Source organism: Brassica napus, chromosome A1, assembly GCF_020379485.1.
Source record: "Brassica napus cultivar Da-Ae chromosome A1, Da-Ae, whole genome shotgun sequence".
Classification (NCBI taxonomy): domain Eukaryota; kingdom Viridiplantae; phylum Streptophyta; class Magnoliopsida; order Brassicales; family Brassicaceae; genus Brassica; species Brassica napus.
Genome location: NC_063434.1, coordinates 14639051 through 14711139, shown reverse-complemented (window position 1 = coordinate 14711139; position 72089 = coordinate 14639051). Strand labels below are relative to the sequence as shown.

At 36.4% G+C, this 72089-nt stretch overlaps 6 protein-coding genes across 6 annotated transcripts in view; 2 read left to right on the top strand and 4 right to left on the bottom strand.

The window, feature by feature from the left end:
- Positions 1 to 17743: 17743 nt before the first annotated feature.
- Positions 17744 to 24367, bottom strand: LOC106415005 (putative nuclease HARBI1). The gene is made up of 2 exons (XM_022691460.2): positions 23975 to 24367; positions 17744 to 23360 (listed from the first exon to the last, which is right to left on the bottom strand). Exon 2 carries the CDS (start codon positions 23357 to 23359, stop codon positions 22082 to 22084), a length of 1278 nt encoding a protein of 425 aa, XP_022547181.1. The 5' UTR covers position 23360; positions 23975 to 24367; the 3' UTR covers positions 17744 to 22081.
- Positions 23955 to 26100, bottom strand: LOC106413115. Its single transcript, XM_013853946.2, has 2 exons — positions 25494 to 26100; positions 23955 to 24267 (listed from the first exon to the last, which is right to left on the bottom strand). Exon 1 carries the CDS (start codon positions 26098 to 26100, stop codon positions 25498 to 25500), a length of 603 nt encoding a protein of 200 aa, XP_013709400.1. The 3' UTR covers positions 23955 to 24267; positions 25494 to 25497.
- On the bottom strand, positions 24136 to 25194 carry LOC106413116 (glutathione S-transferase T3-like). Its single transcript, XM_048777783.1, has 3 exons — positions 24438 to 25194; positions 24332 to 24339; positions 24136 to 24267 (listed from the first exon to the last, which is right to left on the bottom strand). Exons 1-3 carry the CDS (start codon positions 25192 to 25194, stop codon positions 24136 to 24138), a joined length of 897 nt encoding a protein of 298 aa, XP_048633740.1.
- A 1567-nt stretch (positions 26101 to 27667) lies between the features above and the next one.
- On the top strand, positions 27668 to 32052 carry LOC106414132 (probable pectinesterase/pectinesterase inhibitor 33). Its single transcript, XM_013854839.3, has 3 exons — positions 27668 to 28478; positions 30809 to 31144; positions 31228 to 32052. Exons 1-3 carry the CDS (start codon positions 27731 to 27733, stop codon positions 31923 to 31925), a joined length of 1782 nt encoding a protein of 593 aa, XP_013710293.1. The 5' UTR covers positions 27668 to 27730; the 3' UTR covers positions 31926 to 32052.
- Positions 32053 to 54984: 22932 nt separating this feature from the next.
- LOC125608026 (uncharacterized mitochondrial protein AtMg00310-like) lies at positions 54985 to 55749 on the top strand. Its single transcript, XM_048777747.1, has one exon. It carries the CDS (start codon positions 54985 to 54987, stop codon positions 55747 to 55749), a length of 765 nt encoding a protein of 254 aa, XP_048633704.1.
- A 14654-nt stretch (positions 55750 to 70403) lies between these two features.
- LOC106414455 (high-affinity nitrate transporter 3.1) overlaps positions 70404 to 72089 on the bottom strand; it is a 2606-nt gene continuing 920 nt past the window's right edge. The window contains exons 1-2 of the mRNA XM_048735175.1: positions 71454 to 72089; positions 70404 to 71191 (exon numbers count right to left, since the gene is read on the bottom strand). The exon at positions 71454 to 72089 is cut by the window's right edge and continues 920 nt beyond it. Of these exons, the coding sequence (XP_048591132.1) occupies positions 70713 to 71191; positions 71454 to 71595 (621 nt within the window). The 5' untranslated portion in view covers positions 71596 to 72089 and the 3' untranslated portion in view covers positions 70404 to 70712. The remainder of the gene's footprint in view (positions 71192 to 71453) is intronic.

Here is a 72089-nt window from a genome sequence, read left to right as displayed (position 1 = left end):
ATGTTCCTCAACATAATTGATGTGTTCTTCTTGCAATGGTTGTTCTTCTCCACCGATTATTCGTCTACGAGGTGTAATTTTGATAACGACAAACTAATTAATTCATGAGTCTCTCATCCGAGGGTATGGAAGGAAGCTAACTTGGTCTGCTTGCAAAGCTAATATGAAAGGTTCGAATTTGTTGTACCATCGTCCACCATTGACATCAACTACACCGAATTTGTTAAATCGAACACCTCTGTTGACGACAGGGTCGAACCCCACATTTGAAGAAGACACATTCCAGCTTCAATAATCCTGGAAATTCCACTACAATAATCTCATTCAAGATCCCGTAGAAATCTGTTTCGCCTTTCACACATATTCCATAATTACTTGTCACCCGCTGTCTACCATACTCATATGTATGAAAAGTAAAGCCTCGTGTTAAATACATCAGTGATGTGGTGAGCTTTGCAACTGGGCCTTGAACTACTTCGTGAAACCATGAGGGGTAATCTGGATCGTCATAATCAACCTAGAAAAATAAAGAGAACGGTGAAATTAATAAATCATACTAACGGCAATTGCAGATCATGTATGCCAAACTTACAAAATTGGGTTAATACATGACCCTTCAACCACTTAATAAAGTGTTGATCTTTCCTTATGTCTACCTCCCTTTTGGATATACATATGATTGTTTCTTTGACTTGAGAAACAAATAGGCTGTAAAATCATATTTTCTATTAACTAATCATTTGAAAATTATATAATTTGTACATATATGTGTTTAGAAGTTTCAATATATGTTACCTTTCAAAATAACGCATCAATGGATCCTCGCAATTGAGTAGAATATAAGTGTGTGCACTATGGGCGTCTTCATCACTCGACCACCAAAACTCTTTCAATTTCCCATAGAATCGCCCAATCTGGCAAAAGATGTGTGGAACACCAACAACTGCATATGTTGGTGCGACACCACCATCATCATATCTTCTTGGAGCTCTTTTTCGGGTCCGTACTTTTGGTGCAAAGTAGTAAGATGTGAAGTAAGATGTTTCTTTCGTCAAACTTTCAGCAATTATAAAACCTTCAACTTTGGCGAGTTTTTTTTTTTCCTTCAAATATTTCATAGCCCACTCATACTGATACATCCATCCGTAATATACAGGTCCACGAAGCAATGCCTCATACGGGAGGTGGACAACTAGATGCTCCATGATGTCAAAAAAGGTCTGAGGAAAGATCTTCTCCAAGTTGCAAAGTAAGATGAGAATGTTCTCATGAAGTTGTTCTACGGATCCTCTTTAATATTGTGTGTGCTCAGATCCCTGAAAAATGCTCCAATGCCTTGTATATTCTAATTAAACGTACATGATTATTAGTCATATTAGTCATATTAACGTAAGAAATTATTGTGTATATTACCTGCAAGTACTTCATGTACATTTGTTGGAAGTAGCTCCACAAATGCAAAGGAAAGTAGTCGTTGCATAAAGACATGACAATCTTGACTCTTCAGCCCGAAAAACTTTTGACCCTTTTCAACACATCTAGAGAGATTTGAAACATACCCATCGGAGAACTTCACTTATGATGCCACCCAGTTGAACAACACCAACTTTTGTTCGGAAGACAATCTGAATATCGGAACGGGAACTTGTCCATTGCTTTTTATATGTAACTCGCTTCTTGAGAAAATATCAGGCAAGTCCAAACTCGATTTTTGTTGTATTTTGTCTTCTCTAGGACATTCAATATTGTATTCATGATGTTCTCAAAAAATTCTTCTCTATATGCATCACATCGAGGTTGTGGCGCAAAAGATCCTTCCAATATGGCAACTCCCAAAATATACTCTTCTTGTGCTAGTTGTGCTGAACTCCTTAAAAATCAGGCATATTACCGGGAACATGCCAATTACCACCACAACAAACTATTTCTTGAGCTCCGTTGTAATCGATTTGCGCTTCAATTTCTTGTCTAGTAAATATGGAGGAGGAGTGTCTCTCAATTTTGTCCCTAAACAATTTCTTGTTTCTTCGGTACTAATGGCTAATGGAAAGAAATCGACGGTGACAATCGAACCAATTTGTCTTCCTACCATTCTTCAGTTGAGACGCATCTGTTATTCCATTATAATATGGACAAGATAATCTCCCATGTGTAGTCCATCCAGACAACATCCCATAGGCAGGAAAGTCACTTATGGTCCACAAAAGCATCGCTCGCATCGTCAAATTCGTCTTCGTAAAATTCGTCTTCGTAAAATTTATCTTCGTTGAGCAATCATACGTCCTCACCCTTGTTGACCACAACTATTTTATCAGTGGTTCTAGAAAAACATCCATATGGCTAATGGAAAGAAATCGACGGTGACAATCGAACCAACTTGTCTTCCTACCATTCTTCAGTTGAAACGCATCTGTTATTCCATTATAATATGGACAAGATAATCTCCCATGTGTAGTCCATCCAGACAACATCCCATAGGCAGGAAAGTCACTTATGGTCCACAAAAGCATCGCTCGCATCGTCAAATTCGTCTTCGTAAAATTCGTCTTCGTAAAATTTGTCTTCGTTGAGCAATCATACGTCCTCACCCTTGTTGACCACAACTATTTTATCAGTGGTTCTAGAAAAACATCCATAGACCTTTTTAGATGTTTCGGACCAGATATTAATATGGTCAAGAATAGAAACTCCCGTTGCATGCACATCTCCGGTGGTAAGTTGTATGGCGTCAGAAAGACTGGCCACAATGAATATTGTCTCCCTGACATTCCAAATGAACTAAATCTATCTGTGCATAATCTAAGATACAAATTTTGGCTATTGCTAGCGAATTTTGGATGTACTTTGTTAAAATGTTTCCAGGCTCTTGCATCTGATGGATGAGTCATCTCACCATCCGTCTGAGTAGGCTCGGCATGCCATCTCATTCGTCCAACAGTTTGCTCAGATTGGTACAATCTTTTTAATCTACCACATCCTTTGGTATGGTACCCTATTACGTCCTCATCCTTTCGGTTTGAATCATGGCTTTTTGCAGAATCGACATTCTTCTAACTTCTCATCATCTCCCCAGTAGATCATGCAATTGTCCATGCAAACGTCTATCATCTCCGAAGGCAACCCAAGACTATAAACCAGTTTATGATTCTCATAATAAGAATCAGCTCACATATTGTCTTTCGAAAAATACTCTTTAAACAAGTTTGCCCATGCATCTATGCAACTTTCAGGTAGATTGTGATCAGTTTTAATATTCATAATTCTAGCAGCCAACGACAATTTAGAGAGACCTTCTCTATAACTACTGTAAATTGGCTGATTCACAGCATTTAACATTTCATAAAACTTTTTGGCATCTATGTTAGGTTCTTCAACTTCATCATGGACTACAAATGCATCAGCTACCATATCATGAACCCTATCACAATCTACCATTTGCTCCTCCTGATGATAACTATGTTCATTATGTAAATGATCAACCGGTTCATCCTGAAAATTGCTATTACTACTACTAACTTCATTCCCATAATTATAACATTCTCCATGTTGAAACCAGATATAGTAATGTGGCATGAAACCTTTATTTATTAAATGCTTCCATACATTTCTACGAGTTGCCAATTTTGAATTGTTGCATTTCCGACAAGGACAAAACATCTTACCGCTTTCCTGGGTGAGCGGTGTAGAATCTGCTTGATGCATGAATGTCTCCAGCCCTTCGAGATATTCTTTCGTCTCTCTCCCGTTAGCATCTCTGTAAGTACTCCGAAACTCCATAATATTTCCATCACCCGACATTTTTTTTTCATGTTTGTAGTTTTTTTTTCTTCTTTTTGGTGTGTTTGAAGTGAAACACAATCGACATATTTATAAGAATTTTTGAAATTGGTAGGTGAAATTTCACTAGGAACTTACGAGAAAATTTAGTTAGTTAGCCGAAACAAAAAATGTGTTACAACTAAAAGGTTGGTGAACTCGAGATGTCAGCGGTAAATTGTCGTTAAATATTTCCTCGTAAAGTTTTTATTACATTTACGTTTACTTTACGACGAAATAGTATTTCCTCGTAAAAACCGCGTCAATTTGCCATGTTTTTACGTCGAATATTTATCGTCGTTAGTTTACGGGGAAATTACGTTGATTTATTTTTTCATCGTAAAATATTCGTAAAAGGGATGTATGACATTTTTTCCTTGTTAAACCTCCTCGTTATATACGCGTTTTCTTGTAGTGACCTTGACAGGTTAAGCAGGTTTGGTATTTACTCTTAATTATTAACTTTAAAACGTCTATATTTTATAAATACTATGATCTTTAATTTACGTACCAGCGGTCTGGTTGTCGAGGCTTGCAACTCAGATAAGGCGTACACTCGGGGGCAAAGGTAGGTTAGAGACAATGGGTACACATGCACCCACTATATTTTAGATGTTTGGTGTTTCAAATTGAACGTATAAGTTGATAGTGTCTAAGTTGGGCATGATGCACCCATATTTTTCTGCCAACCTGAGTTCAATACCCCTTTTTCTCTACTTTTCCACTAATTTTATTAATTTAATATATTTTATTTGTTTTGCACCCAGTCAAAATAAAGTCTGGCTTCGCCCCGGTACACTCGCACGATTTCCAGATTTATATCCCAGTGGTATTCATCACGATCTCGAATTCAGACGCATTTTTAGGTCAATCCATGAGGTGCATAAACTTCCACACGTGAAAGCATTCGTCTAGATTACCATCAAAGCACTCAATAATATTAAATAAATCTAAATGAGGGTTACTAAAGAGGTACGCTATCTCCACCTCCTACAACTGCCTAAGGAGTTAAACGGAAATTCCTCGCCTTCTAGCTTCTAGCAAATTGAGTTTGATTGTTTTAACAGAGAAGACAAGTTGAGAGGCTATCTAGTAGTTTCTGCGAACGAACAACATGGATATACTTCACACCAGTCTAGATGTCCTTCTACCTCTTGTTTCCATCATCTTTTTCTTCCTCTTTTACCCATTTTATGTTTTGATCAAACTTGTGATGTTTCTCTATAAGCAATTTCTCTTCGAAAACGTAGCTGGAAAAGTAGTTCTAATCACCGGAGCTTCCTCGGGCATCGGAGAGGTTAGCTATTTTTCTTCATCTTCTTTTACTGAAGTAATTTCTTTGATAACAAAAGGTTACTTTGATTTAAGCTATTCAAGAGGTTAGCAACTTTTTGATGCAATGCTTTTTTAACCATTTTTTTGTCAACATTTTTGTTTTGTTTTTGTCTTGCGGACGTGGAACTTTTATTTTTCTCTTTTATTATTTTTTAATCTCTGTACTCTGTAGTATTTACCTAGAAACATTTTACGGACAATCCCAAGTAATTAGTGACTACTAAATCTTAAATCTTTAAAGTTTTGTTCAGTATATACCGTCTGAATATATGCTAACTGATGATTCTATTTTTATTTTACCAGTTGCAAGGTATGGTGTAATGTTTTCGGATGTCCTAAAATTTTGAGGATCACTAGATTAATCTGTTATACATTGGTTGGCTTAATCATTTAATTAACATTTTTAGTATATGCATTATTAATATAAAGACCAGTATGATAATGATGTTTTTTATGTTTTTAATAATTTTTTATTTTTGTGATTTTTTTCGTTTCCATTTCATTTGTTTTCTTCACAAAATCTATTTAACAAAGTATTGCCTAAAAAGCAAAGGAAGAACAAGAAATAGATAAAACTGGAAAAATGAAGAGGATAGCAACAAACGTAACAACACAGTATTTAAAGATGTTCTACATCCTACTATATAAAAGGGACTAAATTAGAAGATTTCTAAGCATGCCACATCAGCAAAAATATTCAGAGCCAATCATTGTCATATGTCAACTTAATTTTTATGTCATTTTGTCTTATGCCGAAGCCCAGATGATGGCCCACCAAAACCATTGAGTTGTAATAACGCAGACATGCATTGCTCTTCATCTTCCTCAACACAACTCTCTCAGCTCAGCCGTTTCGGATCTCCGGAGTAACTCAAGTCATCCACCACTCCCACTCACTCTTCTTTATTGTAAAAATCTTATGGCGACCAAACTCTTCAATTACCCTAACTTCACCTATATATATAACTCGCTTCTCATCGAATCCACAAACCCGATCATCCAAACTCACCGCATCCATGGCTAAGAAAACGGTGAGACCAACTACAACGGCCTCATCTGCTTTATTTTTCAATGATTTTTTTTTCCGTAAAGAAGTGCATTTTTATTAATTCTTCCCGAAAAGGCATCATTACAAAGGTTACAGTTCGGTACAACACTGAAATTAGCCGATCTAACTATTCGAACTACACAGCCAAGTTGTGGGCGCAACTCCGGGTTCTTTCGTCATCACTACCTTTCCCAGGTTAATCCGGTTAGGAGCTAAAAGCTTCCCACTCTCCTCCTCACCGTAGCCTTTGTAGTCCATGAAGTTCGAACGAGCAATAGAGGCCGATAAACATACCTTAGAGCTTCTGTGACCAGAGTCCAGGCGCAGCCTCCAATAAAATAACAAGCCGGTAAAGAGACCCTGCTAAGAGAAAAGATCCCACCGCAACAAATACAGAAACAGACGAACCAAGCAAAGCACAAGACTCTGCTGACCCCAAGCAAGAAACGGGCCAATATCATCGATGCTGCGAACCCGCCAGCCTCTAAAACCTGCACGGTAAAGTCCAACACACCACCACGGGAATCAAGTGAAACACCGTGGAGCCGGGATGTGAGCAGGACCAAAGGAGACACCGAGACGATCAATGACAACAGGAGAACCGTCTCACCCTTTGACGCCTTCAAGAACTGAAAGCTAATTTACCAGACTGAGAGAACCCGACGCCGGTGTCAGCGGAGCCAGAGCAATTACAATCGAGACGAAGAGAAAGCCGAGGCCTTCACTTGAATAGACAGGAACGCAGCCGTGAAGAGGAGATTAGTGGTGAGGATGCGCCTCAAGAAGCCACCGAGGGGCCATAGACAACCTCTGTCAAAACATCTTGGACGCCTACACGAGCCAGAGTTGAGCGGAACACCATCACCGCCTGCGTGTTACACCCACGACTCGCCACCGAGTTAGTAGAAACCTCCGGAGCACACCAGACTACGGAATAAAGGGACATGTTCTCAACGACCCGCAGAGAACCGGAGACACCAATAACCGCAGCCGGAGAACCACCAGACGAACGGCAGGAAAGTCGCATAACCGAACTGAGATTCAACCATCACTCCCCCTCACGCTCGACGAGATCTGAGAGAGATCAAAAGGAAAAATAGATCTGCTCCAGAGCCCAAAAAGCCGACCACTGCTTCAACCTGCAACCACCACGACCTCGCTGCGACTCCAGAGATAGCTGAACCACCACCTGCGACTCACCCCTCTCGAGCGGAGCTGTCAACGGAGCGGAACCCTAAGCCAGAGCCACACGCATAACCGGAGGAGAGGAAGAAGGCGATGCAGAGGCAAAGAGAAGACAAGCAAGGGAGGAGAAGGGCCACCGGCGTCGGCACACGCTCGGACGCGCGTCGGACGCCGGTGAAAGATTAAAATTTGTTTTGGATTGAGAGAGAGATACGGGGAGGTGAGAGAGAAAGAAACTTAGTGCATCTAAGATGATGCTACGGGATCCAACCACCGGATCCACTTTGTTCATCGTCATACTGTGATGGTGTGTTGCTATCTAACTTCCATGTTACATCTATGTGTAGCTAAATCTGAAGCCAAAAGTTATGAAAGTTATTCAAGAAAGCATCGTATGGTTCCATTTTAGTTTCTGATGTTAAAACCGCATCGAAGATATTTTTCATTTGGCTTCTTCGATGAATGGACTCTTCTACATATAAAAAGTGCAGGACTGGGACTAACCACAATGATTAATCCAACAATTAAATTAGTGATCTTTAATGTAATATATATATTTTTTTTAAACTAAAATTGTCAAAAAGTTGGTCTTTATTAAAAAAAAGTTTCTTTTTGATATTTATTTTTATCATTAAGTTTATTTTCGATTTTATTTATAGTACCTCATAACTATTGAAGAAAAACTTTCAAAAATATTACTGATAACCTTTTTCGATAAGAAGAATTGATAATTTAAAGAGGTAATCTATAAAAAACGTTACAATAGTTTATGCAATAAATTATTTTAAATTAATATATTTGCTTTATATCAAATATTCACTTAAAACTGGTCACCAAATCTAACCACTTAAAAACATTTTTTTTACAAACATACAATTTTAAACAAAAATAGATTGTCAAAAACTATAAAAATTAAATTTAAATCCATTAGCCGCGCGTAGCGCGGAAACGAACCTAGTTAGTTTATAATTATCTTCAGATAAAGACTCTAACAATTTACAAAACTCTTTAACACAATTTAAAAATATATAAAAATCTTCATAACTCTTTTAAAATTCAGAAATCAATTAATTGTAAAAAACCATCAAAACTCTTTCTAAACCATAAACTAATAACAGTCCCTTAATCTTTAAAGTTTTGTTCACTATATACCGTCTGAATATATGCTAACTGATGATTATATTTTTATTTTACCAGTTGCAAGGTATGGTGTAATGTTTTCGGATGTCCTAAAAATTTGAGGATCACTAGATTAATCTGTTATACATTGGTTGGCTTAATCATTTAATTAACATTTTTAGTATATGCATTATAAATATAAAGACCAGTATGATAATGATTTTTTTTATGTTTTTAATAATTTTTTGATTTTTATGATTTTTTTCCGTTTCCGTTTCATTTGTTTTCGTTTTATTTTTGTTTCATTTGTTTCCGTTTCATTTTTGTTTCTTAACGGCGCAAAAATATATAAAAATACCAGAACATAATCACATATAAAATATGTACTAAACTAAAGTGAAAAGTAAAACTTCATCTTCTTAACATTTATTATCTCTCTAAATTACCTATTTAAACATGAAACATGCATGAATCTACAAAAATATTACAAAAACACAAAAAAAAAACAAAAAAGAAGTCAATAAAAATAAGCAAAATATTAAGATTTTATGATAGCGTATAGAAATTTTTAAAAGTAAAAAATTGACATAATTATAATATTTTTTTAGTTTAAATATATACACATATTTTTATCTTTTTATTTTATATATTTTAGTTTCTATGAAAAATATCAAACAAAACATTATCTAACAAATAAATTATAGTCGTTACATATATCCATTTGTACGATTGTCCCTTATTTCTTTTGACAAATATTTTATAGTTAATTAATTAATTTGTATATGATCAATTATATAATGAAGAAACGAAATTAATAATTAAAAATTAATAACATAACTAGACTAAATCTTATTGTGAGAGTTTATAAGTGAAAAATTACTTCGTAAATAATAGTTTAGATATCTTTGTATTTTTAGTGATTTATAGGCCTATATTTATATTTTGATTTAGTTTATAATTTTTTTTTGACGTTTTGACATATTGTGGATTTTTTTTTCATATGGGTACTTGACAAGATAAATATAAATAAGCTTTTGCGAAAGTATAATTTAGATATTTGATGATAATTAGATTTTACGGGCATTTAAAACCCAAAAATGTCCATGTTCGTGACATAGAGCATCCTTTGTGAATTGTCAGTCGATATTTGTAAAAGTGCATAAATTATCATATATTATCATTCATTTAAAATACGAGTAACAAGAACTAGATATATTGATACAATAAACTAATATGATATTTGGTTGAGATTATTTATGCGATCGTGCTTTATTTGGTTGGTAAAAAAGCATCTAGCATACGAATATGCGAAGAAAGGAGCATATTTGGCTCTCGTTGCTCGAAGAGAAGACCGTCTGGACATAGTAGCAGAAACATCACGTCAATTAGGATCTGGTGATGTCATCATCATACCTGGTGACGTTGCCGAGGTTGAGGACTGCAAGGAGTTCATTGATGAGACGATTCGTCATTTCGGAAAACGTAAGCATTCAAATAATTGAAAAATTACCTACATCATACATAGTAATATTATGATTATGAATGTTGATGCCTGCCGGTAACCCGTAAATTATGGCCTACAAACACAGTTTGGGGTAATTATAAACTGATTTACATCATAATGACAAATTACATGTTATAAAAACATAGATGTTAAAAAAACATTTTCAAATTCTAATGCTATTGAATTTATGGTTTTAAAAATTTGCACTAATATTTATTGTTATTAAACATATTTCATATAATGAAATTGAAGAGTATTCTAGTGATTTTCGTATGTGTTAGTGAAACTTTCTAATTCAAAACAAAAAACTTATACCATTCCAATCAGAAATGCCAAGAGGATAAGAATATTTATCTAACTCTGGATCTTTAATATCGTTTTACCACCATAATAGATAGTTCAAGTTGCTATAAGTAATGGATATTGGTAAATCAATGGGAAAAAAAGTGTAGATGATAATTTCCAAGCTTATAAAGTTGGCGAACATTCGAAAATAGCATGATTTACACGTTCATTAATATTTCCACATCTACATCTAAGAAAATGATGATCATATCACATATGATGAAGTGTCAATTTTTTAGCACTGCTAAATGGCATGTCACAGTCTACCATATAAGATGACATATCTTTTGAAGAGAACTGATTTTCCAAATAAGTGCTTGAAGCATAGTGATGCTAGGTTATGTTAATATGACCTGATTTTACCCAATATCCTGATTTTACTATATACTGATCACTCTTCGTATAACTCCAACAAAATTGATCGTTTTGTGTGGATTGGCTTACGACCTTAATCCTCTCCAACATCTCCACATTCCATTATTTAAGCTTTCCATGAATTAAAGTGTTTCACCTTCCTTCTTGGGTGGACTACCAGAACATTAGGCCATGCTGACAGGAATCTTCGGAATCCAAGGGTCTTCTCAAGTTCTAATCTCAAAACAAGAATACACTTTAATGGTTTAGCTTCTGATAAAATTGTTTATACATAAGAAGGGTATCAATAGAACCTGATATCAAAGGAAAACTAAGTCGGTAATACTTGCCATGCAACACTCTTGGGGAGAAGAGAATCTTGAAATTGTATCAGCCGCCACAACTGTTTGCCCAACAACGATAGATTAAAATCATGAATTATACATAAACCAAGACCAACTTCTTCGTTTGGGATATATAATTATCCCATTCTGCCCGATGCATCCACCTTTTATGTCATCAGCGAAAAGAAGGTGTGACACCAGATGGCTAACACATGAGACACGCATCCCGCTATATTTTCTTGATTTTCCGTATGGTTAAGAAGGTTAACAAGCGTTTTCGTGCATAAAATAGAGAGAAAATAAGACAAAGGATCTCCTTGACGACGTAAACCCCTTTTGGGTAAAATATTGCCTTTGTGCTGACAATTCATCAGAACATGATATTGGAAAGATGTTATGCATCGTATTATCCAGTCTATTCATGTTGTCTTTTGCATGATAAATTTAATAAAATTCAATTTCACTTGATCATACGCTTTGCTCATGTCAGTTTTGATAACCATTCACTTGTTTCTTCCTCTCAGATTTGTTATGAGGGCGTGGAAAATTTCTTGAGCAATCATTATATTGTACGAGTTAAATCTCCTTTCAAAATCTCCGATAACTTCTAAGAGAAAAGCGGTGTCATTCCATCAGACATATGGGCCTTTTCCAGGTGCATCGCAAACAAAGTAAGTTTTATTTCCCTTTTTGTAACATAGGACGTAAGATCCTCGTTAATCGTATATATGATGGTCAATGAAATATTCGCAAATGCTTCATCAATCTCTTAAAGGTTTGATGACTTCAAGATATTTCTGAAATAACTAGTAGCTATGGCTACCAATCCCTCCAGCATTACATGAATCATCAATTAAACATGTAATCTGGTTTTGCATGTCTCTGATTGGTTAGTACATGGAAAATCATCGGCTGGATGTTTTGCAACACCATTTTTATGTCTCTGAAAGGAATAGTGCTCTAGACATTGAACTATGACCCCTTCGACAATTCCAATTGAGTGTCTTTGTAGATATAGATCCAAAGGTTTATGTGAAACCATCAAAAAAATTTATGGCTTGAAAAAGTGATCTTTTTTACTCTTATACTGTGTCATTAGAACAAGACTGTAAAACCCCCAACCACCCAAGGCTAATAGGCTTTCCACGCCCACTCACTGACATGTGAGTCTCATTTCGTACGTTGAGTGGTACGTTAGTTTTTCTGAGGCTTGAAAGTCACTACATGATCTTTTCCCGTGCTTTGGCCTCACTCACACGGTATCGTGAATGACTTGCCAATTGGTCGCCCATTCTTCCTTCTACTACTTCAGATGAAGCACACTTAACTCCAGATAGCTTCACTCCGGAAAATCTTTAGGAGTAGCTTTACCCCTAGATGTTTAGTCAACTGCTGCACCTCGGGGGATGGAAAATATATCAACTCGTACTCTCGAGTTCTCAAAAAATATATGTGCACTTTAGTTACATAGGTAGCCAAATCAATTGTGTTAAACCTTTCATCATACACCATAAATCAGGATGTTACAAAGACTCAAGTGAGTCAACTCTGCTCTGTAAAAACTGATATTGTTTAACCTATAAGATGCAAAGACTGTCTCCGAAACAATAATAAAGAGCAATCCATATCAACAAGTATTCTAGAAATCACCTTGCTAAAATATTTGAACAATAGAGACACAGCAGCAGTGAACATGGACAGCCTTTGGAAGGAGCAAAGCACTTTGATTCAAGTCTGAATTCCAAATGAGAAATCCCGTACAGTCTATAGCTAATGGGATTTCAGATCTTTAAGGTGATGAGTTCACTTCGAGTACGGAGTCGCCACCCTATTGCCAAGATTTCTGGTTCGCCGCTGGGATTAGAGAGATAAGAACGCAGTGATGGATCAGAGGTGAGTCTCCGAGATGTGTATCACAATCTGAAGCCAAAGAGAATTCAGATCCAAACGAATATAAGATCACATTGCTGGAGAAGATACAATGCACTCATAACCAGACTGATCATCAACCACCGAGACGAAACACTTAAATGACAAAAACAGGATGAGAGATTTTGATTATGATCTATAACCAAAGGGCTAAAAGATCCAGGTTCTCATTGAAACACATAGCTCCTTATTTCGTCTCGTCGAAGAGAACAATATGAAACCAGAGAGATGAAACTAGGAGCCAAAGGGCTTCCAGTTTTGATAACCGAAATTATATATATAGTCATAGGAGTATAGATCAGCACCAAGAAGAGATCTCACAAAGAAGAGATCGCCCCAAGAAGAGATCTATGATACCACTCAAATTACCCTAAGGAGTGTTACTCTCATCAAAAGAGGTTCAGATGTAGTACTTAGGGATCGAATCCACAAGGAGCTAGGGAACAATTAAATCTAGTGTTTATTAATTCTAAGAGTTGTAAATGTTTAAATGAAATAGCAATAGTAACAAGCGAAGTAAATAGTAAATGTAACTTGATTGGAAATGATATTAGATGCAGGGCCACTATTCAGGTGTTGGAGATTATAATATCTATAGATGCCTATTTGTTGCATGCATGATATGTTATAGCTCAACCGCTTATCTCAGTGATCAGCTGTCGCATGTTTCACTGGTTAACAAGCTAGATCTCGTGTCTCAACGGTTGATTTCTGTTGTGGCGACTCCTACGTGTTTGGTTGGATCGGTTTGAATGACGTCTGGAGTGCCACATTGCTGTGAGAATAGGTTGTCAGGTCCATTGGCCACTTGAAGGATATCTGCTATGTCCTCTCTGGACACTTGTAAGATCCTTCCATCTATTGCACATGCGTTGCCATCTGGGTCCCTGAAAATACCAAATTCATCAGGTGTTAGAAAACCGTAATCAATGTTTGCATTATCATTCAATTTAGAAATAGAAATATTAGGTTTAAGAGTAGTATCGATCGATGTTGATACAGATGCATCGATCGAGGGCAGAATAATTTCTGCAGAACTTGTGTTCTTGAGATGATTGCTCTTCATGGATTTTCTTGTTGATGTAGATGGAAGAGTGTTCATATTTTCTGCTTGTGTGTATGCTCTGGTGTGTGGAGGTGGTTTCAGGTATCTATAAACCTAGTTGGAGAGGGAATATTCTCCTGCTCCTGAATTTTCGCTGTGGCGCGAATATCGATTGATATTCCTGTATGGGTGTCGATCGATGTGAACGGCTGTTTTGCTGGACGAGGGTGGGTATCGACCGATGTGGAGTGCACTTCGTCGAGCGATGTTGACAACGAAAGAGTGTCGATCAATGGTCCTATTGGGACGTCGACCGATACACCATTGCCTACGTCGACCGATAGTCAGTTGAGGACATCAATCGACGGGTTCTAGCCAGGCCTATGCGCGAGTATGATATGCCCTATTAAGATACTAAATTGGCGGTTAGCCCTCTCTAGCAGTCCTAATATTATAGATAGATGTCAGGATGGGATAACAAGGGTGCTTGAGTATGCACTCCTATGATCAAGTTCTAGTTAGCAAGGCTAAAACAAGCAATGAATACAAATCTATCATGAATATCTCAACAAGGTAGATCTATAGTTTGGGGCTAATCCCACAAACCTATCTGAACCCTGGATCTAATAAATGAACTACTCAGACATAACAAAGCAATTCATAACAATGAAGAAATGGAAATTCATAGTATAGATTAAAAGAAATGAAAACAAGGAGTTCCAATCACAAGTGATCTTCTCTCCAAAACTCTCTCTTCTCTCTCAAAGTGAAACTGTAACAAAAAGCTCTCCTCTCTGCCCTCAAAACACTTAGGAATTATATAATCTACTAGGTTAAAAACTCGTCAGGGCATTTTTGTAATTTGGCTTGGCCTTGGGTTTTAAGTCCGCTGGATCCAAAATGTCGCGTGTCCAATGTCTCGACATCGATCGATGGTACTTGTGTACATCGATCGATATTAATCTTCATCTGTCAAGGCATCTCTTGGTGTCGATCGACAGCACTGGATGCGCATCGATCGACTGTTCTTCCTCTCGTCGACCCCTACATGGTCAGCTCGGGTGAAATGTCCTTTAAGCTCCAAAATGCTCTAAAGTCATAGCTTTACTCCGAAATGCACCTGAACCTGAAAACATACCTAGAAGAGTAGAAAACATAGATATATATATAGTAAAACACCTATATACCATGGATGAAAACGGGTCCAATCCAAGATATATCAATCTACATATGAGCACAAGGAAGAGATAGTAGATCGTGGGTGATTCACCGCAATTTTCACTCCCAAGAGGTCTGTCTGTTATGCTCCAGATATTTATGATATATTTTTCTTTTGCTGCAAATCTTATAGTTTTAAATAGGATTATGTAGTGGTTTAAATTAAATCATATTAACATTCATAACTGACCCAAAATCATTTAGAATTCATATAAAATCAAATTATTCCTACATAACTCAATACACATTGTTGGACCCAAATCTCCATAAGATCCAATAAAAAAGGGGGCCGCTCCATGTTAAAGAAAGAATTGGATCTCGACCTCAGGTTGACCTAAACTAAGATGGATATTCGGAGATCGATCACTAGCTCAAACTAAAAAACGAGATCGAAGACCCGTCTGAAAATGGAGGACCAAGTCGAAGAATAGCCTCCAGAATCATTGAAACATACGAGTCACGAGCAAAATATCCTAGAGATCTCGGGATCAACAACATACAAAGGAGAAAATTACAGATGTATCAGGGAACGGAAACAATTATAAAAAGAAGAAAAGAGAGAAGAGAAAGCACATTCTGAGACCTAGATTACCACCATCCACTTCGACCTCGATCTCCATATCTTTGATTCATAGTTTCTATTTTAGTTGATCTTGTTAATTCTTATAAACTCCATTTGTTTTGAACATCAATATATAATTTTTTTCATCAGCCTGAATCTGATTACATCGATCTGTTATGAGAATATTGTTGTCTACATATTTCTTCTTTCTTAATTTTTTACATAAAATCACTATCAAATACTTTGTGTGGGTTTTAAGATCCACATTTTGGCACCGTCTATGGGGAAGGGAAACATAGGCTTCGATATTGTGTTTACACACACATAGATGTCAATAAAAATATATGATTCTATAAACGAACTATTATAATCGACCATGGCACAGTTTTTAATTGAATTGTTAGAATTCTTGTTTTGTATTGTTTGGTCAAATCAATTTACATAGTTATTGTTCTAATCAAGTTGTCATATCTAAACAGTGGACCACCTGATCAACAATGCTGGAGTAACTCAAACCGTTGTTTTTGAAGATTACTTTCATATTCAAGCCGCTAATCCTATAATGGTGAGTTTTAATTTGCAAAATTCACATTAAACCATATATTAAGTAAACTGATTAGATATCAGTACCAAACATGAATTTTATATAATTTCTTCAATATACACGTTAAAGTGCTATGTTCATAACAAAAAGGAAAAGAAAACAAAAACAGTTTTACATACAATATTCTATATATTTTAAAACGCAAACAAATTTTATCTCCATATCATTATTGTGTACACTATAATAAAAATAATATAATATTTAGGTTATGTTAGAAAAACCAACATAATGTTTTAGCGTTAAATCATTGTAAAAGCTACATGCTTCATCTAACTCGTGTGTATTTTAAGGACATCAACTTTTGGGGCTCGACATACATCACTTATTTTGCAATTCCACATCTTCGAAAAAGCAAGGGAAAAGTCATTGTGATTACATCTGGTGCAGCAAATATAGCTTTGCCAGTGGCAAGCGTCTACTCAGTAAGATCTTTTAAGATATAAACAAAAATTTATTTGACCAGTTTCTATATATACATGAAGAAGAAATAAAAGGTTACTTGGGGCTCAACAATTACATACTATTGATATTACTTGATTTATTGTTGTAGGCAAGCAAAGCAGCCTTGTTAAGATTCTTTGAGACACTAAGAATTGAGCTCAATCCGGACATTAAAATAACAATTGTTTTTCCGGGAGTTGTAGCAACAGATATGACCACTCCTCGCTGCATAGAACATGTAAGTAACAAAATGTGTACATTTTTATACCGTATAAATATTAACACTAATTCTAACTATATGTATTTTCGTGTACTCGATTTAAAAAATAGTATGGTTCAGATTTTATCTTCACGGAGCCAGTGAGTAGATGTGCAAAAGGAATCTTCAACGGCATTTGTAGAGGAGAGACATACATAGAAGAGCCATCGTGGATGAAATGGATATATGTGATGAAAAACGTGTGTCCTGAAATCGTTGAATATGTACTCAACTATATATATATTCGTTCTCTCAAACCTTTTTTCAAGCGTGATTGATCATTTGGATACATGCAATTGCAAACTCTAGTCTTTAATAATGGGTGTGTTGCTATGATGGACGACATGAAACTTGTATTTTGTGTGTTATTAATTATCGCAATTGCATTACATCTATTGTTTTTTATATTTTCTCATATCTTTTATAGAGCCGAATATATCGTATAGCTAGAGGATTCCTTAATTATTCATTTAAGACTTATGTATAGGACATGACTCCGAAGAAGATAAGGCTTGTTCCTTCGGATCCTAGCCGGTGTAAGTGTTCATATATATATACAACCATTCGATTCAAAACGATCTAGGGCGGTTCTTTATTTCCAAGTTGAAAGATAATATTCCAAGAATTCAAGATCATGAGATAATTTATTAAATCAAGACAACATCATACAGAAACCCTGATCGTGAACAAAAGAAATGTCTTTTTTTTTTTTGTGCATAACGCATGCGTAATATAAAGAATCTCGACAACCGTTGCGGCAACAACAGATGACCATCGCCATGCACAAGCAGATAAGGGCACAGACGTCGGTGGCACAGCTGTGATGTATATAAACAAAGAGGTACATATTAACTGTGGACTAAGAACAAAACAAAAATAGATAGACTATGAAAAAGGAAGAAAGAGAGAGAGAAACATGGGATCAACGATATGGGCCTATGCTTTAGGGCCTATTTGCATACTCAGAGAGAGTACATCCGTGGGCTGCACCTTCTCTTGAAAATTAGTCTGGGCCCTTCTATAAGTCCGGGATATCCCCAGATTAAACAAAAAAAAAACAAAAAAAAAAACATGGGATCAACGAACCATCCATCTATTGTATCAAACAGAAAGTATTTGCTCAAAGATTATAACTAAAACTCAAACTCTTTACTGCTTTAGAAAACTATCTCAAAAACTAAAGCTCTCAACTCTCTTAAGTTATTCAACACACTTGCATATCTTTATATAACACTTTAATTATCCTAACCTCATTGGGATTAACACAACTCTATATTTCCTAATCCTTTTAGATAACCATAACTATTTCAAGCTATTTCAAATTTATCCCAACATTCCAACCTAAGCTATTTCAAGCTTATTCCAACATTCTCCCTTCAAAGCTTGAAATCTCTTTTCTCCAAATCTTGTACTCCAATGAAATCTCTCATTTCTCTGAATTCGATTCTTCCTAAAGCTTTAGTTAAGATGTCTGCCTTTTGCTTGTCTCCAAGAACATGTTCTACTTCAATATGCCCCTTCTCCATGCATTCTCTTATAAAGTGATATCGAGAGTCTATATGCTTTCTTCGACCATGAAAAACCAGGTTCTTAATAAGAGCAATAGCCGACCTATTATCAATACATATCACGACCTTCTCGCATGGAAGACCCGTGATCTCACTTAACAGCTCTTGAAGCCAAAGTGCTTGTCTTGCTGCTTCGGTTCCAGCCATGAACTCATCCTCACATGATGATAGCGTTACAGTGTCATGTTTCTGTGAGCACCATGTAATTGGACTTTCTCCAAGATAGAATATATGACCGGTTGTGCTTTTGTCGTCGTCTTGATCGGTGTTGTAGCTACTATCACTAAACCCTATTAATCTCGGCACAACTGATAGTGTATTTAAACCCCAAATCCAAATCCAAGCTCTAGATCATAAACCCAAATCCTAAACCTTAACCCTAAACCTTAACCCTAAACCCAAATCCTATATCCTAAACCTAAATTCTAGACCCTAAACCCAAACCATAAACCCTAAACCAAAAGATTTGAAATTGGATTTAGGGTTTACAGTTTGGTTTAGGGTCTAGGATTTAGGTGTGGATTTAGAGTTTACGGTTTGGGCTTATGGTTTAGGATTTGGGTTTACAGTTTGGGTTTAGGATTTATGATTTGGGTTTATTGTATAGATTTTGGGTTTAGGGTTTACTATTTGGGTTTAAGGTATAGGTTTTGGGCTTATTATTTAGGGGTTAGATTTAGGGTTTAAAATTTAGGATTTAGGGTTGTGTTACGCATCATTCTTTTTTTAAATTTTTAAAATAAAATTAATATTTTTATTAATTATTTAGGTGACACTTTGATTGGTGGTAAGAGAGAAATTGAATTTAAAGGTTCACCAAGTTTTGTCATTCAAAAAAATGAGAAAGGGTTGTGCCTTTTGAAAACCAATGATTCAAAAATGAAAAACACATCGTTTGGAGTAGTAACTAATGATGTCATACATTTAAACAAAACTAAAACTCCAACATTATATTTCATAAGGAAGCGATCTCTACCATTGGATTAAAATTTTTATTTTCCTATAAAAAAATGCTGACATCAGCCAAGACAATAAATAGGTTTGCTATTATATATAGATTTTATAAATTAATAATTTCACTATTTAATAATGCACTATCAGACAAATCTAAAATGATTTTAGTTCAAAAACAGTTATCAGTAATCGATTTAAAAATATTTACATACATCAATAGTAATAAATTCAAGTGCATTATTGAACAAATATTTTTTGTTCTGATGCGTCTACTTATATGAAATTTTGATCCTTGAAATGTTTCAAATCTTATATTAAAGTAAATTTTGCAAAACATATTAAAAGAAAAATAACTAAAACTACGTTCCTAATTTTACTGTGATAGTCATGTTACTCTTTTTCATTTCATATAATAGAAACTTATTTGACATTAATATAATTCTGTGCAACAGTATCTGGGGAAGGAATTTGAAGAACAAGACTTGCATGTTTGGAAGTTTAGGGTCAAAAATGAAGATAGCAAAGAAAAGGGATCATATTTTAAAAGAGGAATTAGGCCGGTGATCGATCCATGGAACCCAGATAGATCAATATTAAGCTCCTCAATCACGGCCCAAAGATTCTCGAGCAGATGGTGTCCATGACAGAGAAGAGAGAAGCGACAGTGACTCCGATGATTTAGAATAGGTACCACGTCCGGAGGTCACGAGTAGATGAGGTCACAGTGATTCCGAACTTGAAAACACACCGCAAGGAAGAAGAATTGCAATGGCTTGGAATGGTGAGCAAGAGTTACAGAGTGCAGATAATCAACGATAGCGAGACCAGGAGCCACCTTGGAGAGCCATAAAAAATCATTAGTGATTTGGAGAAGACAGAGCCAACCGGTAGATATTTGTACATGATCTATTCATCCCGTGACACTGAGTGAATTTAAAGAAGGGGGAATGTTGGAGAGGGATTGCATCCCTCCACAAAGCATGCCGAATACAAAACTTCTGCCCAAGGACTCAGCCAAGCTGCCAAGATCGGCTCTCAAGGACTCTAACACATTACAATCAGCCTAAGAGCTCGGCCCAAAGACTCGTCTCATTAATCTCAGCCCAAAGACTCGGCACATAAACTCATCCCAAAGTCTCAGCCCATAAGCTTGGCCCAAAGACTCGGCCCAGCTTATTAGGTCAAGGCGACTTTAGAGCAAACGGAAAAAGAGTCATGGGTATAAAGAGAGGATGTGAGGCATTAGGAAGAATAGAGAAATACACTTTCAAACAAATTGACTCCGAACTAGAATTTCTTCTTTACTCTCACTGACTGACCTTGTCCTTTTCACTTATGCTCGCCGAATATTTCAACTCATTTTCTCGTTCAACATTTTAATCTCTCTTATTGATCAATAAAAAGCGTGTTCAAAATTACCCACAATAAAGTTTGTTCATCTCCTAAGAGCCGACCAAACTCATATTCAACAGTTGGTGTCCACGTGGGACTATTCAGAGTAACGCTAAGAAGATAAGTATGAGAACCAACGACTTAACCAACAGAGAAGAGACTACGCCGGCCACCGAAGATGCAACCATGATGGAAATGATGAAAAGCATCATGGACCTTCTTTCTCAGCAAGAAGAAACCAATAAGGCAACTAACGGGTGTCTCGCCGTCATAACCGTTGTCATCACGCCACCAGCTGGCAATGTCAGCGTCCCTGTAGCGATAAAGAGTCAGCTTTTCCAAACTGAAAACTCTACGGTTGGAGGAAGAAAGCACATAACAAACCTGTAAATCGCCGACCTCCTGATCTCGATGCAATATATCAATTCAAAGATCCACCAACTGACGAGTTGAGCCTGGAGCGCATCTGAAATCCCCCTTTAAGAAGAGAATCATTGAGGTCAAAATCCATCAAATGGAAAAGCTACGGATCCCATCGTACTTCGGCGAGACAGATCCCACCGTACTCCGTCTAGACAGATCCCAGGGACCATATAACTGTCAGTATTCGTAGAGAGCCATAAGGGGCTCAACGTAGTTTTGCAGAATATCCAAAATTTCCATAGACAGCTTCCACGAAAAATCGGCTAAATTCTTGAAACATTACATAATATTCATTCGTTAAGAAGCGTCAGCGTCCAACCTGTGAAAAATATCTCAAGCTCCAAGTGAGGAGTTCAAATGGAGAAGTTCAAGCAGGTGGTATCGTTGATGTGCTTTCGGCGGTTAGAGCATCCACAATGGTGGATTTGTGGGAGGAGTCCTTAGGATTAGTTTAATAATTTTTTTTTTTTTTTGAATAGTTAAGGATTTTAGTCAAAATAATGTGTGCAATGGTGATTTCCAATTAGGAGTCCTTAGGAATAAAAAAATAATTAATTTTTTTAAATTGAAATTTATTTTTTATTTATTGCATGATGGAAAAAAATACAATAATTAAACTCAAAGATACAATAATTATTAATCTTCATCACCAAATTTGTTCCAAATATGCTCAATTAAATCTTTTTTCAATTGTTCATGTATACGCCTATCCCGAAGATCTTTCTGATTTTGATTGACAAATATGTTGTTGAGATTTGTAGGCCTGTCGGTTTCGGTTTCCACCTGTGAACTTCTGGTGACGTTTCCTTCTTCAAATTCCGAGATGTCGATTTGAGCATATCCATTGCGTTCATTTTCAACTATCATATTGTGTAGTATGATACATGCTCGCATAATTTTCGCTATCTTTTCTTTGTCCCATGTAAGAGCCGGGTTTTTGACAATCGCAAATCGGGCTTGCAATACTCCAAAAGCCCGCTCCACATCTTTACGGGCTGATTCTTGAACTTTAGCAAATAAGTTTGCTTTCGGACCTTGAGGAAGTGTGATAGATTGGATAAATGTTGACCATTTTGGATATATACCGTCCGTGAGGTAGTAAGCAAACTTATATTTGTGTCCGTTGACCACGTACTCTAACCTTGGAGCTCGACCTTCTATAATGTCATCAAAAACAGGAGACCGATCAAGGACATTAATATCGTTTAAGGTACCTGGAGGACCAAAAAAAGCGTGCCATATCCAAAGATCTTGTGAAGCTACAGCCTCTAAGACAATTGTCGGTTTGCTTGATCCATGTGCATACTGTCCTTTCCAAGAGGTTGGGCAATTTTTCCACTCCCAATGCATACAGTCAATGCTTCCAACCATCCCAGGAAACCTGCGTGTCTCTCCAATATCGAGTAGTCGCTGAAGATCCTCTGCTGTGGGTCTTCGTAGATACTCATTTCCAAATAAATGTATTATTCCGTCAGTGAAATTATGTAAACAGGAAAGTGCCGTGCTCTCACCTAGTCGGAGATATTCGTCTACCGCGTCAGCCGCAGAACCATAAGCAAGCATACGAATTGCTGCCGTACATTTTTGTAGTGGAGAAAGACCAAGCCTCCCGGTAGCATCTCTTCTTTGTTGAAAGAATGGAACGTTCTGTGAGAGGCCATATACAATACGCATGAATAATTCCTTGTTCATACGGAAACGGCGTCTGAAAAAATGTGCCTCATATGTCGGATTTTCGGTGAAGTAGTCATTCCATAAACGGTTGTGTCCTGCTTCACGGTTTCGTTCTATATAAGCACGTTTCTTTTGCTTCTTGGTTTGGGCCTCGAGAATGTCGTTGAATGTATCTTCGCAAATATCGTCGAAAACTTCGTCTAATCTTTCTTCCAATCCATCGGATGAAGATGATGACATCCTGCTTGAGTTATTTCCCATATAAGTTAATTTTCATGTATAATCTCAAATTATGTATAAGTTATTTATATGTATAAGTTTTTTCCCATATACATTTTTTTACGTATAATCTCAAATTATGTTTAAGTTATACATTTATATATATAAGGTTTTTTTACTGTCACTTTCTCCAAAGATACATAATCTCAAATTATGTATAAGTTATTTATAGTTATTGTGTGATTTTTATTAGTGGTAGTGCTTTGTTTTCACTTTTCATGTACCTAGATCAGTTTCTAATTCCCATGCAAACCATGCATGTATCAATTTTACATAACACCGTACGTCCCATTATCTTAACATAATCAATAGTCCTACGCTTAAAATTAAGAGTGTATTCGTTTGGTTTCTAGCAAGAGAAGTCTTAATATCCTTTTTACTAAAACAGTATATCAAGTTGTAATATTCTACCAAGTATTTGAGTTCAAAGACTACCAAGAGAACCTCCTTTTTACAATAACATTCTACCAAGTTTTAATATCGATAGAAACAGAATGAAGAGACCATCCTGTTAACAATAACATTCTAGCAAGATTTAATATTGAAACAAAGAGAATCAAGAGAAGAACTTCTTACACGCAAATATTACAAGAGATCAGCAGGTTTTGTGAACTTTAGCAGATCATGGTAGCAACATCTTACAACATCTCCGAGAAACCACAAGAACATAAGTCAAGTTTTGATGAAGAGGAAAGAAAGAGAAGGTGATACATAGCTAAAGACCAAACGAGAACTACTTATACTACATAAACTGAAAGAGATGAACCCGTGAGTTTCAGTACTCCTAAGGCACCCGTGACTTTCCCTACTCCTAATGCACCCGTGACTTTCCCAAGCTTCAATGCACCCGTGACAACTTCAGCCTTAACCTGAAACAAGGAGAATCAAGAGAAGAGTTAGTTTAGTTTTAAAGAAATTAGTACTCAAAACAACAGTAATACCTTAAACCAAACAGATAAACATCAAATCAATTCAGACATTAGTTTGAGTTTTAGAGTTGTTTCCATCTCAGAGAGAGGCTCCTTTTTCGCGAGTAAACGTTCAAGGATCTTTTGCCTAGACAGTTGTCCTTTCAGTTCTAAAACGCCTTGTAACTTTGACAACTCCTGTTCTCTGCCACTCTTCTTCTTCTTAAGATCAGCTTTTGCAGCCTTCACTCCGAGAGGTCTACCCTCAGCCTCTTCTTCTGTATCAACATCCACCACTTTGCGCTTCTCCTTACCACTGTCCTTACCCTTAAACATGGAGCACCATTTCTGGTCATGCCTCAGCTCCCTCCAGCAGTGATCCATTTTGAACTGGGACTCGTAATTGTTGAAGAATAAGTCTAAGGCAGCTTTCATCACATCATCATCATTTTGACCACTTCTTTGCTCCCGAAGAGCCGCATCATAGCATCCAGCAAACTTCGATACTTGCTCGTTAATCCGAGCCCATCTCTGCTTGCAAGGAACCAGCTCTCTCTCTATTTTGCCAACCAGGAGAGGGCTTGCGTTGTAGTACTCTACAATCCGCTTCCAGAATGCTCCAGCTCTCTGCTCATTGCTCACGACCGGGTCTTTACTGGTGTTAAGCCATGCTCCAATAAGGATTTTATCCTCTATCTGAGTCCATTTCCTCCTCTCAGCAGCTTGGGGAGTTGACTTCACAGCAGCGTCTGTATCAGGAACTTGGCTACCAGACATCCCATAAGCCTCATCAGCACCTTGGCTACCGAACCAAAAAGGTTCGGGTGATTCAAGGTCAACTGGATGTTGACTATGTAGTAGGTTAACATAGCTTGACGAGTTAGCCATGGTTGCTCTGTGCCTCTCTACTAGCGACACAGAGGCTTAAGTAAGCCTTCTATGACTTAGAGCTAATTAAGGCAATCAAATCAAAGCAGTTGGGAAGCTGGAACATTAACTATTCGACTAAGTTTAAGTACTAACTAAGAAGCAATAAAAGCCAATCAAATCAGAACAGATAGGAAGGTTGATAGCAAAATATTATCATTTAACACCAATTCATTAAATGATTTTAGCTTGCAAAATTCAACCTAGGCAAATTCAAAATACTAAGTACATACCCTATGAAAAAAATACCAATATCTTACCTTATTACAGAAACGCGCGACATTCCTTTGAACCATTTCCAAATATTCCTGAAAAATGAGATGAAACTATCATATTGCTAACCAACTGAGATGAAAGAATCACAAGGAACAGAAACTCACCACGCAGAATCAGTAACACCAACCCTATTAAAACTAAGCTAAAGACCATTAGCTTAACTCCTGCTTCCTTCTTTGAAAACTCGGATACTGTCTTCTCGAGGATACACAGCTTATGCTCACTCTCATTAACTTGACCCTTAAGCTGCCTAAGCTCCCTCTGAAAGTCCCTCATCTCCTCCATGGCCGCCACGTCCCACCATTTCCAAACGTGGCAGTCTCCATCCTCAGCATTGTCGCACGTAAAGTACCGTCTGTATGGGTTTTTAGGAGTGTAAGAGTATCGGATAACAGGCTCCGCACCACAGTAGCATGTAGTCGGGATTCCATCATCAGCCTCTGGTTGAGCTTGGTACTCAGTCGCCATAGCATTGAAGTAGCTACTCTCAGCTTCATCCGCGTACATCTGACATTCTGCTTCAAGGAGGGAGGTTATGTCTACAGAGTTTGATGATGAAGATGGCTGGCTGTAACTGTAATCATGTCCCATATTCGTTTACCTGAAAGAAATGATGCAAGTTATATACAGCAAACCAACGACCAAGGATGGTAAGATGGGCTCGGATTGTAAGAGTATCAAACCAACATCAAACCAACATCAAACCAACGACCAATAAACAATAATCATCATCAAACCAACGACCAAGGAACCAATATTATCATTTTATAAGAACAAATATGACAAATCCATAAGAACAGATTGAAATCGAACACAAATAATCCTAAGATAACACAATCTCGTCGTAATCGATTGCAAACATTTAAAATGACAAATCAATAAGAACAGGTTTCGATTCAAAAATAAAAGGTTTTGAAACGGTTAATCGATTGAAACAAAAAATGAAATTTCAAACCGTATAAGAAATAAAGAGAAGATTTGCCTCCAATTGAAACCGAAATTGTTTGGAAACCATATCTACAAAAGTAAAGAATCCCGAAATCGATTTTCTCCCAAATAGTTTTCAAACCCTAATTTCTAAACTTTTCCCAAATCGATCGAAACTACACAACCCAGCCCTTTTTAGACAACAAACAAGATAGAAACTGATCTTAATCGAGAAATCTACAACTTTAAGGCCTGGATTTACCTTCGTCAAGCTGAGAGAGAGAGATCGCCGCGATGTCGCCTTTATCTCCAGAGCTCTTTTTTTTTTCCTTCGGTCGAGAATGTTTTTCTTTTTTTTTACCCAAGCCAATCCCTAAACCGAGACCGACCCACTCAAGCGATGACACGTACACAAGGACTTGATCCTTAAAATCCTTCTCCACGGACCAATCCTTAGTTCAATTAGGATAATTAATAATACTTTATTAAAACAAACCCAAGGATTTGCGCTAAGGATTCCTTTAAGGAATCCCGTTGTGGATGGTCTTAGTATACTAATAAATACATAATATAAATATTTTGATTTGTAAACAATAATTTATATCATATTATTATATTATTATTCTATAGTATAATTTTTTTTTTTTGAAAAACTTTAGTATAATTTTATTGTTAAAATGTTATGATTCTTAGACGATTTAGAAGTTAAGCAATTCATAAAAATTGTCGCCGTTTAAACCCTTTTTGGAACATTGAAGTTGATTTAACTTTTACTTTCATATATTGGAAAGTTGTACAATATAAATTATATAATCATATAGTAACATAAAAGTAAACAAAGATTATTGAAAGGGTTTGCGTGTGCTTGAAACTACAAGAGTAGAAACTGAGCTAAAAGCACATGGAAGGTTACTTTAACATTGGAAACACACACATCTTCTTCTTCCTTTGAAGTTACTTTTCCTCCTCTTTATTCTTTTGACAGTTTTTTCTATGGAATCAAATACAGACATCTATATATAGGATTGATATTTTATGTTTTTATAATCATAGGTTGCTAAATAAGAAAATGAGTCACGATATCATAATGTATACAATCCCAAGCAAAGACAACACACATCATCATGTTCACCCCAATAACAATCACTTGCAAAGTACATACACACAAACTCATAATAAACACAAATATTATTCAATTTAATATATAAAATAATAACCCTTTAATTAGTTAAGACATCACACCATGAAATTTTGACAATTCCCCATACAAACTCATATCCAAGAACTTCAAAAAATGGTTAGAGGCATCTTCCACATATGCCTCTTGGCATCGTTTCTTCTTCTGCCACAATTGTTTTCCACCGTAAACTACCGTGGCTTCACCGTTGGAGCAAATGTTCCTTCTCCATGGGACCATAATATTCCCCCACCACCAGAAACCACACCATTCGCAAGCCCCACCACCAGTCCTCCAACCACTTCAGCTCAATCCCCTGGTCCAGCGGCCGCATCGTCTCCGATCAACAACAGCTCTATCTCCGGCGACATGACATGGTGGTGCAATAAGACTCCACACGCTAAGACATGCACCTACTACTTCCAAAAGAGCTCAGACCGCAACATTAGCCGACCACCAAGGTTTCGGTCCGAGTTTCTGCGAATGCTGGTCCATGTAGCACTTGACCAAGCCGTCATTGCACACGCTCAAACAGTTAAATTAGGTCAGAGCTGCACCAATAACCAACAGAAAGGCGCTTGGTCAGACTGTGTAACGCTATTTGAAAATACGGTCACTCAGCTGAACCAGACGTTCAACGGACTTAACCCGGGGGCTTCTAGTGATGTGAAGTGTTCAGACTTCGACGCACAGACGTGGCTCAGCACGGCTCAAACCAACATCGAGACATGCCTGTCTGGCGCGGAGGATCTGAAAGTCTCAAATTTCGTCATGCCGGCCATCTCCAACAAGAACTTGTCGGATTTGATTGGAAACTGCTTGGCCGTCAATGGAGTTCTCATGAAGCAACATAATCATAAGACTGGTACGTTCTATTTTTTAGTATCATAATTAACTTTAGTGGTTAGTTACTCATTTACGAATATGCGAATTTGTCAAGATATTTTTGTTACGGCTTATTTTTCTCCCCTAATAATATTATGTTGCAACGATTGGTAATACAGAAAATAAAGTGTTACGTTTCACACACACACGTAATCAGATCAATCAGGCGCATTAATTTACACTCTATGGGATATATATATACGGTGCGGAAGTGTTTATTTTAAATTTTTATAAAATAAATATTTATTAGTATAAGTAATAATATATTATTTTCATAATTTACTCGTATCAAATAATTGTCTAATATGATGTTTTTAAACACAATAATTTATAGTTTTTATTGAATAATTTCATTTGTCTTGTAAACCGTCAATTGTATTACCCACAATTTTAGAATATGACCCATGTACTAGCACAAATGTATTATTTTTTATGAATCAAAATTTTAAGATAATATAATAAAATTGTTTTATATCTTTATTGTTAAAAGAGAATTACAGAATAAAAATGTCCATTAATTTTATAACTGGTTTATACTATAATGCCGCTGAGTAATTATTAAACCTATATTTAAGTATGTTTTGTCCTTTCTAATTAATAAATTATTTCCTAAATTGATCTAAACTAAAAAAACAATTCAATTACATTTTAATGCCACTAAGATACTACCTAATTTTAACGTTTAGCATTTATTATCTTTTTATCAAATTAAACAACAATAAAAGATACTTAAATTTTAAAAGAATCATTTATATAATATAAATACAATATAGATTAATATATAATCTTAAATATATTTTCATATAAAAAATAGCGCAATGTTAATTAATAAATGTCGAAGAGTATAAAATACATAGCGCAAAATTTTAAATAGTATTTAAAATACTTTTATTATACTTAAATATATGTTCAATACTTACTCAGTGGCATTCCAGTGTAAATAAGTTCTAAAATATATACTATTATTTGCGAAATAAATTTTTGGAATCGAGCTCTCACGTTAAAAGTTAGAGCGATTAATAACATTTATACTTTTAATGAATAAAATGTATAACTAAATTAATAAATAAAAACGAAATTTTAATTTAATAATTGATTAAAATTAATTATAGTCAGAATTATCCAAAATCTGAAAATATATTTAAAAAGAGATAATTTATGTATATTTGTATTGTTATCTGAAAAAGTGTTTTAGTAAAAAGTTAAAAATATGAATTATATAACTAAATATTAATCAAATAAAATTTGTAATTATATAATTAAAAATAGAATATTGAATTATCCAAAATCTAAAAATCACGTTAAAATCTAGAATGATTAATAACGTTTATAGAACAAAATGTATAACTAAATTAAAAAATAAAAACAAATTTTAATTTATTTGATTAGATAATAGAATATTGAATTATCCAAAATCTAAAAATCACGTTAAAAATTAGAATGGTTAATAACGTTTATATCCTTAATGAATAAAATGTATAACTAAATTAAAAAATAAAAACAAAATTTTAATTTATTTGATTCGATAATTGATTAAAATTAATAATTGTAAGAATTATCCAAAATCTAAAAATATAATTTAAAAAAGAGATCATTTATGTATATATTGTATTGTTATCTGAAAAAGCCTTTTAGTAAAAAGTTTTTTAGTAAAAAGTTAAAAAATGAATTATATAACTAAATATTAATAAAATAAAATGTATAACTAAATTAAAAAATAAAAAAGAAATTTTAATTTATTTGATTAGATAATTGATTAAGATTAATAATAGTAAGAATTATCCAAAATCTAAAAATATAATTTGAAAGAGAGTAATTTATGTATATATTGTATTGTTATCTGAAAAAGTCTTTTAGTAAAAAGTTAAAAACATGATTTATATAACTAAATATTAATCAAATAAAATTCTTAATTAAATAATTAAAAATAGAATATTGAATTATCCAAAATCTAAAAGTATAATAAAAAAATTATACATATATATATATATATATATTGTATTGTTATTTGAAAAAGTCTTTTAGTAAAAATTTAAAAACATAAATTACATAGTTAAATATAAATCAAATAAATTTTTTTTATTTATATAATTAAAATTGTAATATTAAGTCATTTTAAAATTTATTTTAGTATAATGAATATAGTGTACAAAGATCTTTTCAAAAATTATGAAAAAGCTTAAGCTCGCATTGCGGGCAAAACACTTAGTTAAAAAGTATTTGTGTTTTATACTTTTTTTTTTTAATAATATAGATGAGTGGATGACTTTATCTAACACCGCCATATTTCAACTTGTTTGGTTTATCAAGCTAACCACAAAGAATATTTCCCAAGCTGGGTCTCAAGACACGAAAGACGATTACTCGTATCCGCATCTTTAGCGAAATCGAGACCCCACCTAGTGGTGGCACAGGACAGGTCCGGCCATTTCCGGTCAATTCAAGCTGCGATAAACTTCGCAGGAAGACGGAGAATCAAGTCAAGATTCGTAATATATGTGAAGAAAGGTGTTTACAGAGAGAACATTGAAGTTGGCAACGATAACCACAACATCATGCTCGTTGGCGAGGGTGAACGAAAAACAATCATCACCAGTGCTAGAAGTGTCAAGGGTGGCTATACCACCTATAACTCAGCAACAGCGGGTAAATTACCTTCTTAATATCTTGGCTAAATTCGATTTAATTAATACGTTTTATGATACAAATAAGTTTATTGTCAACTGAAGGTTTTGGAGGCCAAAGGTTTGTTGCAAAGGACATGACATTCATCAACACGGCAGGGCCATTACGCGGCCAAGCTGTTTCTGTTCGGTCATCCTCTGACCTCTCTGTTTTCTACCGTGTCGGTATCCATGGATTCCAAGACACTCTCTTCATTCACTCGCAACGTCAATTCTTTAGAGAATGTTACATCTCAGGCACCATAGACTTCATCTTCGGAAATGCAGCTGTCGTATTTCAGAACTGCATGATTCTTGTCCGAAGACCTCTGCATGGCCAAGCCAACGTTATTACCGCTCAGGGTCGTGGTGACCCTTTTCAGAACACAGGTATAACCATCCATAGCTCAAGGATAGTCGCTGCTTCTGATTTGAGGCCTGTGATTCGAGCTTACAAAACCTATTTAGGCCGACCGTGGCAAGCGTATTCGCGTGTTACAATCATGAAGACCTATATAGATAACTCAATAAGTCCCTTGGGATGGTCTCCTTGGTTAAGAGGTTCCAACTTTGCTCTCAATACAGTTTTCTATGGAGAGTATAAAAACTTCGGACCAGGTTCTTCTACAAGGTGGCGTGTCCGGTGGAAAGGCTTCCACGCCATAACCAATGCCGCTGTTGCTTCCCGGTTTACTGTGGGAAGCCTCATCGCTGGTGGTTCATGGTTGCCTTCTACTGGCGTTCCGTTCAAGACAGGGTTGTGAGGAGAGTTGCATGTTTTATCCTAAAGACTAGTGTGATTATGTGTGTATGTAAAATCCTTGTTTTACATATTACTGATTTATTTATATCTTTTTACCTTATTTTAAAACCAACAAATTATTCTATATATCAAAAGAGACACGGGTATTAAACACCTTTGCTCTAACACTACATTTTTTTCTCTAACGCTATATCTTTCCCGCTTAAAAATCTGTCACATGTTATGAACCGATTTGTGAATGCCATAACCAAATAGGCATATTTTCTTAGACAGTTTTCTTTTCCTTGTATGCTTAGGATTTCCTTTTCCTCACGCTGTAGCTTAGGAGAATGTACAGGCTGCTTGACCCAGAACGTTACATGATTACAATAGTGCAGACCAATACTACACCAAAAAATCTGCAATTCGTCCCCTACCTTTCAGAGGAACGATTTCGAACTGAAGCCTCAGTACTTTACACTTGTGGGATAAACACCTTTCCATGGTCACCCATATGAGCATTATATGGACCATCTGGAGCGGTTCGAGGATTTGGTTTCTGTCCTTAAATTCAATGGAGTCCCTGACAACTATCTTCTTTGCATGCTCTTCAAGTACTCACTTGCTGGAGATAGTTCGCACTGGTTTACGCAGTTACCACCAGTATCTCTTACATCCTTGACTAACATCAAAAACACATTCATTCGTTATTTCTTTGATGAGGCACGTGTTGAGGACTTGTGAACAAAGATTGCTACATTCACATAGGAGCCTACAGAGTATTTCAAAAGCTTATGAATCAGTCAAGTCATATCAGAGGGAGTTTCCATACCATGGATTCAATGAGGTACAACTGCTTAGTACCTTCTTCATAGGCATTGCTTTGGGATACCAGATGGCTCTAGACACTAACTTCAAAACTAGGAATCCAGAAAAGGTTGTGAGACTTATTGAGAACTTTGCATCTGATAATAGCACCAAGAACACTGACTTCGAGAGGAGGAAACTTGCTACTATCTTTGGAAAAGAACAGATGGATGATTTTAAGGCTAAGCTGGACAGTGTTCACAAGCTTCTTAAGAAGCATGCTAACTTTGCAAAGGATGTAGAAGCTGTAGATGTTGGCGATGATGATGGTGACGAGTAGGATGTTAACTTCATCAGTGGTGTTTTCAGAATCAGAGATATGGAAACCAGGGCGGAAACAAGAACTCGTTTGACAACAATCAGAGGGTTAACTACAAGAAGAGTTCACAGTACCAGAAACGGTACAACCACACTTACAACAACAGCAACGGCAAAGCTTATGAAAGTTCATCTTATCAGAATCCACCACCATAGACCCAAGAAGCAATATGGAAAAGATGGTTGATCAGGTTCTGGAGGGTCAGCAAAAGCTGAGAGTGGATTTCAATGGGAAGATAAATGTTGTTTACACCAACCTGAACACAAAGTTTGAACCTTTAAGCACACATCTGAAGAAGTTGGAGACTCAGATGGTTCAGACATGAGAAGCTGTTAAGAGGCTTTAAGCCTTAATGAAAAAAGAGAGGAAGCACTAAAACACCAGGTGAGTGCCATCATGGATAATGATTTGTGGCAGGTGGTTAAGGAGGAAAAGCTTCAAGAGGGTGATTCTGGAGTTGAAAGCTCTATGAGTTTCAGCAGTTCACACTGATGTCAATCTACACCAAGAGAGGAGCACCGACGAGAATCGACCGACACATCCTGCCAAGCATCGATCGACACCATCTCTGGAGTTAGTTGTATCTTGCGAGATAATGAGGATCATGACCCACGAAGAGTTAACGGTTTGACACCCTCATCTACCCCAACCCTACCGGGTGACCACGGACGATATCGATCGGTAACATCAATCAGTATCCGATTGACATAAGGAGTAAGGAAACGATCGACAAGAGTTCTCCAGAAGTGATCGACACCCACTTTTCACCTACCGAGTGTGGCTACCTAGCATCGATGTGGCCAGACTGAATGCACTCAGACACCCATCTAAACCTTTAGCGGCATCAACAAACATCAACAACCAGCAATCTGAGGATGCAGCAGAGCCAATGATTATTGACCAGGATACTGAGGGACATACTTTGAGGAGAAGAAAAGAAAAGGCTCCCAAGCATCTAAGGAGAGAAGCTAATGAAAAAGAGATGGATAGCTTAGGAAATATATATAGGGTTTAAACACGTACTACGGTCTTCTGTAAATATAGAGAACTTTGGGGTAAAGTTAAAAATCTTAAAACTTCATTAAAATACGTTGGTTTGCTGATTTGGAGGAGTTTCAATTGTCATCATAGTGGTGTCGGTCGACACTTGTTGATTCTCAACCGCTTCCTCTCGCGAGTTGGACGAACCATTATTCAGTAAAATGAGCATAACTTTTAATCTAGGATCCTGATTGACCTCAAACCAGTGGAATTGGAAATACACTACAAGAAAACAGCGGTACTCTGACGGACATTCCGACGGAAAATGAAATCCTCGGAATATCCCGAAGAATTTCCGAGGATATTCTGAGGAAACACAAAATTTGGTTTCCTCGGAATTTCCTCGGAATATACCGACGGAATTCCGAGGAAATATCATTCCGTCGGAATATTCTTATGGAATACCGAGGAAAATTGTATTCCTCGGAAAAAACCGATGAATTCCGAGGAAATATTATAGACGTTAGAGAGCCGTTGGGGGATTTTAAAAATTCCGAAGAAATTCCGACGAACTAGCCGTTGGCATCGGAATTCCGTCAGAATTTCCTCGGTCTGTCGGCAGGATTTCAACTATAAATACAAGCACCCCTCTTCCTCTTCATTCACTCCATATCTTCATCCTCCCTCTCACTCTCTTTACACACGAATTTGATTCATAAAAAACATGTCTTCTTCAAATTATTTTCGTTCTTGGATCGATCGACCTCATTTGGATCCGAACACGAGATTGCTTACGGAAGAATACCAACGAGGTATAACCGAATTCATGGGGTTAGTTCACCGACAACCGGAAGCAAAAACAGGTATGTTAAGATGTCCTTGCTCTAATTGTAAAAATAAAAAGGTTATTAAAGAGTGGGATGTTTGGACTCATCTATATTTGAGTGGGTTTACACGAAGTTACAAAATTTGGTATCATCATGGGAAAACTGATTATGAACATGGTAGTACTAGCGAACCTCAGCCAGCGGTTAGATTTGAAGAACAATTAGAACGGATGTAGATTATGGTGTAGGTACTGAGCAGATGGTAAATGATCATTTTAGAAGGGAAGATTTACCCAATGGAGAAGCTAGGAGATTTTATGATATGTTGGATGCTGGAAAGCAACCATTGTACGAAGGTTGCAGAGATGGTCATTCAGCTTTATCATCTGCTACAAGATTGATGGGCATTAAAACGGATTATAATTTGGTTGAAGAATGTGTGGATGCGATTGCTGATTATGTAAAAGGTATTCTACCCGAAGATAATGTAGCTCCTGGCTCATACTACGAGGTTCAGAAACTCGTAACTGGTTTTGGTTTATCGTATCAGGTAATAGATGTATGCAGAGACAACTGCATGATTTATTGGAGGGCGGATGAACAGCGGGTTTCATGCAAATTTTGTGGGAAGCCTCGTTATAAAGATACGAGTGAAAGAGTTCCAGTGCCATATAAAAGGATGTGGTATTTGCCTTTGACGGAAAGGTTGCAGAGGTTCTATCTGTCTGAACGCACAGCACAACCAATGAGATGGCATGCGGAGCACTCAACAGATGGTGAGATCAGACATCCTTCAGATGCAAAAGCGTGGAAGCATTTCCAATCAAAGTATCCCGACTATGCGTATGAGAGAAGAAATGTCTACCTTGGATTATGTACTGATGGTTTCAGCCCGTTTGGCAAGAGTGGAAGACAGTATTCTCTATGGCCAGTCATTCTTACACCATACAACCTACCCCCAAACTTGTGCTTGCGACGAGAGTTTTTGTTTCTCTCGATTCTCGTTCCCGGACCAGAGCATCCTAAGAGATCACTTGATGTGTTTCTTCAGCCACTAATATATGAGTTGCAACAACTATGGGCTCAAGATGCTGAAACATACGATGTTTCGTATAAAGAAAACTTTCAAATGCGGGCAGTACTAATGTGGACAATAAGTGATTTTCCAGCATATGGTATGTTATCTGGATGGACAACGCATGGAAGGCTATCATGTCCATATTGTCAAGATAACTTTGATGCTTTCCAACTAAAACACGGAAGGAAAATGTGTTGGTTTGACTGTCACAGGAGATTCCTACCACCAGATCATCCATATCGTAGAAGTAGGAATTTGTTTACGAAGAACAAGAGGGTGTTTGACAGTCCACCTCCGGAAATTTGTGGAAAAGATTTGAAGACACAACTTAGAGATTTTGGTGCAGAAAGGACGCCAGACGTCGGTGGACATGAGCGTTTTCCGGTAGATAGTGTTGGAGACCTACATAACTGGCACAAAAAAAGTATTTTCTAGGATCTGCCATACTGGGAGGATCATCTACTAAGGCATAATTTAGATGTCATGCATATTGAGAAGAATTTTTTTGACAATCTCATGAACACGATCCTTAATGTTCAAGGTAAAACAAAGGATAATTTAAAGTCAAAACTGGATTTAGTCGATATATGTGCTCGTTCAGAACTTCATGTTTATGAGAATGGTAGGGCTCCTTTTCCCATATACCGACTTGATGCAGCGCGAAAGGATGCGTTCTTTGATTGGATTTCAAACGATGTGGAATTTCCAGACGGTTACGCATCTAATTTGCGTAACTGTATCGACAGAAAGGAAGGAAAGTTTACTGGCTTGAAAAGCCACGATTGCCATGTAATGATGCAGCGCCTCCTTCCGTTTACCTTCAAGGAACTATTACCACGAAATGTTCATGAAGCAATTGCAGGGATAAGTGGTTTCTTACGCGATTTATGCACGAGATCAGTGACTCTTGAAGGTATTGAAAATTTGAAGACTAACATAGCTGTGATTCAGTGCAACCTTGAGAAGATATTTCCTCCCTCATTTTTTGATGTTATGGAGCATCTTGTTATTCACCTGGTAAGAGAATTGGAACTTGGTGGTCCTGTGCAGTATAGATGGATGTATCTGTATGAGCGATATATGTTCCATTTGAAGAAGATGGTGAAAAATTTAATTAGGGTGGAAGGTTCTATAGTCGCACAGATGATCAATGAAGAAACTTCAAACTTTGCCGAGTACTACTTTCCAGCAGAAGTTCAGACCAAAAACAGAAGACCTGCTCGGCATGATGATAGAGGTGAACGGGCAACATATCATGTTACGGTTCCAGACATTTTCACAGACGTTGGACGACTTAGCGGAAACCAAAAGACCGTCGACTTACTGAGCAGGAGCGCAGTCATTTGCAAACATATTTGCTCACCAACTGCGAAGATGTTCTTCAATATGAGAGGATTTTCATGGCAGAAAAGCGGTTCGAATATAGATACGCCACAGAGGACGAACTAGAAGAAATGAAGCAGAGAGAATTTGCTGGATGGATGTTTACTTATGTGAGTGCTGGTTTGGCCAGAGGTGAAACATTTGACGATTGGATACGCGAGATGGTCGTTGGACCAAACTTTGTTGTGAAGTCATATCCGAGATTTTGTACTCGAGGATATGCATTCACAACTCAGAAGTGGAGACGTTCGAGTACGACTTATGATGCTGGCGAGTACAACTCAGGAGATGATGTATACTTCGGACACATCCATGAGATTTTGGAAATCAAGTATTTGGGCATGGTGGGATTGCGCTGTACTGTTTTCTATTGTGATTGGCACGACAACACTCCAGATCGAGGTGTGAGAACATATGCATTTGGTGTTACATCAGTAAATTCGAGACGGAAGCTGCAATATTATGATCCTTTCATTCTTGCTTCTCAGGCCGATCAGGTTTGTTATATCAAGTATCCCCGGGTAAGGAACAGAGATGATCAATGGGTTACTGTTACAAGACTCAACCCGAGAGGCCGAGTTCAGGGAAGTTCTGAGCTGGAAGACCCACTACAACCAAGAACATCCGGCAACTTAAGTGCAGCAGAAGATTTAGGTGGAGTTGGCCTTGTAGTCGATTTAACCGACTTCGGAGAGGAAGCCGCCGTTCATAGAGGATGAACCAGTGATTGGAGAGTTTCACCAAGATCCAGATTCAGATTCATCTGGTGATGATGACTCGGAAACAGACTAGCGTCGACTTTTTTTTTTTTTTTAAATATAAATACCGAGGAAATTCGGAGGGCATATAGGTTTTCCTCGGAATAGACCTTGTCGATTTAGGGATTTGATTATAGAGTCCTTTTCCTCAGAATTTTCTCGGAATATTCCGAGGAAATTCCGAGGAAGATAGGGGTTTTCTCGGAAATTCCATTATTTTTCTCGGAATTCCCTCGGTATATTCCGAGGAAATTCCGAGGAACTAGGGGTTTTAAACCAAAAACAACGTTTTGCGGATTGAATAACACGTATATAACCTTCATTAAGTGTCTTAACCAGATCATGAAGTCAAACTTTGGTGTTTTACCCAATAACAAACACTTTACGATTGCATGAACGAAAACCACACAACGTAAGAGAAACACTTATACACTTTAATAAACAGTAAAGAGAATACTTACAATTATTTTTGAAATTTTGTTATTTCATGGTTTATGATCATCTATACAAAGAATCCTCAATGGTATGCATTATAATTGTATAAGAAATGAAATACGGCGAAAAAAATCGATGTTTTGAAACCCCAAACCCTGGTTCCTCAGAATTTCCTCGGTAATTACCGAGGGTATTCCGAGGAAACCTGATTCCTCGGACTATTTCATTTAACCGGGTACACCAAGCCGCCAAATATTTCGCGAAAATTGAATTAATGATTTCCGAGGAAATTCCGACGAATATATTAAATAATTCCGAGGAAATTCCGACGGATAATTTCCGTCGGACGCCTCATTTTATTAGGTCGAGCCCGACCTTTTTCCCCATTTCTCTCCGCCGCACTCTCTCTTTCCCCTGCGATTTCGTCGACTCCTCTCTTCTCCCTTGCGATTTCCGGCGCTTTCTCTCTTCTCCCTCGCGATTTCCACCCTAATCCTCATGTATGAACCCTATCCCACTCTCTTAGGTTAGATTTGTATGGTTTTTAAGTAGATTTGATGATTTTGGAATGAGATTTATAGATTTTTGGTAGGGTGAATGGTAGGATTGTGTAAAATCGAGTTTTACTATGTATTTCACTTGATTTGGATTTTTTTTTTTTAGTTTTTATTAATTTTGTGGTTATAAAAATCTAATTTGTATTATATATATATAATATGAAAACGTTTTTTGTATATAATATCTATTTTTTGCATTATAAAATCATTTATATATTTATTAAACATTTTTAAAATCTATAAAACTTTTTTTTGTGATTAAAAATCATATATATAATATTTAAAATCATTTTTTGTGGTTATAAAACGTTTTATGTAATTTTTAAATAAAATATAAATTTCTATATTTATTAAACATTTTTAATATTATTAAAACTATTTTTATGTTTATTAAACATTTTAAATATTATTAAAACTATTTTTTGTAATTATTAAACTGTTTTTGGGATTTATTAAAACTATTTTTTTAATTTTTAAACTATTTTTTATTTATTAAAACTTTTTTTTGTAATTATTAAACTATTTATATTTTTGTGATTAAAAACTATTTTTTTAACTATTTTTTATTTAAACTGTTTTTTTTTTATTAAAATTATTATAACTAATTTTTAAATATGTTTTTTTTAATTTACAGGTCTAATGATGATCAGATCCGGCCTCGACCGCGTCGTAGCTGGGGTGGTATGGGGAGCCAGTCTCGGGGTTCGTCCAGCCATAATCATGATTCCGTTTCACCCCACAGCTCCTACCATACATCTCCCTCTCCATTATCCGCTTCTGCTGCTTCCGCTCCCGCTGCTGCACCTGCTCCTGCTCCTCCGGGTCGTCCGGGAGTGATGAGTGTTGCGGAGTTGGTTCGACAGCCCGGTCGTGACCATCTTCCCTATCTCACTCCGTATCCACATGGACGGGATCAAACATGGTAATTAAACTTTTATTTTTTTTCCTTAAAATTTGATTCATTATTAATAATTTGTTATTTATATTAGGTTCAACCGATCCGGGAACGGGATCAGCGCATGGATCAACCGTATGATGTACTCGGCCCTGGACAAGGGACATCCGACTTTCACTGACTTCCCTACCGAGAAGCAGCATCTGTGGTTTCGTCAGTTTGCGGTAAGTATTCTAATTTATTACTTATAATTTTTATTTATTAAAACTATTTTTTAATTATTAAACTATTTTTTATTTATTAAAACTTTTTTTTTGTAATTATTAAACTATTTATATTTTTGTGATTAAAAACTATTTTTAAACTATTTCAGAAAGAATTCAACTGGAATTCCGATGATACGCTCTCTATCTATCACCACTTCGTCCATAAAGTTATGGACAACTATGGGAAGCAAATGTACGAGTGGAAGAAGAAGTGGGAAATACACAAGGTAGTTTTTAATTAATTAAACAATTTTTAAATTTATTAAACTATTTTTTATTTATTTAACTATTTTCTTTTTTTTTTTTAATTAAAAGGTCCCAAAGTCGATAAACGACACGGCCAGGAAGGAGTTGTGTGCGCATTGGGATAAGGAAGAGACGAAAGAAACTTCTTCCACCAACTCCAACAACCGCAGGAGCGACCGTAAAGGGAAGGGCATCTACTAGCATAACTTGGGTGCTCAATCTATTGCCACTCTGGGGGATCGCATGGTAAGTTCAACCGTTTTTTCTTCAATTATTTAAGTTTCAGAATTTTATTTTTTTGTGCATTTTTCAAATTTCTAATGTTTGTTTAATTTATGTTTTTTTCAAGGCGGAAGAAAATGAAGGCGAGCCGGTTGATGATCTCGCCCTAATGAAAAGGGCGTATACCAACAAGAAGACCGGCTAGATTAATGATGGTCTTGTGAGGGACGTGGTCAGCCTGGTCGAAACTCAGGTGTATGACGAAGTGTCTCGGCTTCAAACTGATGATGACGATTCGACGGCTTCGACCAACTTGTCTCCGGTTCGAATCAACGAAATCGTTGAATCGGTAAGTTCTTTTTTTTAAAGTTCAATTCATTTATTTCTTGATTTTTATTTTATCATCTTTTTATATTATTTAAATTTGGCTATTTAATATTTCAGTCGGTTCCAAAGAAGAAGGGACGTTTGGTCGGTTTGGGTCGTCGCTCCCGGTCGGCTGCTCCTTCTTCTGCACCACCGCCCTGTGTTGATCCAGAAGTACTTACGGCTCAGCTGAAGGACAAAGATGATCGCATATCTGCGTTGGAGACCCAGATGGCAGCTCAATAGGCGGGCTATGAGACACAAAAGAGGCTGAACGAGCAAATGATGGAGATGATGAAGAGGATGTACCCGAACGAGGTGTTCCCGAACATTCAAGACCCGTAGTTTTTTTTTTTTTTCCAAAAACTCGGAATGTTTTATTTTTATTTGTACAACTTTGAATATTATCTAATATGTTTTCAATTTTAATTTTATATTTTCGAATTTGAATTTCAAAAATTTGAATTTTTTTAAAAAAATTAATTTTAAAAAAAAAATTAATTTTTTTCAAAATTCCGAGGAAAAGCACCCTCGGAAATTTCCGACAAACTTTTCCTCAGAATAAGTCGTCGGAATATACCGAGGGACAGTTCCTCGGAAATTTCTGAGGGCCGCAATTTCCTCGGAATTTTCCGAGGGCCACGTTCCTCGGAAATTCCCGATGAAAATTCCGAGGAAGGTTTCGTCGGAACTTCTGAGGATTGGACCATCAGAAATTCCATCGAAATATTCCGAGGAAGACCTCCCTCGGTATATTCCGAGGAACTTTCCGACGAACTTATTGTCCTCGGAGTTTCCTCGGAAATTCATTTCCTCGGAATTCCGTAGGAAATTTCCGAGGGATTTCCGAGGAAATATGAATTTCCGAGGACTTTTTCGTCGGTATGTCCTCGGAATAGCGTTATTCCGACGACATACCGACGATTTTTTCCCTCAGTATGCCGCTGTTTTCTTGTAGTGATATAACTAAAAGCTCTTTCTTTTTCCCAACTATGATAAGCCCTTCATCCACAGCTAAACCTCTAACACATCTGCACATTTCTGCACCTCAAATAGGTCTAAAATCTCTAAGGTTCCCCAAAACTTACATGAACCTGAAAATATTTAAAGTAGACTTCAAACACATATAATAGACTCTTTAAATCAATTATACCATAGCCTAAAAATGGTAAAAACCATGGTATATCAGAGCGTTCTAAAGACAAAATTGTACATGACGTTGGTCTAGAAGTGCGATTACAATGGAAATCTAATAGTACATGAAGTAAAATCTATCTAACTTTGCTAGAGTAACCACCTACATCAAGAAAACCTATGTAAATCACAACCCATTTAGCAAAAGACAAAAATAAAGGCCAAGGTTTCTAATTGCAGAGAATTTCGGTAGCTAAGAATTGTACCTTGAAAATTACTAAGAGAAAAACTTCACACTTTACAATTCTGTTTACTGATTTGTCAAGGCCCTTTCGGATGAAAGGATCTCACATTCAATGCAACCATATCTCCTGCTTAATTTTCTGACGAAGAATACAATAGAATGTAAATAAGCAGCAGGTACAAGGAGAGGGATAATGCTCAGACCAAACAAAAAACTCAAGCTTCTTCTTCCACGTAAGGATAGAACGAAGAGGAATAGGGTTTTCGAATAATCTGACACCTCAATAATCTCTTCTCATTGACCTTTATAAAATACCATCTATGTAGATGGTATTCTCTCTTATTGAATTTAAAGGGTAAATGATGTTTTCTAATTAACCAAAAAAACTTTTTATGAATCCCATCAAAAAAAATCCATATATTCCAATAAGAGGAGATTTTATAGGATTTTTATAAATGCTATTTCCAATAACATGAGATTTGCAAAGGTTTTTATAAATACCATATTCAATAAGGGAGGATTTGAAAAAAACCTTTTTTTTTTATGAAATCCTTAATCCAATAAGCCCCACTAAGTTCTATTAGTCTTATCGGAGATTCGGGTCTTCTTCCTTTTCATCTTTTTCTTCTTTTTCATTTTTCTCTTCTTCTCCTTGTGTCTTCTAATCGAAACTTTATTTGGCGTTTAGGAATTGCCACTTTCAACTCAATATCAAAGAACTTCGCAAAGTTTGATTCTGATTATCATATGGGTTAATTTTCAACGATAATCTGAAAATAATATCGAGCCGATGGAGAGATTACAACGTCTAAGTTTCTGTTCTCGTTTCTTCAAACCACTGGTTTTACTAGAACGACCAAGTGCGCATCGTACATTGTTCAAAATACTATCAAATGTTTATGAGTAGATGTTTTTGACTCGAAGTGGAAGAATTTCGTAAAACTGGATTAATTGGGTCTTTCGTATCAAAGGAACTTTACGAAATCTTTGAAACAAAGTGAGGAGGAGCAGATGATGAGGAAAAAGAAGCAATGGACTCGATTTTACCCGAGTGAGGTGCACAGTTCATCAAGTTGTGAGCGAACTGGTCATGTCCTTGCCCTTATTGTGGTTGATCGTTTTATATGATCCTGTTTGACTTATCGAAGTTTGTCGAACTGTTTTTCGTGTTTTATTTACGAGAATCGTTTCGTAAATGTGTTCAAATTTAATTTTACGGAAGTTATCCCACAATAATGCTATTACAAAATTTTTTCCGTAAAATGTCGTCAAGTTTAATTTTACGGAAGCCGTTTCGTAAAATATTGAGTTTGGCAGTATGAGAGCCATTTTTTTGGAAAACTCATGTTTTGCGGCTTTCCGCAAATCTAGTTTCTATCTAGTTTCTGAGTTTTGATATCAGAAACTCTCACTGCGATGGGCTCAATTATCGTGACCAAATTTAGTCAAAAATTTGCTCGTTTCCGTAGGATTGATCATAGGGAGTTTTGAGTACTTTTTCCGTAGTAAGCTTATTAGAAAAATATCGTGAATTCACAAAATATGTTTCTACAGAAGTGACGCTTGAATTTTTCCAAAATCTAATGTTTCAGAAGACGTTCTAGTAGTGATGGATATGATCTTCCGTTTTGCTTTGTTTAGTCTTCTTCAGCCGTTTTAGGTTTCAAGTGATTCTAAAGAAATCAACTTCGTTTGACCGAAGTTACTCGGAAGAAGTACAACAGTGGGGGATATGCAACCCAATTTGCTGTGCTTCGTTTTCCATTTCGTTTATCCGAAAATTCTTAAACCAATAACAGTAGATTCTATTAAAAAATTTCAAATCCAAGAACCAATAACAATGGAATCTCAAAATTTTCAAAGTTCATGAGAATTCACTTACCAATAACCACTTTAATAAAATAGCATTATTTTAAAACTAATTTTGATATATAAAAATATTTTTCTTTTATTTGTATTTTGTATTTTTAGAAAACTAAAACCACGTCACTATTTGTTTCGTAACTAAAGTATGCACAAATGTTTCGTTTCTAAAGCATGGCTTATTTAGCCTCATAGATGAAAAGCCTCAATTTAAAATGGTTATAAATGTATAAGCACATTTTTTATTTTATGGCTTTTTTAGGCTAAACTTATGTATAGCCAAAAACATTGGTTTATAGCAGTGCTTTAAAATCCGACTAGAACATGCGGTTGAACTGCTAAGCCCGTTAACTCTATATGTAATCAGATTTGTATTTTTTAAAATCAATTACTAGATTTTGACCCGCGCTTAGAAAGGACGGGTTTGTTTGTTTTTCATTTATTGATCGAAAACTGATTTACAAACTACCATTATTTTTATTTCGAACCATAACAATTGAGTTTTAAGCCTTTTATCATTTGTTTTTTTTTCTTTTCAAAATACGGTATTTCTTCGAAATACGGAAGTTGATCTATAATAATGTTTGAGTTTGAAGATTTGTTTTCATATCCGACCTAGATTCATGGTTGAACTTATAGACCCGATATATTGTATATAAACTGGTTCAGATTTAATCAAAAATTTGTTAATTAAAAATCTGATATACCCCGATAAAAACCAAAAAACTCACTATTAACCTGTGATTTGATACCATTGATCCGACAAAACATAAAATATCTGATAGTATTTTTCTTAAAAATGATTAAATTACTCATATATTTTTTAATATTACATAAATTAGTAATTCCTTAGAATTTGATGAAATTTTATTATGTCATCCAAATTAAAAATGATAATATAAAAAAACTTATTAATATGAAAATATTAGTTTATTTTTCGTTATTAATAACCTATTATAAGTTTGTGTTTTTATTTTAGATTTAAAAATTTATTTTTAAGATAGTTTTTAAAATATTATCGAACACTCGTAATTGTCATATCAATATTATGTATAAAATGACATTATACATGAAAAATGATATTCATATATGTATATATATATATGATGTAGGATATAGGATTTTGGTTTGTATTAAAATTTGTATAATATTCAAATGATCTATTTTAAATATTGATATATATATATTTAAGAAAATAATATTTTGATGTTTGTTAATTTATTTATAGGTCATAATACATTTATACTTTTATTAAATTTAAAGTTAGTATATCTTTTAAATATATATATATAGACCCATTATTTATAGATTTATTTAGGTGTATCTGTAGACCTAAAACTAAAAGACTTAAATGTCATTAATGAATTTTATTAATCTTTTGTAAAAATAAATTGTATTTTTGAGAAACTGCAATTTTCATTAAGGGTATAATTTGGGAATGATTTTATTTTAATGGTATTTATTAAAAAAATCATATTTCAATTTTATTATGTCTGCTATAATTGTTCCTATTTCAAATATATTTTATTATATTAAATGAAATTCATAAGTTTTTTGTTTTGTTATGGTGAACAAACTATTATAACTATTTTTATATATTTAAACTGATATTTAAATATGTATATAAATATGTACATAAATGTATGTTTTGATTGCAGTTTCATTATTGATGCTATAAGGATTTGTTTAGTTACCATTAGATGATAATGAAAAGGTGATATAGCATAAAACAAATTGCGTTTAAAATGACAATAGTAGTATATTATTTATTGACCAACCTTTATTGAATGATCACGATTTAATAAATTTTAATATGGCAATGAAGATTCGGAGAAGAAATAGGAACACACATTTCTTGTTGTAACATCTTAGTTTCATTAGTTGTGTATAATAGAGTAATTAATGAAATTAATTAATAGTAGGACCAAAAATAATTAGTTAATGAATAGATACAACAACCTTTCTAAGTAGATTTTTTATGACTCCTTCTCTTTTAATAGTATTGATTTATAAACCTGATAAAACCCGCAGAGAACCGTTAAATTCTTGAACGCGGCTACCGGCTGAAATACTGGTTAACCAATAAATACCTTTTACCTTTTTTTTTTCTCTTATATTTGTTAGTTAGTTTATTAAATATGTTTTGTGCTCTAAATAAAAATGAGGTTTTATGTTTTTTTTACTATCGTCTTTACTGTCGACTTTGTATATCCTTCTACTTATTTTTTATTTATTTTCTGTTTATCGTAAATCTCACTTACAATATGACATTTGTAATTTGAATTTTTATTTGTGCTTTTTAGAATTTGATGAAGATTTCACTATGCCACATGATGAAAATGAATTGATCGATGATAGAGAGAACCAAAATTAGTTGATGTGGTTTGGTATTAGTGTATTTTTGTTATCGACAATCTATTACAATTTATTTTTGGTTTATTTTAGATTTAAAATTTAATTTTTTTCATCTCCTTCTTCTGTTTTATCTTAAATCCCTCATCTGGAATCTTTGGTTGTATCACTTACCCTTAACCTTCCGATCTATTTCTTCTCCCATTTCTAATTGCAGATATAAGGCTAAGGTGAGGACTGATATGATCTATTCTTCATTTTTTCATTATCGCTTCATAGTATGAGTTTCTAACTAAATCATTTGTACCTTCGTGTTATCTATAAGCATATGTTTAGTTGTTTTATAAATGAACTACATCATATATATACACATATATATTGCATTTAATGTGTAAATACCTAGATCTACTCATAGGTTGCTAAAACGAATATGATGATTAAGACTTGTATGTGGGTGTTTGCATTGTTTGGGGATATGGAATGTGTGATTGCTGGCTTAAGGTATGGCACATGTGTGCCGGTACAACATGGTGGAGGTATGTACATCATAGGTGTCGTATCATTTCTTGTTGGATCATGTGGAGATCGTGTGAGGTGGCATGATTCATTGCTTGAGCGGGCATGTGTGAAGTTAATAATGTGGTAGCACGATCACACGGAGACGGCGTGATCGCTTGAAGGTGTGGAATTCACAGAGACCGCGTGAGGTGGTGAGTTCTCACGAGACACCATGAGAGATATGGAGATAGCATGATGTGGCGTGTTCTCATGTTAGCACAATTAGGGTTTATCTTTGTTTCTTGTCGATTGCACTTGCTTTAATGGATATTCTAGGTAAAGCTTTTGTTATGTAGTGTGGTGAATGTTGAGTGATGATTTTGGGGGCTCTTAGGGTTTCCCTTCGAAATTCTCATCCCTCATCTTTCCATTTGAGGTTCAGTTCATGTCGGTGTGTTCTTGTCAAAGGCGTCCTAGGATCCTACTTTGTTGAAAGGCATATATTTCTGGCCCTTGATTGGAGACAGATGTCCTGATATTGCTGACCATTTCAGCTATGCTGGTTCGGGGTGTTGCACCTCTGGACCTAGCTTCTTTCGCAAGTTGGTCAGTTCGACCATTTTCTCTCCGGGGAATATGATATAGGTTCACACTCTCAAAGTTATCCTGTAGACTCTGGAAATCATCAATCTTTGAAGCAAAAGATGGTCATTCCATCGGGATCGTAGTCATATCTAATAGGTATGAGCAGTCCGTTTTGAAGCAAATCGATGAGATCCTCATGTCTACTAAGTAATTCCTTCATCTCAACGTGTAAAGTCATGTTTAATTTTAAATTTCTTTTTAAATATACTTTAATGATATAGATAATAAAATCAATTAATTGAAAGAAATTCCAATGTATCATCCTTATATAGGAGAAATTGTAACAAAACATAATAGTAAATTTCCCGAATTTCAATTGAGGCCAGCACTAATTTTAGCGATGAATTTGAGAATTTTCCTGTTTTGTCTTCATAATTGTACGTACATGCGCATACACATGCCTGTATATTCTCCCTAACGACAATTTTCTCTCAAAACTTAAACAAAAACATCTAATAGAGAATCCTAAGCAATTAACAAAAGACCTAAAAATCAATATGAAAACATGGTCCAACAAATCTAACTACAGTTTTTATGGATTACCCTACAAAAGATTTGCCTAATTAGAGACCTCTCTACATATATATATATATATATATATGTGTGTGTGTTTAAGGTTTTGTATCACCAAGCAACACAAAGGTTCTTTGGAAAGAAAAAAATTCACAATGTCGTCATCCAGTTTTACTATCTTTTGTCTTTTTTCACTTGTTAGTCTTCAAGAATGTATGTGTATGCACATATAGTTTAGGTTTTGTTCATCAGTTATCATCAGTTACCATAAATATCATAACCATATCCTCTATAAATTTTCTGATTTTTTCTTTCTTACATAGGTACAAACGTGAAAGGTATTGAGATAAGCAAGTTAAATTTTCCGCTGTGCTCGGAATCTACTTGTCCTTCTAAATATAGAGAAGATTGTTTTCTATTATTTTCTTGTAAGAAAATAGAAAAATGTTATTGCTGCAACAACGGACATGATAAATACTGCTCATCAAACAAAGCACATTGTGAGAGACGCTGTAAGCACAGAGCTTAACCCAACATCTCCTTTAAAATTTTCAGAAATTTGAAGAGCGCTTATGTATGTATGTGTGTGTGTTTACGATTTTATTGTACCCTGAATAATACGATAAGTGTTTCCGACGAGTATTTCAAGCACCTAGAAGAATCATTTTTAATTTCTCTTTGTGCCTTTACCTTTTTTTCCTCAAAGACCGATTATTCGGAACATTTTTTTTTCTCTAATAAAATTCACTTCTAAATTACTATTTATGGGAGATTAAAAACAATACTTATACTTATAGGAAATTACAACAATACATATCGTTAGTCATCATAAAATATTAGATTTTCACCCGTGCCATAAGAAAAAGTTTCCTTTATACTTTGAATATTAAACTTTAAATCTCCTGAAGTTGTTGATCACATATTGTGGATCCTAAAATCCACACATGGAATTAGAATTTGGTAGTGTTTGTAATTGTAAATCAGGGAAGAAGAAATTGTGGAAGACAATATCTTTAGAATACAATGGTATAATCAGACTCAAGTTTACATCAATGGATTTTATGTTGATGTTTAAGGGGTTAGAAAGTGTATGAAAGACAATCGAAAACCAAAATAGATCAAGGAAAATGTAACTAGCAAGGTCGAAGTATCTAGGTTGAGAGCTTGATATTGATTATAAGTGCATGCATTGAAGATACAAGTGGAGCTTGTAGATGTCAATAGTCATCGGTGACTAACTAGATGACAAAGTCACTGATGCTGGATGCATTAGTCGTTACTACATAAGGCATGCAGAGTGGTGGGTTACCATGTGGATGCAAGATATGCTGAGATGGAGAAGGATAGACTGAGGGTTTATGTCTTGACGTAGTCGTTGAAGTAGTTGCTGAGGCAGTGTGTGTCAGAGAGTGAACCAGGAGGCATGCGGAGTGGTAAAGACCATGTGGACGCAAGATGCTAAGCTGACGTGGGATAAACTTAAGGAGCAAGTTTATACCGTGGAGAAAAGGCAAGAGATAAACTTGAGGAGCAAGTTTATGCCTTGAATAATAAGTGCTTTTCAAGAAAAGGAAAGTGTACTTATTGATATAGAAGTTGTCCATATTCATGTTCCTTGGAGACTAGGGTTTCAGGAACGTGGAGATCACTATAAAAGAGCTATGGAGTCGTGTGTATTCCATAAGACACTGTCTATTATTATAGAAGAATGGTGAAAATCTCTTAGGGGTGTTCTTGGGTCGTGCTGAAGCAGATACTGAAGTACTGACGACAGAAAGACAAGTTTGGGTAGATTAGGAATCTTTCAGTAGCAGTTGTTAGGGTGTTAACAGGCTGTGTAAAGCTGATAAGCAAGTCTTGTAATAGATTGTTTAGGCGATTTCTAATAAAGCATAGTTGGTTCCTTGTATCTATTTTGTCTCTTGATTTATCTTTTGCATTACCGTAATGTGTTTGCATCTTGCACTTACATGCATAACCCTTCTACCTCTCTCGCATCCTCCTTTTATAGTCGTTAAAGTAGTTCGCAACCTCCAAAATCCTCTCCTTTTCTTCCACGCTTGATCTCATAGTTGTGATCTCCAAAATATCCGGAACAGTCCATTATTTCCAAGAATATAGGAGACTTTCAGCGAATATAACCTTGACCTAACTTGTCGATGGTTCATAGTTCAGTCTCGAATCTAACTCGAACAAGAACTCGTCCTTTTGTCGGTTTTGTCTATTTTGAATCTTGAAGACCCAAGACCTTGTACGATTATTGACCTCAAAACCCTACCAGTATTTCATGGAGATTTGAGGAACAACAATGATCCCAGTCTTTAATGAGCTCGTTAGTTGTTTTTTAAGGACAAAAATTTTTAGATTCTCAAATCTTATTTTTGCGGAGATAATTACACCACGACTCTTCCTCGATTTTCATGGGATATTATCCTTGTAAAATTGGTTTTATTCCCATTAGTGTAATCACCTCGAGATCTTGTAATCTCAGATATAAATTCGACGGCCATTCCCTTTGTTTGTCATATCATTCTTTGGTTTCCATAATCATTCCCAAATGATGTGCACCAAAACGAGACCTAGCTTTTGAAAGTCCCAAAGGATCTGTAGCAGAGGGGGTGCAGAAGGATCGGATGGAATCCGTTCTGGTGATGTTAGAAGCACCCCAACCGAAGTCCTTAGAGAGGAGACACTTCTTCCCTGTGGAACCGGCAGTAACATTAACTCCATTTGTCCTGACGCTTTCGTTTCATCCAGAACCATTGATGTGAAACCCTCTATACCCATTGGCTCTGATGGGAATGATCATCCTCCAAAGAAAGCCATATACGAGCCAGGGGGAGCTAACTGTCGGCGTCAAAATCGGTCATGGAAAAATCAACGTCTAGAAATTACTTAGAAAATATGTTTTAAAATAATAAAGATCAGAAAAGTCGAAAATTTAAGGACAAAAATTTTTAGATTCTCAAATCTTATTTTTGCGGAGATAATTACACCACGACTCTTCCTAGATTTTCATGGGATATTATCCTTGTAAAATTGGTTTTATTCCCATTAGTGTAATCACCTCGAGATCTTGTAATCTCAGATATAAATTCGACGGCCATTCCCTTTGTTTGTCATATCATTCTTTGGTTTCCATAATCATTCCCAAATGATGTGCACCAAAACGAGACCTAGCTTTTGAAAGTCCCAAAGGATCTGTAGCAGAGGGGGTGCAGAAGGATCGGATGGAATCCGTTCTGGTGATATTAGAAGCACCCCAACCGAAGTCCTTAGAGAGGAGACACTTCTTCCCTGTGGAACCGGCAGTAACATTAACTCCATTTGTCCTGACGCTTTCGTTTCATCCAGAACCATTGATGTGAAACCCTCTATACCCATTGGCTCTGATGGGAATGATCATCCTCCAAAGAAAGCCATATACGAGCCAGGGGGAGCTAACTGTCGGCGTCAAAATCGGTCATGGAAAAATCAACGTCTAGAAATTACTTAGAAAATATGTTTTAAAATAATAAAGATCAGAAAAGTCGAAAAGGCTAGGCCGCCACCCCCCCCCCCCCCCCCCCCCCCCCCCCCCCCCAAGTAAGAATTTGAGTACTAAACCTCGTATACTCTATCTTGGTTGGAAATGATCGGCTTCATATCCGAACAGAAAAAATAAAAAAACGATCCTTAGAGAGGTTCTTTTGATCTTCAAACAAACGTCTATGAAAATCAGACCTTCGAATGTCTTACGAAGCGATCAATGAGAAAAAGGGGAATACAAGAATCCTCACAATACTCTGTCGCTCTCACCGCCATTGTGGCTCCTCGCCCTCATAGATCCTCGCTCTCTCCCCCTCGCTTCCATGGCTCCTCGTCCTCATGTCTCCTCACCATATCCTCTTCGCCTCACTGTCTCTCCGTCAGGGTAAGACCAACTCCATCTCGCCTCACCGTCTCATCGACAGGGCGGGACCACCTCTATCTTTTCATGAGGGCGAGACCAACTCCATCTTTCCCTCACGGCCACTCCTGCTCGCCCTTAGCTCCTTCATTGCGTTTTCCTTCGAATCTCGATCAAAAAGGTTTTCGTTTTGTCTCAATCGGAATTTTCGTTAAGATTTTACGATAAAAAAAAAAGAAGACTTGTTTTTCCGTAAAAGTCCGAACCAATAGTCGATATCGTAATGGTTAGCTCAACATCACTTTGCCCACGAACTAATAGGTTGATAGGACCAACAATTGGGAAACTTACATCGGAACAATCAACGGCTTCTCCGAGAATAATCATAAAGATTATAAGTCGTAAAACGGCCCGAAACGGTCTGAACCTCGACGAACGTTAAAATGAGAACATGCCCAAATTTAATGACAATCTAACTCGACTTGGATAAGGAAGAATGGAAGAAAAGGATAAATGTGAAGTTTCCAAGATAAACATAGACTTTGAGAAGATAAGGCAAAAACTCCGCATAAAGATAAACTCCAATCTCGAAGAAATAAGTAAAAATGGCTAACTCCAGAGGAATATATAAGCACATCCGAGGCAGAGAAGAAGGGAGATGATTTTTAGACTTATATAACTTTTTGCACTTAGAAACTTTAGGCATTATTTTTGACATGCTTGTTTCTATTTCTCGCACTCGATTACTAGACAAACTTGCAAAGGCAGTTCGATCTCTTGTCTGAACTCTATAAACTAAACTACATTCGGCTTGATCCTCGAAAGAGGTGTAGGCAGCTTTTCATAAGGTCTAGTTCAAAATCAATCGAAACCTTTCTCGTGTCCTTTTACGTCTTTCGCCAAAACGAGCTGCGGCTTGCATAAGTCTTCTTGACATAGGCGGATATGCTAGCAAACTTAGTTAAGTTTTACTGTCTATGTGATTTGATTCCCTTTGTAGTCTCGTTTGCAGACGCTCATACGCAAATTTAAAATAAAGATTTACTTTTCTATAAATTTGTTTTGTTGTCTTTTCATATTTTCTTTATTTATTTGATCACTTGTCTTTCCCCTCGCAGAGAATCCAGATCATTAAGGACAATCGAGAATTTTTATTTTCCTCCAATAGCAAGGATTGACAGTGCAAATTTCAGTTTCCAGATGTGCCAATCTTCGTCAAGCTTCAGGTCCGAGTCCTTACCCAAGAAATCCTCTAGCTCCAAGAAATCTTCAATAGTGATTTATCTATCAAAATCCAAATATTCAAGATGTTTTCCATCCTCTATCTGCAAGAATTTTTCTAACTCCATTCTCTGTCTTTATCTAGGGCAAGATAATAACTTGATACATCGGTGTTCTTCAGTGTCGAGTATGCAATGTCATGAGGACAACTCAATCTTTCAAAGATTACAAGAAGTGTCGATCGACAACAGGAGTCTGTGTCCATCCACTCTTTCGGCTCTCCAGGTCCATGCTGTCCATCTCCTTTTGCCATAATGGGATCAACAATCTGTCCTTGGTTCTGTTCGACCCTTTGTGTAGCCTCATCTGTCTGTTGAACTTGAATGTATATGGCTTCTTGAAATATTCCTTCATATCTCGGGCCCAGAATGCACTTGCATGCTCATTAGCATGCCCGATCATTTCATAGATATATTATTATGTTGATTGTATTATTGCGGTATGGCATTTAAATTAATTTTTTCTTTGAATAATATTACAGTTTTATGTAAAAAAAAACTACTCTTTACAAATATGTCAATCTTATTATTTATGTCGACATATTTGACATCTCGAGTAACCCCAAACTAGATCTTGAGTACAACCTAATCTTAATGATGATTAGGATCTCTGTGAGCAATTCATCATGCTTATTGCTTTTAAAATTTTATAATTATATCAAGGTTTCAGGGTTACACGTTAAACATTTATTGTCTCATCTCCTTGAACGTTGTAAATACAAAGTATGTACCCAAATTAAATCTTTGTTAAATTAAGCAGTCATATATTATCTTATCATACAACATATTACATGTCAGTATTGTTTGGACAAGATATAATTGACGTGGTAATTGCTATGTTACATGGAATCAGAAGCCTAATGATACGGCTCAGTTCAGATCCATAAGTTTGTGTAATGATAGCTACAAGATCGTCTCTAAAGGTCTTATGCCAGAAACTAAAGAAAGTCTTGCCAGGATTGATATCGGAAACCCAGTCAGCCTTTGTTGCTGAAAGACAGATTTCAGATAATATCATAATTACTCAAGAAATGTTTCATGCCCTACGAACCAAACCGAGTGGACGTAATAAGAGGATGTCCATCAAAACAGATATGAGCAAGGCATATGATAGGATGGAATGGTCGTTTATCGAAGCTGTGATGCGAAAGATGGGATTCTCTGAAATATGGATCACCTGGATTATGAGGTGCATTACGTCGGTCAAATATAAAGTTCTTATGAATGGGAAGCCAAGAGGGAATATTTTCCTAGGTAGAGGCATGCGTCAAGGAGATCCTTTGTCTCCTTTCATTTTCATTCTGTGCATGAAAGCGCTCCTTAGCCTTCTCAATCATGCAGAGAACCAAGGAAAGATAACGGGGATGCGGGTTACACGCGCATGTCCTTCGGTATCCCACCTTCTCTTTGATGATGATAGCCTTTTCTTCTATAAGGCGGAGCCCCGTGAATGTGAAGAAGTAATGGAAGTAGTCAGGACATATGGTAAAGCATCTGGCCAATGTATAAACTTTGACAAGTCTTCCTTACTCTTTGGTAAGAGGATTAATGCAGCCACCCGACAAGAAATTAAAGATACACTTGGAATACACAATGATGGAGGGATGGGAAAGTATTTGGGAATCCCAGAGGATATTAGTGACTCTAAATGTAAACTTTTTGCATTTCTAAAGGATAATCTGATGCATAGAGTCAATGGATGGACTGGTAGATGGCTCTCAAAAGGGGGAAAGGAAGTAATGATCAAATCCATTTTACTCACTCTTCCGACATACGTTATGTCGATGTTTCTGCTCCCATTGGAGATCTGTGAAAACCTCGCTAGTGCCATTGCACAATTTTGGTGGAGCTCGAATCCACCAAAAAGAGGAATACACTGGGCGAAATGGGAAAAGGTTCATTTACCAAAAGAAGAGTGTGGGATTGGGTTCCGTTTAATTTATGAGTTCAATCTAGAACTACTGGCAAAGCAATTATGGAGACTGGTCCAATACCCTGATTCACTGGTTGCTCGAGTCTTAAGGGGGAGATATTATAGGACGACCTCGCCATTAAGAGCGATCTCTACTAGCAGCCCATCATATGTGTGGACAATTATCTCCGCCGCAAGGAAGCTTTTACTACTAGGGATCAGACAGAAGATTCATTCTGGTTATGACGTCAGGGTGTGGGAGGATCCGTGTATTCCAACGACACCTGCTAGACCAGCTAGACCTATAGCGCTGTGATGCACCTAAATATGAGAGTCAATGACCTCATTAATCAGGAATCAAAGGAATGGGACGCATGATTACTAGATGATTATGTCCATCCTGAGGATATACCACTCATTCACAGTATGGCCATAAGCTCTACTCATCGCCGTGATACTTTCTGCTGGAACTACACAAGGAGTTGCCAATACACAGTCAAATCTGGATACTGGGTTGCTCAAAATCTATTGACGCAAGAAGAGGAAAATGAAATATTGGAGCCAAGTATCACTAAACTTCAAGCTTTTGCTTGGAAGTTGCAAGCACCAAGGAAGATGTGGCATCTTATATGGCAATTGATAACGGGTCAGGTAGCAGTTACGAGGAATCTAGTAAGGCGTAATATAAGGTGCAATAATTATTGCCCAAGGTGTGGGGAAATAGAGGAATCTATAACTCATGCAATATTTGAATGCCCTCCAGCCTTGCAAGTATGGTCTTTATCGGCAACTCCTACAAGTCCAGGTATATTCCCAGTGGCAAGCGTCTACACAAACATGGACTATCTTTTTTGGAGGAAAAATAATATCATTGCACCAGACCAAGACATGGATCCTTATCCCTGGATAATATGGTATATTTGGAAGGCTCTCAATGATAAGCTTTTCAGGGGTATAAACAGAGACCCTTTGGAACTCGTTCGATACGCAGAGAGTGAATGCCAAGCCTAGATTAATGCAAATGAGATGATACCGCCACAAGTACAGGCCAGTAATAATGTTGAAAACCAAGTCTTAAGCTTGGGTAATATATGCCTATTAGATGGATCTTGGACAGTTTATGATCGCTTTAGTGGATGTAGATGGGTCTGGATGGATAGTAGGGAGAACATACAACGGAACTTCACTCAATGTGAATCAGCGTTGCATTCGGAGGTAGAAGTGCTGCGATGGACGATGGAGATTATGCTTCAACACTCGCCGTGCCAGAGCTTTGGAACAGACTGCAAGGAGCTGATTGCAATGATAAATGAACCCCAGGAGTGGCCAAGCTTTGCGACAGAACTGGAGAAGATAAAGACGCCGCAGATTTGTTTTCCGGACTTCAAAATCACCCATGTGCCACGAGTGCGCAATCAGCTTTCTGATTTTTTAGCTAAGACTGCTAGGAGCTTTCGTAGGGAGTTACTTTTCATTGGTTGTAATATTCCGGACCACCTCAAGCTTGAGTAATAGAATGGCTGTTTGACGTTAAAAAAAACATGGAATCAGAAGCAGATACGTGAAAGCGGAAACGTTGAAGCGACCTTTTCAAAAAAAAAAATAGAAAGCAGATACGTGTTGGAAGCGTATATATATATATATATTGTAAATCATCAAACAAAATAAACTTCAGAAAAAGTAAGAGTGTCTAAAGTAAACCACACACAAATCATAATAATAAGTAATTCAACTAATATTTACAAGAGACATTAAAAGTTTTCTTTATTCAATCATTTAACCATATAAAACAAGAAACATTCATGTTTTGTAAAAGACAAAAATAGAACAAAAAAATAAAAATTACAGAGAACTACTTTGTTAGATCTTCTAGTCCTGTTACAAAGAAGAAAAAAGATAGCAATCATTTATCATGGTGTCTCTCCAGCTCTACGTTTTAATTAGTACTAGAGGTTGACCCGTGCGTCTGCACGGGTATTTATTTTATGTTCTTATATATTCTAATTTCTTGTAATGTTATCAACTTGTTTTTTTGTGTTCATGTTGTAGATTAATATGTTACTTAGTTTTGACATTTGTGTATCATGTTCAATACGTTTAGCTTCCAAAATATTAGAAATTTTGTTTTCACGTTCTTCAAACTTTTTTTCAATTTATTTTGATATATTAAACAAAAAAATGTAAATATTAGAGATCTAGATATACTTTTAAGTTTTATTAAATTACATTCCAAATATTTTTATTTAAATATATATATAAAGTTCATATCTGATCTATTTGATTTTTTAAATAAATACATGTCTAGAGTTTGACCTGCGCGCCGACGCGGCTATTTATTTTAACTTGTAAAATCATTGTTACCTTATAATATATTGGTAATTACTGCATTTTATTTACTGTGATCGAACAATATTAGATTATTGTTTGATTATTATTGTATTGAATGTATTAGTATCACAAATAAATGATTACAAATACATTCAAGTATAATTATTTTTTTTCTGCTAATTTTATATTGTGCTCAAACCCTAATATTTAAAAAGGTAAATTTCTCAATATCATTTTTTTTAAGTTTTTATCACCAAAATATCTTCAAAGAAGAAAAAGATTAAAACACATTTGAGAGAATATTGTTCAAAGGAGGTAAAAAAAGACTCTTCAGTGGTTTTTAATATATAAATATAAATTAATATAGGAAATTTCTCTATTTTACATGTTAAAATTAGTAAAAACTAAAACAGGCAATTATAGAAAAACTAAAACGGGCTATTATTGGAAATTTCTCTATTTTAAATGTTAAAATTAGTAATTATATCTATATTATAAATGGACAACTTATTTTTTGACAAAAATATATGTTCAATATTAATTAAACATTAAAAAGCAGTCATATTGATTTTATATATTAATATGTGTATTAAATGTTTTTTAATTCGTATAAAACAGCTAGTAATACAAAATTTTATTCGAAATTTTTCGTTTATGTCGAATTTATGTTACTCACATACAAAATTATAATACTTTTTCAGTTTAGTTATTGTAAATTATAAAAATGGATTATTTATTTGTACCTGAAGATTTTTTAAATTAAAAAAAATTGGAATGATATTTAGGAGTAATCACACATAGGACATGATCTATATATTTGGAATATAATAATGGCAATGTAGTTTATTTAGATGATAATAATGTATTAATCGTGTTTTAGATTTACATGGCAATATAGTTTTAATAATAGCGAAATATATGGCAAGATAATAAATACGTTTTTGATTTATATGGCAATGTAGTTAATTAAAGCAAAATATATGTTAGAGAATCACGTTTTGGATTTGCATGGCCTCATAATAAATATTATTTGTGTATGTGTTATATCTAATTAGATAATCTTTAATTAAAAGGAGTGGCATGGAATGTAAATATTGAGTAAAACTTAGGGTTAAGTACAAAATGTACTTCTGTTTTAATAGACTAGATTCGGTTAAGGAAATAAAACGAGAAATTTTAATGTTTCCTCTTTATTGTTTTTACGATTCCAATTTTGGATTCTAAAGCTTCCAACTATGAATCACCGGTTTCATCACGCTTCTAAAACTTGTTTTTTTTTTGGAATCGCGATTCTGACACGCTTCTGACTGGTTCCGTGCGCTTCCAACTCTGTTTCCGCTTCGGAACCAGGAACCATGACTGAAGACAAGCTTCCATGCAACGTAGGGTAATTGTCTACTTTCGAGTTAGTTCTTAGATACGAGTTAATTAAGTTCACCATCAATATGGTATCAACGCTTATATATGGATTTTTTTTTTGTCATCATTAACGCTTATGGTTATATCAAACAAATAATTCTTTAAATTTACATTTTTTATCTTATTGCTAGAAAAGATAAAAGTGCAACACCTTTTAAGTCACATTTGTGACTTTATTTACGTTATTGTTGGGGTTAAAATCGGTCACGACGAAATCAACGTCAAAAACTTCCGAAGAAATATCCTCTTTGAAAAAAAAAATTCAAAAGAAAAGAGAAGCGGGAGAACCTAAATCGAGTTTCGTAACAACTCCGAAAAGGATTCACACGATAAGTCTTCGAGAAAGATTACTCCAGGCCTCAGACAAACGATCCATAACAATGAAACAACTATAAGGCTCTATCATCTAAACCGAACACACCGTCCAACTCGCAGAACGGGCGAGTTGGACCGAACGCGCTATCCAACTCGCCCGTTCGGCGACTTAGACCGAACGGGCTGTCCAACTCGCCCGTTCGGCGAGTTGGTTCAATTAGCCCGTTCGGCGAGTTGGATCAACTAGCCTGCCCTCGTCCCGTTCTTGTAGCTCCCAACTTCGGGATTGGATCGAACCTGCTCTTGTTTCATCTCGATCGGCGTCATCGTTGGAACTTTAGGATTTAAAAACCGCAAGAACTCGTTATCTCGTATGAAGTTCGAATTGATCGTATGAAATGGCAACAATTAACTAAACACCTCGAGCTGCCTCCGCTATACGAGAAATTCGAACCTTCTTCGGAATCGACGTCGTTTTGTAAGCGCTCGTTCGATAAATCACAAAAACGCTCAAGTCATAAAACGGCCCGAAAGAGTCCATAACGCGGCTAGAAGCGCACTTACGATTTTATATGAAATCAAGCTCAATCGTTATGACGGTTTATCTTTTACTTCGCATGAGATATTTGGGACCTTTCGGAAATTTAGGGTTTCTTATCTTTCTCAAAACAACGGAAATCGACAGTATAAATTTCGGTTCCCACAGTTTGGCGCTATAAGGAGGGCGGGGGGGGGGGGGGGGGGGGGGGGGGGGGGGTATGGATCAATCTAACTCTCAGCCACCAACGCTCGATCAAACATGTCAGCCGGCGATCTTAATAACCAACAAACTCGTCATGGCAACACTGCTGACGACAACGTTGAAAATACTCCAGCAACGAACGTTACAGCGGTTAACGTTAACACCGCAGCGTTCGAGGAGGTCCAGAAGACGTTCTCGACTTTCGAAAAGAAGTCAGTAAAACGGGACAAAGTCATGAGTTCTCTCCCTAAATAGGTCGAAAACCTAACAGCAAGAACCAGGGCTGTTCTTCCGCGCCGAACAACCCGAGTCCGCGGAAGAAGACTCGATTTCGCGACCCCTTTGGACCGGTCCGGCAACGCACAGGGAAAAACGTCTAGGCAAAATCCCGACGAAATCACTCATGGGCCAACACGAAAAAACCCAGGAGATCTTCCCCCTTTTTCGGAAGATAATGAGGAAGGAGAAATCGGGCACGTTGCTGTGGATTCTAGCAGTCAGTCCAAATCTACGGATGAAGACGCAGACGTGCATCCACGTCGTACAAGGAGACGTGTCTCTCAAGACCATTCCCAGTTTGATAACCCTATAACCGAAGAAGAGGAAGCCATTTTCTGGGACAAACAGCAAGAACTGGCCGAGGAGCAAACTCGGAACACTTGCGGCAAACACCGACAAGGTCGGAAATCTGCTAGCAAAAAATGCGAGATCCGCGATCTTCGCAATCATCTCCTGAAAACGGTAGCGGAAGTTAGAGCGGTGAAATCTCAGATCCATCACGCTACTAGCACCGCACCTGAGATCGATCTACTTCACGAGGAGTCTCGAAAAAAGCCCTACACTACTTGCATCACCAGAACTAGGGTTTCGGATCCTGGAAAGGTCAAGGTAACGCCTTACGACGGTACAACCGATCCAAAGGCACACCTGCAGGCTTTCCAAATCGTGATTGGGAGAGCCAAGTTTAGAGAAAGCGAAAACCTCCAAGATCGTTATGGATAGAGTCAGTGGAATAAGCGACAAAGTGGTCATAGACGCACTCCGAAAGATGCTTTGTTACAAGTCGAAGTTCAGGAAGTGGATAACTTTGGATAAGTCGCGTACGATCAAAGATGCGCTCCACAAAGCCACAGACTAATAATCATCGAGGGGGAGACGAAAGTCTTGTCACAAAAGTAGAGGCTGACTAAGACATCATCAAAGGATCCTGGGTCGGATCAGAAGTCGAAAATAGAAAAAACATCGGAATGACAAAAACGTCCATCACGGGGAAGAAGAGACCTAGGGAGCGCATAACTACGCCATCAACTCCGGATCGGAGCAAGGCCGGCCGTCGGGAAACACATGGACCCAAAATCAAAATTAAGACGAGAACACGTTCTGCGACTTTCACCAGGCCTGCGGCCACTCGACCGTTAACTGCAAAGTTCTCGGCGCAAGATTGGCCACAAAGCTGCTCGCGGGAGAACTCGCTATAGTATCTAGCGTAAAAGATCTTGTCCGCGATCCAGAACCCCCCCCCCCCCCAAGAAACGATAAGGCTCCTCATATGGAGAACTCTCTCCAAGGGAACCAATCGGGAGAAAAGTGTGGAAGAAGACAAGACGAGAAGGGCAACGACAATAGTCGTCGTAGAGTAAACATGATCCTCGGAGGATCACAATACTGCTGCGATACCATCTCTGCCATCAAATCTTATCAGCACAAGGCAGAGACAAGTGCGAATTCGCTAACCTGATCCGTGTCCGGCGACTTCCCGAAAGGAGCGATCACTTTCGATGAAGAAGAGGCTGGCGGGATCGGCCAGCCCCACTGCAATCCACTCATGATCGATCTCATGATAAGAGATCTCGAGGTCGTCAGGGGTCTCATAGATATGTGCAGCACGGTCAACGTCATCTTCCACGATACTCTCAAGAGAATGAACGTCGAGTTAGGAGAAGTTGTACCATCGCCTAAGCCGCTAACTGACTTCTCAGGCACGACGTTGATGACTCTCAGATCAATCAAACTGACCGTTGCGGCGAAAGAAGTCACCAAGATCGTCGACTTCGCGGTCATCGACCACCCGGTCATTTACAATGTTATTATGGGCACGCCTTGGCTAAACGCCATGAAGGCAGTTCCGTTGACTTATCACTTAGGCATCAAATTCCTGACTCGTAACGGAATTGCCGCGATATGGGGGATGCTAGAAACAATCGAGACGTTGCTTCCTGGCCGAACACAAGCTGAGACAAATCACGACCACCGCAATGGTGAAACCCAAACGAGCGAAGCTAACTCAGGTACCAACTGAAAACGCTTCGGAAAAAGACGACTCAAAATCGTCTACTCAAGCAACGACCAAGAAACAACCAGTTTCAGAGCCCAAAGCTTCGACCCAACCGGAGGAGACAACCTCGGTAGAAGAGGTCGGTCCTGCAACTAACTCGATGGATGCAAACGTGATAGCCGAGTAAACACAATTGCACCAATAGCAAAACTACGAGATGGCTTAATCCTCGAAAAGGTACGTAGGCAGCTCGTTGCAGGATGAGTTCCACTATCCCCCGAAGAGGGGGGGGGGATGAGCGGATACATATATGTATACTCATATATTCCCACTTTCTAAAATATTTGCCTTGTACTCAATATTTTTGAAACTTTTTTGGCAATATAGACTTAGTTTAAATTTCTCATATCTAACGAATCGTCTTGTTATAATTTAGAAAAACATCCGTATATGAGCAAAACGATTATCATACAAACCCAAAAAAACAGGAACTCACGAAAAATCGTCCTCAAAACGGATCAACTCCACACTAGCTTAACAAACAAAGAAAGTTTGTCACATCGACTAAGGCATCGCCGGAATCAACAGGTTCCGCCGACCACCAATATTTCCCTCACAAACATATCTTGGTCGCACCGTCAATTCCGACTCCCGACCGGAACACGAGACCCCGGTCTCATATACTCAAAATATCAAAAATTGTATGTTTTCGAAAAAGTAAGCAAGACGTCTCCTCGATCTTCGAGAACATGCTCTCAGTCCGTTCGCGACTATAAATTACAAACTCTCGTCGATTGGCCCCGCCGAGCACGATAGCCATCCTAAACAAACGCATTCAGATCCATCCTAAGGATAGATCCTCTTACATCCGACTAGGATAAATAGCACGCTATAAAAGAAATCCAAAATTTTGGTCAACACTTTCAGGAGAGTTAAAAATTATCCTCGAAGAGATGCTCGATTCCTTACATACAAGTCACGTAAGCTGAGAACATATCGTGGACGTTAAAGCGGGACGGAATCAGGTCGAAAACGATACTGGAAGCGTAAGTCGAACTAGCCGTCGCACCCCCTAAATCCGTAATTAAACCTAGGTCTTACCCTAAACCCACACACTTGTCTCTAACGTCTCAAGACATGATATCGAAAAGATACGAGATCCTGAAAGAATGTCTTATCGTCCGCATCTAAACGCTCTCGAAACTTTGAGAACTTTTTAAACATCTCAGACAAGCAACGAACGGGACGATTCACAAAGGGCAAGGAGCGAGATGACAACTCGAATCCTCCCCCACACTTAACCAAAAATCCAAACATTCTTGAAACCCTTTTCTTATAAAGCATGGTTCATAAAAGAGCCGGTAAACGGCAGGTATTCGAAACCACACACGGCCAGTCCCACTACATAAATCACGGCCGCACCCTGCTGGAAATAAACAAACAACAGAGATATATTACAAGGGAACATTCTCCCAATAAGTCACGGAAGGCTTTACAATCAACCGTCGAAATCGAAGTACCCAGTCACCGATCCCTCCATCGAGTAGTCGTTGACATCAAGGGGAAACGTCAGCTGGTTCACTTCCCCCGTCTCATCAGGGGCTCCTGTCTCAGCTACCACCGTGTCGGGAGACACAGGAACTAGTTCCCACTGCTTCCAAATCATCTCCTCAATATGAGGAATCGCGAAATCCATGTCTCTTTCGTTCATGCGCCTGGTTTGCGTCGCATTCTCGACAACGAACGAATAGTCGGAAGCTTGCGTGAGATACAATCCGCCGACGGTACCACTCCTTAAGCTCCCCAAACTCGCGCGAGAACTGGTCGCGACGGTTCTTCATAACCTCAGCCATCTCCCTCTTTCCTCGCCTATAGGCACCACAAATCTCCATCCCAGCTGATCCTCTCTCGCGGCAACGAGAATACTCCAATTCGTCTTTTAGACGGGCAATCTCCTTATCAGCCACCCTGAATTGAGCCATGCAAGCCTCCTAATTGCTCACGTTAAGGGCTCGGTTAATCATGAGGAGGCCATGCGAAAACTTTTTCTTTTGCTTGGTTTTTATCCCAAGTGGTTTTTCCAAGTAAAGGTTTTAATGAGGGAATACTTCATGGTGTCCAAGCTTAACCAATTTGGTTAACCAATTTGGTTAAGCTTGAAGAGTAGTGTTGACATGAAGTAATAAACATCAGCAAATGTAAAGGTGCAGTTGGTGATGTGAGGAAATAACTAAAGAGGTTGAGTCTACTTACAACAATGAAGTGAGATATCTGAGAAAGCTATATTGAACATTTTGAAGAAAAAGACATATTACCTACAACACCAAAGTGGGAGCTTTGAAACCTGCATTGAGCACTTTGGTGCTCTAGGGATTCGCGAGCACTGTTTACTACAGTCCAAAATTCATAATTTAAAATATAGGAGATGATTGGTTGGGGTTGTAGATGCTCTAGACAGCCAAAATTTAGTCTACAGCTATATATGTCAACCAATCGAGTTTTACTTTCTTTAAAAAACTCACAGCAAAAACATTTCTGAAAAATCAAAATATGGCTGTAGAGAGCTTTATTTCCAGAGCAAAAAATTAGTGCTTTAGAAATCTACAGCAAGGAAAGCTACAGCAAATAAATCTACAGATTAAGTTATATAGCAAAAAGTATAAAGCTACAGCACTTACCAATCATCCCCATAGATATTGGTGATGATTGGTTCGACTGTGGCTTAAAAAATTTAGATGTAGATGTTTGGCTTTAGATAAATTGGTTGTAGTTGTAAAGTTGTTACTGTAGACTTTTTCTGCAGAGATTTTTGCTGTAGTTAAATTTGTTTTAACTGTAAGTTATAGGCTGTAGATATTTTTTTAAAAAAATATATGAAATATGTGTTGTATATATAAAATTATTATTTTATATGACTTAAATTAATTTATATTAATATTTTTTTTATAAATTATCAAAATTTATTGTAATTTAAAAAGTGATATATAAATAATATTTATATTATTTAAATATCTTAATAATTAAAAAACACTCAAATTCAAAATTAAAATATTTATAAAAGTTTTTATTATAATTATATAATTTATTTGATATTATAGATATTTTTTTTATATTTTACAGATTCTACAGCCTATAAAAATATGATGTAGCATTTTTGCCTAAAATACATAATAAAAAGTTTTGCTTTATTTTTTTTGCTGTAGCTTTAAAAACAAAGCTAAAGCATGATTGGTAAAATTAAATAAAAACTTGATGTAGACTTTAATTTTTAAAAGTAAAGCTAAAGCATGATTGGTAAAATTTAGTGATTTAAAAATAAATAAAGCTAAAGTAGGGAGATAAAGTCCAACCAAAACCAAAATTCATTAACTAACTAAAAATACCTCCTCTCCCCTACTTTCTTTTCCTATCTCTCTCTACTCTCTCTCTAAAAATCTAATTTCCCTAATTTTTTTGGTTATTTAACAAATAAGCCCTTTGTTATGTTGTTTTTATCAAAACAATAAAAAATATGTAACAAGTAAGTGATCAATTGGTTAGAGGTTATCATAGTCAAATCACTTCTAAAAAGTGTCACAAATAGCAAGTGACTTGTATTATATTTAGAAACTCAAAATGTGCTCTAAAATGTAATTTTTTCAAAAAATAAATAGTTTTTATTTATGTATCTTGTATAAATGATTCCACATCTTCGTACATGAAATGCTGGATTTGAACTGTTTCTTTTGGATAGTTTTCTATCCATATTTCGTAAGAGGTATTTGAACAGTATAAAGATAACAATGTGACAATACTCTACTCATTACAAATTTTTAAGTGTGAATTATGTAGATTAGTAATACTGCATTTGTAAAGTTTGAAGTTGTGTACATTTTTCATATATATATATATATATATAGATATTTATATTTAGAAATTTTCTTATAAATTAAAAAAGAAATTAAAATATATCTTTAGATAATAATTCTTCTTTTTTTTTTGACATCGAACACCATATTTTATTAAACCAGCTCAAATGGGTTAGGCTGGAAAGTTAACCCCTGCGGAGGCAAAAGGTTTACATGGGAGAATTCAGAAGCTTTCGCACGAGCTCCCTTTGCAAGGAGATCAGCTTGAGCATTACAATCCCGAGGGATAAAAGATAAAGAAAAAGACGTAAACAAAGAACGAGTATGAAAGAAATCTTCCCATTCAGAAGCCAAGGATGGCCAAAATTCTTCTTCTTCGATCAGCTTTACCATTTGAAGACAATCTGACTCGAAATGCATAGAAACATGCCTCAAGTGTAGAGACGACCGCATGGCCCATATTAACGAGTTCATCTCTGCATGAAGGGGGGTAAGGACTTGTTTCCCCCCCCCAAGGAACCAGTCATCGCGGTCCCATCTTGTAGCTCCATGATAAAGCCACCTCCAAAAGTAGATTGGTTGGTTGCCCAAGATGCATCCACTTGACATCTCGGCATGTGCAGCCTACTCCTCTCCTCCTGGTCGTTGTTGTGTGTGTGCTTCTGTGTCGGGGTAACCTTTAGCGCCTGTTGTGCCACTATCCATTCATCACGTTCACGTGTAGCCTTTTGTAGTATCTCCATGGGCGTCACCTCTACTCCATTGAACACTTTGTCGTTCCGCGCTTTCCATTGGTACCACATGATCCATGGAAACTTGTCTAGCCTCTGCGCCAAAACAGCTCTCGCCGGGGCTCTGCACAAGAGGAAATTGAAATTCTCAAAGACTGACATACTCGGGAATTGTCCCGGATTCGATGGGATATCCGACAGGGCCCATGTCTGTAGGGCTGGGGGGCATTCAAAAACCAAGTGGTTTACTGACTCTTCTCCGGTGCCACATCTCGGACATGAACGGTCATTGCCACAATGGCGATCAGTTAATCTACTACAAACCGTGATGCACCCCGTGAGACATTGCCAAAGAAAGTGTTTGATCTTTCGGGGAGCTTTTAGATTCCACACCTTAGTTAATAAGGGATTAATACTCGGCTCGGGGACTTGCTGATCTTCGCTTTGCTCTTGTAGTCTCATCGCTAGTTCATAACCCGTCTTGACTGTGTACAAGCCCGAGTTAGTATGTACCCAGCAGAACCCGTCCGGTTTAAAGTTTCGACTAGGTTTGATACTTTGTATGAGGTTCACTTCTCCAGGGTCACAAATATTTCGAATCAGCTCCATCTTCCATTCTCCAGTATTATGATCAATAAGATGATTAACGTACAACTTTGGGTCTCTCCATGTTCCATTATCTTTGGTAAGCCTAGGTGTTTGCATCGGGAGCCAGGGGTCAAACCAGACTCGAGTATTAAATCCTGCTCCAATCGTCCGTCGCAATCCATTCTTTAGGAGCTCCCTAGCGGCTAACATGCTCTTCCATCCATACGAAGGAGAGTTTGAGCTAGTGATCTCCATAGGGTTCGTGAATCTGAAGTACCTACCCTTGAGTACTCGAGCAAGGAGGGATTCTGGGTGGTGAAGTAGTCGCCATAATTGCTTCGCAAGTAATGCGAGATTAAAATTTTTTAAATCTCTAAAGCCCAAGCCACCTTTCTCTGCTGGTTTGTAAACTTTATCCCAGGCCATCCAGTGTAGACCCTTATTATTCTGTTTAGTGCTCCACCAGAACTTTGCAATCGCACTCTTTAGTTTGTTCAAGATCTCTTGGGGTAAAAGGAAGCAAGACATCACATAGGTGGGCAGTGCTTGTGCTACTGACTTGATTAGAATCTCCTTAAGGATAAGTCCTAAGCTAAAGTTACGACTTTTTTCCAGGAGTAACAAATGAAAATATTATACATTCAATTTTTGTTTTTTTTGGTGTAACATTTTGGTATTTATAACGATACAACGTTCATTGTGGAAGCTCCCTTAGTCCAGTGGTTTGACTAAGGGTTCATTAATGCTTTTATACTAGGAGGTCTGAAGTTCAAACCCCAAAAAACGCAAATTATGTAGATCATGGAGAAAAAGGGTTACAAGAAGTCTTCAGCATGTTGCAAGGGTGTATCATCGAACATGGATCTCACAAGGTGGCTCGGAGCGATGCAGTGCAGTTAGACGTGCATTCTCATATGATGGTAGAATCGTCCGCTCTATAATCGTCGGCTCTAGAATCGTCTATGTAATATTTCTCATCGTTGTAATAGCATAACTAGATGATAATCCACGCGTATGCGCGGGGTGAGTTCCTATAATAATGTTTTGTTTATGAAATGATTTTAACATTTTACAACACTACAATTTTTATCGATTATAAAATGATGAATACAAATGTTGGTTTCTTAAATGTATCATCGTTGTTGAAGAGTTAACGTATTACATCTCATTTTATTATTTTTAAGACTTCATATGCACAAAAAGAAATTAAGTTTTGCGGCTGACACAAATAGGCAACATCGATTGTATAATGACGAAAGGGGATTAGGTTTTATGCTCTCGATTTGTTTACTATTGACTCTCCATAAGTGATTTTATTTTGTACTTCTATAGAATTGTGCTTTCGTTCTCGTATTTGTTTCATTGATATGAGTTAAGGTTCTTCTTTTAAACTTCTTTTATGAATTCAATGAATTGCATAAGTGTCAATTAAAAAATTGACATCTGTAAATATTAGTTTCACTCCATATACATATCTAAGAATTAAAATTTTGAAAAAAATCACCGACAAACTATATTAACAGGTTAGTGTTCAAATCTAATATATCAAGCTGTTATAGAATATAAGTACAGACTCGAAATATAATTTTTTGTCTAGTATATATTCACCAGCTCGGTCTAAAAATCATCTAATTAGAACAACAAAACAAATTACTTATTTCACCAGTTCAGGTAATATCTAAATCCGAACGGGTAATATCCGAACCCGAATGGATATCCGAAGATAACCAAACATAAGTACACTTAACTCGGATGACAAAAAAAAAAGTATACTTAACTCTATATTTCTAGTTTATTACTCTCATTTTATTCAAAATATTTATATTAATGATTCTTATTGCTTAAAATTAGATAATATACATATAATTATGGACAAAATCATTTACTACTTACTTAAAATACATATTAAGTTGCAAAAGTTCCATCTAAAATTTCAAAACAACAACTAAAATAGTGTTTTTCTATTATTAAAATTTTATCTCCAAACCTATTAATAGTTTAATCTTTTAAAAATTAAAAAAAAAACAGTTAAGTTAAAATATATTTTAAATACAAAAACTTTATTTATTTTTTCTTCAAAATTTAATATCCTAACCCGACCCAAAATATCGAAACACGAACATAAAATACCCAAACCTGACTCGAAGTGTAGACATACCCGAACGGGTTCTATATCTTTATACTGAAATATTCTATACAAACCCGAACGTGTAATCGAACACCCACCCCTATGATATATTATCATTTGTAACTTGTTTGAACCAAAAAAAGTTAAACCATTAATGATCACAAATTTTTTAATGTGGAACTTTTAACATTTTTAGTAATTGATAGACGTTTTTTAAAATTCAAAATATAACATATAAGAAAAAATTTAATTGTTTTTATTATATGCATAATGTGATTGTTTAATTTATTTTCAATAGTATAAAATTAAAAAAAAAAGAGGTTAGAATTTTTTTTATCAAATATGTATTATTCATAATCATTAATTGTCATATATATGTTAACAATATTAGGTAATTCCGTAGTTTTTATTTAAAGAAAGAAAAAATATTCTTTTGTACACTATTAATTAATATGATAGTTAGTTTAATAAAAAGCATAGTATATGTTTATATGGACCAACTTATTTTTCTAACAATTCTAAGAATCATTCTCGTGATGACACGTATCAACGAAAACATGTTGTAATGCTCCAAGATTAATATATAGGAGATTAATCATACGTCAAAAAAAAAAAAAAATACAACGTTTATTTTTACTCATTTTTTCTTCTACCATAAAGAAAAGAATATCAATCTTTGTGACGAAAGTGTATATGAATATACATCAAAAATAGTATTAAAAATATAGAAAGCACACAATACATCACCAGTTCACCACCGTAGGATTAGGTTTTGGCTCATCATGAATGGCTTACAAACATGTAAGAAAAAGGTACAAAATAGATAACTACGAACAAAACAAAAACAACTGATAAAAAAATTCAAAGGCAAAACGTCGCAATTACGCGGTCGCGAAGTAAACGACTCATTTTCTTTGCTCTAACTTGGCCTTCCTCTTCTCGTTGACGAAGAAGACGAGCAGAGCTAGGACGGAGAAGACGCTGAAGCAGACGGAGGCAATATCGAGGGACTTGTGGCGACCACTGATAGCCTGAACGCTGAACAGATTAGTTGTCTTGGCCTCGTTCGTGCTTTGTCCAAAGGCAACTTCATGGTCTTTGGCATCAACTGCGTAGGTACGAACGAAGTAGGTCCCGGTGGGGATGTCGCGGTCGAGGGTATATTTAAATGATTGAGATGATTTATTATAGGCCCTGGTGATGATCTTGTGTGGGCAGGTCTTGTCTTTGAAAAGTTCATTTTCGGTCTTGCGCCATGGTCTGTCAACTTGGCTGACCGGAGCGTAGCATAGCTTTACTTTGATGGTCGTAAAATTAGCCTGCTTTTTAGCTGTGGAGCTTAGCTTCCATGTAATGCTCAACTTGTCAATTCCGGCATCCAAAACTAAAATACAATAATTTACATATTGACCAGCCTTGATGTTGGTAATTACTCAATTCTTCTAATTGATATTTGATAAGAAACGTTGTATCTTTTATTTTTAAGTAGTTATTGGGATGGCCGAACCGGCGGCTGGTTCGAACCCTGATCGCCCGAAATTTTCAAAAACGTTGAAATGTAGAAGTAGAATCATAAATTTGAACACCTAAATGAATGAAGAAATGAAGTAGCGAATGATGGATGTTCTTAAAGATATAATACATACCGCCTTGTCGGCTGGGTTTAGCGGTAACGTCAAGTGCATCTTTCTCCAGGTCAGAGAAGAGCCTTTCTTTGGTAGCACCATGACTAAACTGGATCATTAAGTAGACTATAAACGAAGCTAAGATGATCTTGTGGATAGCCATGGAGATCCTGGAATTTGAATATCTAGAAATAAGCCTTATGAGGAGAACAGGAATATGCGTTTATTTTGCTGAGTTTTATGTTAGATAAGAAAGTTGAGGTGCACATTTTTGTCTATATATAGTAATTTTATGGTAATCATTGGATCAAATATCTTGTGCCTAGCATAAAAAATTAATGACAAAGTCAACGGTTTGGTCTCAGATTACCGTTTGAAGACTTGGGAAGATTGTGTCACTCTCCGGCATGAGAGTGTCTGTGTTGTCTCTGTCCACAGCTGTAATGTGCCCATAAACATACCAATGATGAGATATAAGTTTCTATTCCACTATATATCATCTGAATAATTCATTTTTAGACTCCAAATTTTAGGTTCTTTCAAACGGTTTCTTATGGATTTAAATAATTAAACGATATAAACACATGAGAAGTCAAATTATCTTATGTGATTCTTTTTGTGCAACCTGTGTCCACAACAAAAAAAATACTGTCGACT

What these genes read in the sequence shown, in the direction of transcription:
- LOC125608026 (XM_048777747.1), top strand. Translation starts at nt 54,985, where the DNA reads ATGGAAGTAGTCAGGACATATGGTAAAGCATCTGGCCAATGTATAAAC.
- LOC106414132 (XM_013854839.3), top strand. Translation starts at nt 27,731, where the DNA reads ATGGTTAGAGGCATCTTCCACATATGCCTCTTGGCATCGTTTCTTCTT. An exon ending in GCAACATAATCATAAGACTG is followed by an intron (nt 28,479 to 30,808) that starts GTACGTTCTATT and finishes TGGTTTATCAAG; the next exon opens with CTAACCACAAAGAATATTTC. An exon ending in CTATAACTCAGCAACAGCGG is followed by an intron (nt 31,145 to 31,227) that starts GTAAATTACCTT and finishes TGTCAACTGAAG; the next exon opens with GTTTTGGAGGCCAAAGGTTT.
- LOC106413116 (XM_048777783.1), bottom strand. Translation starts at nt 25,194, where the DNA reads ATGGCTAACTCGTCAAGCTATGTTAACCTACTACATAGTCAACATCCA.
- LOC106415005 (XM_022691460.2), bottom strand. Translation starts at nt 23,359, where the DNA reads ATGTCATCATCTTCATCCGATGGATTGGAAGAAAGATTAGACGAAGTT.
- LOC106413115 (XM_013853946.2), bottom strand. Translation starts at nt 26,100, where the DNA reads ATGGGACATGATTACAGTTACAGCCAGCCATCTTCATCATCAAACTCT.